Source organism: Perca flavescens, chromosome 14, assembly GCF_004354835.1.
Source record: "Perca flavescens isolate YP-PL-M2 chromosome 14, PFLA_1.0, whole genome shotgun sequence".
Classification (NCBI taxonomy): Eukaryota; Metazoa; Chordata; class Actinopteri; order Perciformes; family Percidae; genus Perca; species Perca flavescens.
The window spans coordinates 11,327,018-11,394,357 of NC_041344.1; the positions used below are offsets into that span (position 1 = coordinate 11,327,018).

The window sequence follows — 67,340 nt, forward strand, 5'->3', positions numbered from 1 at the left end:
TGCGTTGATATAATATGTCATGGAGGGTTTATCCCATGGTTTATCAGTTATGAAAAGAGTCTGAAGCATCACTTTGAATCAGTTCAAATGCTCCATCAACATGCAATTAATCACCAATTTTGACAATGATTAATTGTTCTAGGTAATTTAAAGCAAAGATGTCAAACATTATCTTGTTCCAACTTCTCAAATGTTTGCTCAAAATTTTGGTTGGTTTTTTGATATAATGAGTCATCACTGAATGAGTACACATAAAATAGTCTGCTTATTCAGACCAATGCCAATAAAATCACTGGCTCTCCATTTGTTATTTTGAAATAAAAACTATTTTTAAAATAAATACCACTGGAATGAAATGAAAATGATCTGTTTTTATGACAAAACACATATAACGCAAATAACATTTCATTATATCCAGTGCTTAATTTGTAAAGTGGGAGGTCCCGGAGCACAGCGGGGGGCGGGGGGTGGATCTGGCAACTCAAAACGGGGGTTGGAGGTAACGAAAAAAAAATAAAAAATTACACTGCCTACGTAGCTTCTCTGACTAAAAAAACCTAAACAACGCTGTGTGTACATCAGGGCAATGTTTATTTTAATTTCAGAACATGCACTGCATGGGTACGAAATGTAGGCTAATGTCTCCACAGTCTTGATCGGCAGAAACGATTTTTGCTTGTTTGGGATCCAACTGGCCAGCGTATTTGAAAAAGTTAAGCAAACTTTGTTGTCTTTTTGACATTTTTCCCCTGAAGTGCCTCCCCTCCCTCCCTCCGTCCCTCTCCCCCCTCTGTCTTACCGTGAAAATTCACTTCAATACGCATTGAAAATGCAAACACAAGATTTATGTGAAAATAAAGACTAACAAGACAGATAACATTGAACACTACACAAAATTTTCATTTAGACGATTAATTTTTCATAGTGACACAGGAGGTGCCGGATCCAATAAAAAAAAGGTTATGGATCCAACGTCGGAGGTGCCGGAACATGTTCCGGCTCAAATTAAGCCCTGATTATATCAATCAGAGTTTGAAAAATATGTATTTAAATTATTTAGTGTGGAAGACTTTAAGTCTCCATATAGTAATTGTGATGTGATGGCAATGTTTCAATTTTTTTTCTTTGGGTTTTCTGACATTTTTCTGTTCCCTACAATTATTTTATATCTTAATTTATTGTTTTAATTTGTTCTTTTGTAGTGTTTTGCTGCCTTAAACTATTGTCAAGAGGCTCTGCGGGAAAGTCCTACCATTTGTTTCAATATTGTTTCTCCTGTTTTAAGGTAGATTTATAATTGTAACTTGAATTATTGGATAGTTTAGTTTGTTTTTTTATTTTACTTTCATTGTTTGGGTTCATTGGTTGAAGCATACCTAACAGAATGGGCCACACCTCAGCCACGCCTCTTTCTATATTCCTATAAATACCCAGCTAATCCTATTCTCTCATTCGCGCTTGGATTCTGTGCCCCTCCCTCCCATCCCGTTTCTTTCTTCCTCTCCTTCCTCCTCTTTCCTTAGGGGGTCTGTCATGCCCGGCTGCTACGGCGGATTCCCTACCGAAGCTTCTTCACAACGCAGTCAGCAAACACAAAAACTACAAGCGTCTTCACCCCTCGCACACCAATCATCTTTCATTTATAAATGGTTCATGCATATCTGGTTGATGTAGTAATCTGTGCAAGTGATTTTGTTATTATCACCTAACTCTGCAGTTCCCTTCAGCTTTGCGATGCATTTTAGTCTCTTTCAGCTCATTGTTTTGGATTTACAACCTGCAATTTCAGTGTTTTAGTGCACTCTCACTGCTCTCATCAATGTTGTTTACAGCAGCAGGCTGAAAATGACCAAAAGATCCCCAACTAATACCATTTTAAGCTTCTGTGTTTGGCAATAAAAGATTAATTCAAACAATCTAATGCCTCATATTCTTCATCTGGTTTTATGTTGCTCCCATTCTAACCTGGGGTCCTAACTATAGACTAAAAATTGAATTGATTATTCAGTAAAAATAACTGACTGATGAAAATAATGGGTATTTGCAGCCTCTCTTTACAGACAAAGACGCACAAAAACTGCCTCATCGTCTCATGCTCGGCTTAAAGGGTCTCATTTCACTCCTACAATGCTGCAGCTTTAAAGCACCCTGGGATTAGTGGCCTGATTAAAGCTGCATGTGCTCACACATCCCTGTAACACACCACATACAGTAAAAAACACACACACACACACACACACACACACACACTCACACACATATAACCCCCCAATCAGGCATAACAGACGGGGTCAATACCGTCAGTCTGTCACCTTGCCAACCGGAGTTCTTATTGTGCTTCCAACCAGGCAGAGGAGAGTGTCAACATGTTATCAGGCATCATCACCTTCGAGACTCTAAATCCTACACAGTGGTTCCCAACCTTTACTGTCTGACGCCTCCCCACAGCCCCTCACAGATGGACTCAAGTACCTTCTTCCACACTATATACTGACTTGATTAGTCTTCTCCTGCTGTGGATTGAGCAACACATATACCGGCTTATTGTTCAGTGGAGTGGATGATTGGGAGCAACACCTGTGAGCCTATACTGTGTCAGTATGACCTCGGTATCCTCACATTTTAAATTAGAAAAAAAAGGTATTTTTCCGCTCTTGTTTCCACTAGTAAAGCTCTGCTGTATGCAGGGATCTGTATGTTGTCTGAATTTTAAAACTGCTTTTGACACTGAAGCATTATCCTGCAGTAGCTGGTGACAGGATGATGAACAGTTGGCTCTGCAGCAGAATATGAGACCAATCCAGAGGCAAATTACTCACAGGGGAAGGTGTGCCCAAGCAATGTACAGAGAATGAACAAGTGAGAGGGATAGAAAAAACACTGAACGTTGAACTCTGGATTTTAAAAGATGGCCTTGGCGCCCAGTTAAGAGTAATTCACGTTCACAGTGAGCGTTTACATGTGCAGCACAATCTAAGTCCAATTCAGACTTTTATTGCCTTGTTTTTCAGCGACCGTGGATCACTTATATCACTGCCAAGCTGAAGGCCAAATAAAGCAAAGCCTTTAGCCGCGCACAAGGAGCTATTCAGGTCATTGAAATACAACTGTGACAATCAGACGTTAATGAAACCCTTCATGTTAGTGAGGTTGGTCAAACTGGAGCCGTGGAGTGGTTGCTAAAGGCTACAGAGCTCATAGTGCTGTGACTGTTTCCTCTGATGTGTGCTTGATTCAGCTAATGATGCAGAAGGGAATTAATCTACTGTAATGTTTGAGCAAAGTGACTAAGGACATTAAGCACAGCACATAATGTGGGCAGAGAGAGCGGTTTGGAGGTGGAAATCATCAGATCATTTGAATCGAATCGTTTCATCCAGTTCAGCACAAAGATTTATAGTTACTGGCCATGTACAATAGTGTGTTGTTGTTAAAGGAAAAAGTTAAACATTTCTGGGAAATACGCTTATTCACTTTCTTTCTCAGAGTTAGATGAGAAGATCAGTAGCCAAGTACGGAGCTGGAGCCAGAAAACGATTAGCCTAGCTTAGCATAAAGACTGGAAGCAGGGGGAAACAGACAGCTAGCTAACTTCTAACACAGATTAAACAAACAAGACAAAACATGTTCATCAGTAAGCTTTAGAGCTGTATGCATTTTGAAAGAGCCAGGCTAGCTGTTTATGCTAAGCTAGGTTAATCATCTCCCAGCGCCATTTAACTTCTAGAAGCAAATAAGCATATTTCCCCCAAATGTTGAATTATTCCTTTCATGTGACAGTGCTATTTGTTACTAGAGGACTCATGGAAAACCAGCACGAACTGGGCATACATAAATTCACTTTTTTTTTTTTTTTTTTTTTTTTTTTGAAAGGGACCTGATCCGAATGGGACCTTTAGGACAGTCAAAAACAATCCGAAATAAGTCCAAGGGTCATTGGACTTGATCCAAAACAGAGACTACCGGTTGCAGCGTTATGCACTACTAATTAACAAGTTATTTTTACCTGCAGTTCACACTCTCAGTCTTGCCTCGAAAAACACATGTTCTTCTGCGATGATATTGACACCATACGATCTCAGCTGATTTACAGCTGACTCTGTTTACACTTGGTTTTAAAGTGTGTCTTAGGTGATACACTAAATATAAGTGTAAACGACCACCAAGACGCGTTGTGATCCGATCACTCAAACCACTTGCCGAGGTGGTCTGGGACGCATTCGATCAGATACCTTTTGTAATGTAAATGCTAATGCATCCTGATGCGTCCCCGACAAGGAAAAAACATTATCAATGCAGGAGGTGGTTGTTGTTTTGGTGACAGCGCGGCAACAATCTATAACTTGCCCATTTTACGATGAGTTTCACCAAGTGTTGCCCTATGTAAGGAGACGATAGGCAATATCTTCAGCTGTACCAACACAACCGCTAACGTGACTGGCGAGTGTGGACATCATAACTGAGCAGGGCCCTTTGACCTTGTAGTGGAAGTGACTAAGGCAGTAACGAAATTTGAACACAAGTGGTCAGCTGGAGACGCATGCTAGAGGTGTGAACGGCCATGTGTCTCGGCTGTCCACTTGTGTTCCGATCACCAAAACACAATTTATAACTAAGTGTAAACAGGGTCATTGAAACACACAAAGTTCAGTCAGTTCAGCGTAAGGATATTGTGTTAGAGATTTATGTTTTTTTCATGCTGTCATGGCCTCACCTCTATATCACTATTCTTTTAAAGAACAAGACAAGCAAAATAAAGACGTGAGGTACATGCAGTTTCCAAGCCGAGGGCAACGTGTTTTGTAAAGCACTACGACTTTATGAGAGGAGGAAAAGTAAACAGTATGAGAGAGGATCAGACAGGTCCCAGTTGCGAAACCACAAACCACTCAGGTACATGGATGAGAATGTGCCTGCTCCAAATGAAGGTTTTTGTTCAGGTGTTAGCCATGCAGATCGTTTAAGCTGTATGTGTTTTTGAGACTTCTGCCTCCACTAAATTACAATGAAGGTGAATAAATTTTGGTTTGTGATGCTCACAGCACTGAAAGACCTCACAATTTATGACCAATGGCAACGTGCAGAGCTAATCCTGGAGGTGTGTCATTAAGGTGTGGAGGTCCGGGTGGTGGATGGCTGTGAGGCACCTCTGACTTTCATGAAAGAAATTAGTTTGTGTACCATGCTTTTATTAATCATAACTACAACCTTTTCCTAACCTTAACCAAATGAGCTGCCATAACTTTAACCATACCATACCCATACTACTTTGTCATAACAAGGACCTTTACCTAACCTTAATCATACCATAATTGCTTAAAAAAACCTTGTCATTTGATGTGAAAATAATGTCATTGAACGTAGTGGTTTTGCAGAGTTGTTCTTGTTACTCTGGATAATCCACAGAAGTAACTGTCAACAGCTTCCTTCAGTAGAAAGGAAAACTGCCCATGTTGAGGCGTGTATTATCGGTGTGATGAGAAATTTTTCGTGAACAGAGAAGTTGCTGAATTACTAAATGTAATGTTTTGATCTACGTTATGTTGCGGCGATGGACTGATCACTGAGTGACGGACATCTGAAAAAAAAAAACTATCTACATGGATAGTTTCAGAGATAAGTGAGAAAATGATGACATGCTATGGGGGGGGGTTACCCTTTAAAAGGCATAACTTCTCAAAGTTTACGGTACAAATGGCAGAAAACCATCATGACCCAAACTGTGTGTCAGACTCATATTTTCTCACCCTACTCCTTCTCTTGTTTGTTTTGTGCATTCCTCTGCTGCTGCCGGGCCACACGGCTGCACAAGGTCACAGGGCACAAAGAGGGAGACACTGAGGACGAGTGGGGGGCCTCGCCTGTCTCAGCGCAGGCTGTGGAGTTAGGGCAGTGGAGGGGTGGTGGTCCCATAAATCTGCCTGAGCTGGTTTGCGAGAGTTTGAGGGACAGTGTTTCACAAGCAGCAGTGAGGGGCCACCTCTGCCCGGCCTGCAACAGAGGAGCTGTTGTCAGACCAACGCCTCCTGCTGCTGTCCATCCAGCGAAATGGCAAAGAGGTTCCCTGCTTCAGGCAACAGAGCCCTGTGATCTCCACTTATGGAAGATGTATGGTTGCTCTGCCCTCTGTTAAACCTGGGGTCAAATCTGCGGGGGCTCTTATGTAACCCAAACACCACAGACACCTGGCGGAGATGAAAGGCAGGCGGCTCATTTTTCACTCGCACTATTACCGGCAAGTTCCGTGCTGAAATGCACCATAATACCAATGAAAGACCTCTGGAGGCCTTTTCTGCTCATGTAATACAGTAGGTGTGTGACCACAAATGCAGCCATGGTGGCAGTTGTCATGGTGACCGGGGCTCAGATGCCAACACAAATCTCCCCTCGGCCAGTGATTGTTTGACTTCTCTGCTGAGATTCAAAAGGAGGATTTTGCGCTGTAACTCAAGCTTGCGAGAGGCTCTGCTAAATCTTTAATTTCTACCAACGGCGAGCTGCTGATGCATCTCAGGCTTGAGTAGAAACCAACCAAAATGACACGCCACTAAATATTGAAGACTTATGGACTCTTTCAATTCAGCAAAATGTCTTTTTGGCTTATTTCAGCAAAATTGGTTTTCTTCCAAAGCGCTGACATAAACAGATGGGGAAAAGGAGTTGTGTTTGTCATAGGAAACAGGTGCTTGCATGCACATAATCACATGCCATACACAGAAAAGAAAAGCCCCCCAGTACCCACTTGTGGCCCAGAGAATGGGCTCCAGCTGGGCATGGTGTACATTACACAAACAAGTGCTCTGAGTGCCCTTACAAGAGGCATTCATCAGAGGATATGAGTGTTCAGAGGGGGACAATGAGAACCGATAGGGTCCCTCTGGTTGTGATAAATGAGCTGACACAAATTAGAGCATTCGGAAACACATGAGAGGCAGGCTAATTACAGGAGATTTCTACCCATTTAGAGAAAAAAACGTCTCTATAACAAACAGACAGACCCACATCAGGCCTGTGTAATGTTAGAAATAACTTATTTTGCATTGTTTGCTGTGTTTCATGACATGCGAACATGCAGATATTATAGCAAATGCTTTGTAGAGACGAGCAGTTTACACTGAAGAGGTGTTAGCAGGGTGATGCAGAGAGGCGAAGGCTTTCCTGCCAGTTTGTCAGAAATCCGCCTGGGTGTTTTCTTGTCACCTCCATTAGATACTGATCTGAGTGTGCAGAGGTGACATCTCTGCTATATCGACTGCACTGTCTTCACTCAAGTCAGGGTGAGCACTAAAGATGAAAATGAATATACAATAACCTGTACTCTTTTCGTACATTTTCGTTAAATATTGTATTGGGTATTGTATTTTGTATTGTACATTGACATTGAGATTCTTCTGATTTATGATGTTCTTGTGATTTGTGATTAATTTCTTTAAATTAATTATATTGAGAATGTAAAGATAATTGTGCTTGTTGAGTCAGACAATTGACAAACAAACAGTGGCTGTCACTTTCAGATTTCTGAGATAGCTGTGGAGGATTTGGTCAAGACCAGTGAATTGGATGTCCTTATAATGTTGATCCATGCTAAATTTAGGTTTCTCAAATTAATTCTGAAGAGAATTTCCTACAGTACAGTCTTTAAAAAGAAAATACAGGTTTCCCCATGTTTACCTGTATCCCTTTATCTTCTGTTCTAAGTTGTTATCAACAACGAGACATCAAAAATAACTTTTGTGCAGAATTGTCTTCAATCATGTAAACTAAAGCTGTAGTTATTGATGTTTACTTGTTTGAATTACCTGAGCTTTGGAAAGACAAGTGTTCAGGAAAAGCTACAGCTCAGAGAAAAACTTATTCATGTAATTTATTTATTTATTCACTGAAGAGCAGGATGATGGCGTTGGTGAAGCGGTGTTACAGCGTGTTGTAATTTTCTTCTGAACCAAGAGGCACATTTCCGTGCAGAAGACAATGCTACATAATCACACTTCCTTCATACTCAGGGTTTCACAGTTTCACACAGAACTTCCTGATATGCAGCGAAATCATGCTACAATAATAGCCTGTAGCTAAAGAATAAATTGGGCGTTATTCCTATGATCTACACAATTTTACTGTTTAACACTGAAACCGATACAGCAAGTAAGCAAGACTACAACTTTTGTAAATATGCCAGGGGGGACTAAATAATGTTTAAATGTGTAATAATAATAATAATAATAATAAATATATAAGTAGGCTATTTTTATATCAAAACCCCTCTTACTCTACTCTGATGACTCATCTTGAAGTTGTCTTTCCAATCAAATTTGATTTGGGGTGCGAGCTAACCTATAAAACTTGACCGTTAGCTAGCAGTGCAATTAGGAGGTGAAATGTTAGAATTTCAGTGATTAAATTAAAAGTTAACAAATGTTTTCAATTTAAACTCAATCACGCAGACATGATGTACATCTTTTTAGATACATGTTCTGGGGAAATCATTGATGATTGTGTGTCCGTCGTCCCAATGATATTGGCCAGGATACTCTTGAAAAAGAGATTTTTAATCTCAATGAGTCTCTTCCTGGTTAAAGATATAAAAAATAAAAATAAAATAAAAGTCCACAAATCCGCTAAGAAATCAAAGGGGAGAAATCAAGTTTCATACATTATAACTGCATTATAAAAGAAGTTGCCTCAAATTTTTAAGTTTGCATCAGTGTCAAAGTAATCCAGTGATAGTTGTCTGTACTTCCATGGGTTCATTACAAACAGGAACTACTAATAGCTTATTTGGCACACTTTTAATGGTGCCAATACAAAAATAAATGCATGATTATCCCCCAAAGAAACTTAAAAAATGACAAAAATCCATTGACATTCACGTTGTCATGTTTTTTCTTTTTTTTTTTGACAGTACTGAAACACAACTGAAAGACAAATATTTTTGTTTTATAAGAATAGGCCTATATCTGTTCCAGACAACAGATTATCTACGGTCTAGTAATAATGACGTCAGATTTGCAGTTCGCGCGAAGAGGGTGCGAGCAGGGTGGGAGGGGTTTGCCGGGACAGAAAGAGAACGTTTCTTCCGACCAATCAGTGGCTTTTTATGCAAATGAGCTGGTCCGACGGTCAATGTGGTGAAGAGCAATCTTGTGTAGCGGGGTAGAAAGAAGCGGTGCGGACTCCGAGATATTCCTACGTGTATGTTTCTCCGTCTATGAAGCTCTGGATGGCTGGTTAAGCACTCCGAAAAACCCTTCAGTCCCTGCAGTTATTCAGATGTGCGCTCTTTGAATGCGATAAAGCGGATATTTGATTCACTTTTACTGGAGTCACAGAGAAGAGCTGCAAGATGAAACACAAAGTAAGTGAAGCGGCATTGATTGGATCGGTACTTTCTCTCTCGTGTCATAATGTATGCTGGAAAAATTAATTCACAACAAACTGGATTCTTCAAAGGCCTCGACGTAGGTGCTATGATTGTAAAACCTTTCCACTTGTGGTTTCATGGCGGTAATGATAAGTTCTTTAAATGAGTGCATCCGGGTTTGGTTCATAAATTAAACTGGTTAAACAAAAAAGGGAAACTGCCGAGAGGATGCTGTAACTTTTCTTGTAGATGTCTTTTTTATGTTTTATATATAAATATGTGTGTGTGTGTGTGTGTGTGTGTGTGTGTGTGTGTGTGTGTGTGTGTGTGTGTGTGTGTGTGTGTGTGTGTGTGTGTATAAATGTCTAATTTTGAGGCTAAAGGATTCTGTTTTTTGTATGCATCATCTCTACCTTTAGGCTACATTTATTGTGACCACAGGGGCGTAAATAGTAAGAAATAGTAGAAAGTAGAAATAGGAACAGTTTTCTAATGTTGTTTTCGTCATTTGATCTGTGATTGTCCTAGTAGTGTCCTAAAGACTGTTGAGACTGTAAACACATTTCACTGAGAGTCAAGTTGCCACCTAGTAGGCTAGGTATAAAAAGCACATTATAGCTTTTTATTGCGTTATTATGTCTTCTTTAATGACCCCCCTGTTGCTGTTGGACTTGGACTGGTTATTGTTTTATTTAGCTCATTCTCAATATGTGATGTAGCATATTCAATTTCCTTGAAACTCAATTCAAAACAGTTCTATTGGGGTGGCAACTGACACTTATTTTCATTAGGCTACCTGTTCATTTAATTTCATACTTTTTATTTTATTGATCCCCAGTGGGGAAATTACAATTTTTTCACTCTGTTGTTAGAACACACTACACACAGGCCTGAAATACACACACACACACACACACACACACACACACACACACGTCAGAGTGAGGGGGGCTGCGACTGCTGGACAAGTGCCCCGAGCAGTTGGGGGGTTTCGGTGCCTTGCTCAAGAGCACCTTGGCAGTGCCCAGGAGGTGAACTGGCACCTCTCCAGCTACCAGTCCACGCGCCGTACTTCGTTCCGTACGGGGACTTGAACCAGCGACCCTCCGGTTCCCAACCCAACTCCCTACTGACTGAGCCTGAATTGATGTCAGCAAATATATTGGCAACAACTGCCAATCTACAGTGTTCCCTGAGCCCATGGGGGACTTCTTAAAATGTCAAAACTTAAAGATATGCAAATCTTACGATGACATGAAGATGAAGATGAAGAAAAGAAGAGAAACTTTAAAACTGAGATGCTAGAAGAAAAATGGCTTAAACTATGGATTGTCAAAACAGTGTCAATCAACTAATTAATTGACCAATCGTTTCAGCAGTACTATATATATATATATATATATATATATATATATATATATATATATATATATATATATTTATTTTGATATTAATTACAGTTTCAGGGAAAGCTTTTTTTCCAGGAGCCTTATCCTGGGAGTTAGACTAAAGCATCATCACATTGATGCAACCATCCTGTCAGTACAACTTAACACAATTGGGAAAGCTACCTAACTAACTACTTTATATTACAAACTGTATAGTCATATTTTCCACTTCTGGCTGAGATCTTATGACGCTTTCACTTAAAAATGAATCCCGTCCTCATTAAATCTCCTTGATGCTCTCAGATTTCTCTTTACTTCAGCACGTAGCCATTCAGAGTCTGTTCTGTCTGTCACTGTTCGTCATTGGGGTTTATTTAGTGATGAACGGCTTGGCATCGGCTTCATCTGGCTGGAGGTACAGAAAGATTTGGATTGACTGTTGTGGAAAGTTGACATGTCTTGATCTCACTGGACTCCTGCTTTGTGAATGCTTTTGGGCATTTAGCAAGAGACTTGGTGCCTTGAACTGTTGCAGTTAAGTCTCATCTGCCCTACACTTTAGCCTGAAGTCTGCCTCACCATATTAGGGAAGCATTAACTGTGCAAAGTGTTTGGATGATTCAGGGATTTTTGAGGGCAGTGGCTGTTTTCTGAAGTGTGAAGCAGCTGTTTGCCAGAGTTTTGGCTCAGACTCTTGATTTACAGTTTGGATCTCTTTTCTTCAGCAGTCTACTGGGCCTGGTGTCACTCTTTAGCAGGGTGCGGTTGTGATTGGAGGGTGGTGCACACTGTGTGTCTGCGTCATGGTCCAAACTGAGTCATTGTCCGCTTAAGTACACCGTTCACAGAGCGGAGAGAGCCGGATCAGTCGAGGGTGATGATGGTTTTTGGCCTGAGGCCAGTGAGCGTAGCAAGGATCTCAGGGGAGGAAACTGCTTTGATCAGGTCTCCATGATTACCATTTTCATCCTGAACAAGAAGGCAGTGGATGTTAATAAACGTGATCAACACCAGTGTTTCCAAGCTGTGCTCTGTCTATAGGAAGGAGATTTGACGTAAAAACTTTGTCTACACTTCGTTTGCCTTAGGTGAGATAAGGAGAGCAAAGAAATCATGCAGAGTGCTGTTTGCTTATGATAACATACCTACATTTTGCAACACTGCCAGAGGAAAACACGGATGGCAGGAATAGAGAAGAAAGGTGGGAAATCTCGCAGGTCAGCCTCTCACAGATCATTGTTTAAATCTGTTAAACAGTTTACTATGTGCCCCTATCAGATCTCAGCTCTTGATCTCAGCCGCAATGAATTATTCACAGCTATATTAAGCACTCTTTTCCTCGCAGAGAGGTAATGTTTAAACACAAGCTTAATGAGGCAGTTGGCGCCCGTCACATGTCCTGAGGTGAGGTGGTGGCCAGACGCTGCCCCCCACCCCCCCCCCCAGTTTCCAACTTATGTTCAGGTGTGAAGGGAAGGCTTGTCTATTGTCTTCCATAGGTAACCCGATGCGTATAATCCCCCTGATGGGTCCACACACCGAGGGATCTCTTACAGCATCAGTGAGGTCCTGAGGTTTCTGATGAGGAAGAGCGTGATACCTGACGCTTATCTCTGATGCTTATTTACTTTCTGGTGGAGTTAGAGAAGATTAATATCGCTCTCATGTCTGTAAAGTGAATATAAAGCCGGAGCCAGGAGACAAGTGTCTTAGCTTAGCATAAAGACTGGAAACATGATGATACAGCTACAGCTCTCATTTGTTTACTCTTGTACAAAAAATAAAATATAAAAACAGCATTTTGTTGTTTTACGGGGGTTTGGACTGTCCGTTAAACATAAGGCTACAGCCAGCGGCCAGGTAGCGTAGCATAGCATAAACAATAACGAGTAAACACATTTTATTCTTTAGTATAACCCCCCGTAAAACCTCAACTTGTTGCTTTTAATCTGAGTTCTGTACGGATTCAATATATAGATATTACGTGTTTAAAATAGTGTGATCAGAGGCAGCTGTTTCCAGTCTTTATGCTAAGCTAACCGTCCCCTGGCTCTAGCTTAATACTGCACAGTAAGAGTGGTATAAGTCTTCTCCTCCAACTCTCCACTAAAAAGACAATAAGCTTATTTGCCAAAATGTTGAACTATTCCTTGAATGCTTTACAACAACTTTCTAAGTCAAAATAAGTAAAAAAAAAAAAAAAAGAGTCACCTCACATTCTTCCACAAAGCTTTAAACTCATTCCTTCGTAGCTGACGTAACTGTTGCAGAAATAGCTTCACAACCACAGTGAGTGATTAGGTGAACCCACATTCTGGTGTGTGTGTGTGTGTGTGTGTTCTTTAGTTTCTTTTTTATAGGTTCAGGCTCTGGTCCAAAAGCAAAGAGGGCTGGAGGAGAGGGGATCAGACATTGTTCTGAGACGGTGGAGGAGGATCTGTGACGCTGAAAGGGCCAGCAGAAAATAAAAGAAAGAGGAAGTTGTGGGGGGAACGAGAGGGCAAACAGAGTTGGATGTATTGGGTTGGGGGGGATGGGAGCCTGGAGGTCGAGGAACCCCCTGTGAGAATGAGAGCATTCCAGGCAATCGTGCGTGGGAAGGTTGTTCGGAAGATGCACATGATTGTTTCTAGGTGCCCCTTTACATCGTTAATGAGTCTGGAAGCACTGGGATACTCTTTTCTTGTCTGTGCATTGTGCAGAAGGAGACATTTGTACGCTCCGGAAAAGAAAACCAGGCAAACAATTCCTTTAGAGAAACCTCTGCAAGTTTGACGTGCACATTCAAGCAGTGAAATAGCTTTTCCACAGACTTTCTTTGAGACTAAATGCAACATAGATGTATCCACTGCTAGTTAAAAGGTGATGGTACTTTCATGCTGTGACGTCACGTTTTCAGTTTAAGTCACATTTTCAGTTTAGTTATTAATTTTAGTGCAGAATGACTTTGTTTGCTCCTGTGCAAGATTTTCAGTGAATGTGAAGAGCTTCTCCCCCAGCCAGAATGAATAGCATAATCCCCCCCCCCGCTGCGCCCTCGCACCATGAGCCAGCTATTAACATTTGAAAACGGTCAGCGGGGAGACAGACTACATTGTGTGTTCATTTCAGAGAGAGAGAGAGAGAGAGAGAGAGAGAGAGAGAGACTACTCAACATCAGCAACAATGCATATAATCGTTTCCATGTTTGACCTTTGGCGGAAATCATTCTCGCCACCCTCTTCCTTCCCCGTTGAGGAATGCAAAGTATTTCACAGGGTCATCTCTCAAGATGTAGTGGGCCTCTGTCAGCTCGGTTTGACCCTGTGGAGAGTCGGTCCTCGTGGCAGATAAGAGGAAGCATGACAGCTGAGAAGTGTTTAATACCACTGCACTTAAGTAGTACATATTGTAGTTACTTGTTTGTGCTTTGAAAATGTGTTTGTGTTTGTCAGTAACTAACTGGCTGAACATGTGATGTAAGTTTGATAATCAATCGTTTCATTTTTCTCCAGTTCCAGCTTCTCAAATGTAAGAATTGGCTTTTTTTATTCGTCACATATGAAATTAAGATTGATACCATTGGATTCGTCATCGACAACATCACCTTGGGTTCTGAGAGGTTTTCATGGGCTTTTTGTTTTATTTTTTTATATTTTTTTTATAATTTGACATTTTATAAAAAAAATCTGAAAAAATATATACCAAATTAATTTATAATAAAAATAAGCGTTAGTTGCGGCCCTTATCACATGGCCAACCTCTGAAAGAATTAAAGAAAATACAGAAGTACATCATCAGTGGATGTTCTCAAAAGTTAAAAATGGTGAATAGTAAACAAAAGATTCTCCTTTTATCTCACATGCCCTTCATGTTTCAAAGGAGGAAGATGGCAGCCTCAACTGTTTGTCTTTTGTGTCTGTGACATCTTTGCGTAGCGTGAAATCGAGAGGACACAGAGTGAATCTCCATCTCATTGGCTATTCCTATATGTAAAAACTATTCAATGTGGCCCCGCAGAGATACCATGAAACATACTTCACATCTCCGCTAATGCCCCCTGGAGGGATTAGCTCTCGTCTCCGGGGGTTACCACGATACCCTCGTTTGGCATCAATTCCTAGCTTGGAAATAATCCACCTCTCGGCTCTGCCAACACTGAGCGCCTCTTGGCTGGGGCCCCATAAATACCAATCATACTGTTTTATTTTGTGTGTTGCTGCTTTTTTGGGGTCAGAGGTCAGTGTCGGCAACCAAACAAAGCCCTTCAAGCACGCAGACATTCATAGCTTTGCCCAAAGACACATCAACAGCGTGAATGCCGGCCAGCACGGGTCCTCAAATTCTTGCTGCTTTACACCATTCGTACAGTCCTGGAATGACTTGGCAGCAACAGCGTTGCACAATACAGTATGTTTTCCCAAGCAGCCGTTCCAGTTCACAGAATTTGATACACTTTGAGAGAATATCCCCAGTGTGGCTTTCACGTCTAATTATAGGTTGTACTTGGCGTTCAGGACCAGAGCGAGGGAGTCCAAGATGTGAAGTGATAAGACGAGGTCAGCGGAAGTGCTGCAGGCTAAGGAGGAAAGCGTCATGTCAAGTTACCTTGAAGTTTATGTGACAGTAAAAAAATAAAAAAAGCTATGATGAATGGACAGGGCGAGAAGGAGAATAGTCATTTCAGCCAAAATCGCTTCCTGTGACTCCATTAAAAAAAAGTGGCTGACAGTGTTGCAGTTGTGTCCTGCCTATGTCATATTGCATCAGGGGTTTTACTGCTGGGGTAATTAACACCGACATGGTTATTAGCTTTGAAGTTGATTAGCAAACTTGTTAGCAAACAGTTGCTTATTTAGGGACTAAACTGCACAGCAGAGTATATAAAGAAACTCAGAGCGCTATTGTGACTGATTAGCGCATGAGTGGCTGGCTAGCATGTTAGTGGTTAGCTCCACAGCTACAGTATTATTACAACTAGCCCTGCCCCTCTCTACTTTACTAAGCTTTAAGCATGAATATTTCTGCACTTTTTGGTGTGACCAGGCCTTCGATATAAAGATATTGATCATAGCGTCTTTAAATGTTATCTTAACAAGCAGCAGCCATATAAGGTCTAACATTTACTACTTATATTTTTGTCAGGGAAACAACGTCTATGACACAGTTTTACTCATGCATATCCACTGACTAAACAAACATCTCAGCTATCAAACTGAGATGTTTTGAGCATCAGTGGATTGTCACATCTTGCAGTGCAAAAGAGGAACATCGTATACTATTGCTGTTGCTCTTTGGATGTTTTGGGGTGTGGAGTTTTCTTTGCAGCGCTGCAGCTGGTGAATCACAAATGAGAGAAGAGGGAAGGTAGTGGGTGTCATATTTACACTGGGGATACAATAGTCTTTTATTCAGAATGAATGGAGCCTTTTCTATCAGCCTGGAGGATCTTGGTGTGCGGTGTCTTGATATCTATGTGTCCAATAAAATCCAAATCTGTGTTACTATTCAGCTTGTTGGAAAAGAAACAACGAACAAGCCAAAGTGGTGAGTTCTGACTATGGCTGATGACCATGATGAAGGCCACAAGGCTGGAATAAGCTATTGATTGTTTAACAGTTAGTCCCAACTCTATTCGTGCCACTGTAACTGTGTCATAACTATTGATTTACAGCTGCTTGCATAAGATATCAATCAGTCATTGTGTGGAAGAAGTGTGTTGGATCACGTTTCTCTAGCTTAAAATAAAAGCTCCAAAAGTTGTCACATTTTCCCTAAGACTTTTTCAGAAATAGCGGAGGGGAAGTTTCACCAAGCCTGCTGTGTAATTATGTTAATACACGGCCCACTGGCTTAGGCTGTAATCAGAGGGTCAACCTTCCTGAAAATTGTCCAAATGAAGAAATTACCATGTGCTCTGAGCTCTGAACCACTTCCCATGAGCCTTTCCTACCCAGAACCCTTCACACGGCCCATTTATTTGAACTGGCTCTCACCCACACTCTTAGCAACAGCTCGTAAAAAGTCATCAGGTCCTCATTACCGTCATTACTATAATTATTTTCTATATTTAACCATGTGAAATGAGGCCAAATGAGTGTTCTGGTTCACCCCTTTCTGCCAACTACCCCAGGACACGTGTTACAGTTGGTACGTCCCTAATTTTCACACAGATATGCGATGTTCTCACAGTTGGAGCGTACCACTTTTTTTGGGAGCAGGTTGTGTTTGCTTGGGTTATAAGTATCCACGTCTCTTTTAAAGTAGGACCGCTCCCGTTGCCTTGGGAACGCTGTGTTTCTGCTGTGTGGTGCGGTTGTGTTTTTGGCCGCTGTAACAGGGGGATTTAAGTATTTGTGAGCTTGTTTAGCCAAAGCCACCTTCATTATTATTAGATTGATGTGTACCCCAGAGATGCAGAGCCAAAACCACCCAGAGAGCTCTCACTGAAACCTTAGGTTGGGCCCTTTTATGCGGGCAGCGAAGTTGCATAAGGTTTTTATTTTTGGATGGTCAGCAAAGGCTTTCCGCACTGGACGTTTATACTGTTTGTGTTCAAGCAAGAAGCTAGTGGAAAAAAATGCCTTGTTGGTGTTAGAGGTGTGTGAGTCAGAGAGTGGAGGGGCTCAGACAGCTGGGTCTTCAGGCTGTATATCGAGCTCCAGGTGCGAATCGGGACAAATCAGCTTTGCACGATTCCTCACTTTCAAATGGCGAAAACATATGAGGCCGTGAGAGCGTCTCTGAAGCCAGATGTTGCAGAGGACAGTATGAGACCTGGGAGACCCCAGAAACCTCCTTTTATCTTTTATACTTTTTATTGTCTTTCTGACCTGATCTGTTTTTTGAGAATTAGATTACGTTTTGTCAAGCTTTATCATCAGCTTTTATCATTAGAGCTAAAATAATTAGGTGTTTAATCGATTAGTTGATCAACTGGAAAAACATTTCAATCCTTGTTTAAGCGAAAATAGTGAAAAAATACAAAACATTCTCTAATTCCAGCCTCTCAAATGTGAGGATTTTCTGAATTTCTGTTAGGTTGGGCAAAACAAAATATCTGTAGATGTCACTTTTGACTCTGGAAAGCTTTGATGGGCACTTTCTCATTATTGTTTAACATTTTGCACTACACAGCTCAGGAAGATGCTTCACTGTCTCGTTTTATACTACAACAATACTTGATACCTGATTTCATAGACTCGGATTTCATAATTGGCAGATTAGCAATGTATAATTGTTAGTTGCAGTTTAACATGATGTCTTAAAATTCCTTGTTTTGTTCACCATCGGTGCAAAACTCCCATATTCAGTTCACTTTCAGATGTGACAAATAAAATGCAGCAAATTATCACATTTGAGAAGCTGAAATCAAAGAATATCAATGATTAATGGATGATTATAAATAGTTGCTGATTAATTCTTTGTCAAAGGAATAATTGATTAATGGACAAATCTTTGATGCTCTAAACCAGAACAAATGGTAGAAGTCATGGGCAAATAACAGACATTTAACTGGATCATCTCACAAAGAACTAAAGTAAAAAAAAATAAAATGAAATCAAAATAAGCTTTCTAATAAAAGTAGAAGGCATTTTAAAGGATGCCGAGTTAGACGGCCTCGTTTCCGGAGACATATTGTTCAATATCTTGTTTGAAGGAACGCATAATTTACATCAGGAAGCAGCAGAACGCCTCTCGCCTCGCCAACTTATAACAAATAACTTCCTGGAAACTCGTCCATGGGTGAAGCAGAAGGGGCCCTGCCCGCTGACAAATGGCAAACGTGTTTACACTGTAGGAGGATCAATGGCGAGTGGTAGAGTCACCGTGTTGTGACTAACCAATGTTTATACCAGAGATCTGACGGCCGCTTTAATAGTAAGTTTCACCTGCTGCGATTACAGTCATGCAGCTGACTGAAGCAAACAAAGAGAGGAGCATCACTTCAAAAATGATCTGCGTGTAGCTGGTACAGCTAACAGCATGTTTGTTCAATGTGATGTTTTTGGTTTCACGTCACCCATCAGATTTGAAATCTTCTCTGGCTCATGTATGACTCACTCTCTGTTGGTCGAGGTGCTACAACAGTGATCCAGATTTCCATTTATTTTGTCTGTATGTTGACTTCCTCACAAGCTCTGGCCCGATAAGTGAGAATGAAGGGTAAGCGTTAAAATGTGTCAGACTTTTCCCTTTTGGGATCCTTGTGGTGTCTAGGCTCACCTCAACAAATTATACTCTATGTGTTCATGTTTGTTGCATTTTCAGCACAGACTCAGACTGATGTGTGACTTTGAGGCCAAGGTGTTAACTAATGGACTGGATGTGATGATGACACTGCACACAATTTATTAAGGTGTTAGTAATCCTAATATAGACCTTTTAACGTATGACATCAATACTGTAATGGTTGGAGCCTTTGTTTTGTCTTTACGTCCTCATTGCAAAATCAACCAATTTATTTAGCTTTAGATAGAAGTATTTAAGTGGTTACTTTTAACCACAAACTAGACCCATCTAATGAAGTAAAATAAATAGACTCATTTGTACGGTGGCCCTGAAACCTGCAACTTAGAAAACACAAATAGACAAAATAGCACTTTTTGTGGAAACTTGTATAGTCCAGTTGTGTTTTGTTTTTGCAGCATTTCAGATTTCAGATTCTGCACATTTGTTGTCACATTGATGATAAATCTTCTTACCTTGATTGTGTTTTGCCCGTTTACAGTTTCAGTGTGTTGAGCTCTCACCCCTAGCATACATTTAGGATTTGAGAATGCTGCGTAAAAAGGACTATAAAACATCCATCCATCGTATTTAACCATGTTTTACAGAAGGAATGCGTTGTTTAATGCAGAGGACTTCTTAAACATTAGTTCAAACGTAGAAGTCTAGGTCAAAATCATTAAGTATCCAATGTTAAGTGTTTATTTTTGTGCTTTTAAAGGGGGGCCAGGACCCCAAAAAACATGGCTACGTTTAATTTTAAATCTGCACTGAGGCTCTAGAAACTACGAGCATGTTTGAGTCATTGTGACTGAGCTGTTGACGCCTGTGAGAAGCAGAAATGAACACCTCAGTGTGGTTTAGAGGACGGATGCTAGGTCAGTTTCTCTTGCACATTTTCTTCCACCAACATATCTCTGAGTAGCTGGGCTGAGATGTCTGCTCAAATACAAGCGTTTGTCAGTACCTTTTTATATATGTACTGTATATACGTTCTCTCTACGTTTTCTGATTGTGTGCACGTTGCATTCTTGATTTGGCAACTGGTTGCAGCGATTACTGTAATCAGTAGCGACAAAGGAGCGTGATGTGCGCTGTTCTGGTGTCTGTGAGGTGATTACATTTCTCCTCTGAGCATCAAACACAAAGCAGGTAACCACAGCAGGACAATGAGCCTCATGCAAGATTCACTGGGAAGAACAGGTTTGTTCTGAAGTGGCACGTACAAGTGATTTAAAAGAAATTGTGGCATTCATTTGTTATTCTATCCAGTATCATCCTCTGTTGCACCCGGCTGTTTAACATCCTCTGTCGGCTATAATATTCTTTCAGTCTAATATCTGTGTCACTTCCCCTTGACCACCTCTCATTAGTCCTGGACCGCTTTGCTTTAGGAAGAGACGTTTTTTTGTTTAACTTACATTGCTTGAGTTTATTTTGGGTCCCCTAAGACCACTAGTGACGCTGCTAAACTTGTTATCTTTTTGTCTGTAGGACGTGGAGCTCAGTAGTGTGAAATTATTTTGTTCTACTCCTTGGTTTTTCAATTTTGTAAATGAAACAAACTGAACAGTCCAGGGTCGCCTTATATGACTATTTTAGTGTCATTGGTGTAAGGATTACATTTCTCAGACGTGTACAGCCTCCGGTGACATTCACAAGGCTGAAACAAGCGTTTTTTGTGCAGTTATAAGAGACTTTGGTGAATCCGACTTAGAAATAGTGAGAAGTTTAGGATAAGAATGTGAAAATGTTTTTGCATTAGGCCCAATGTCAGCACAGAAAGCTGCTTTAAACTCGTCTTTCATTCCTCAGAACAAATGTATTCAAAGTCTAATTAGAGCTGCAGTTGTAATCAAAGCAATCAGCATTTTGTTTCCTCATGGATGCCTCTGCCAGCCTTAGTCAAATTATTGCAATGAGCAAACATCCAGGTCAGCTCCCATTGGGCGACGTCAACCTTCGGGGGTCACCATCGAACTTGTTGCGGCTAGCTGGTGGCGGGGGTGATTGTGAGGGTATAATTGTGCAACAGGTGTTGCTGGCTAATGGCCCTGACAGTGCACTTTGACAATAGCCAGGGAGGCCAAGCCCGCAGTGAGAGATAACGATGTTAGTGGCAGAGAGAGTTTCACATGGGAACTGCGTGAATCAGGCCGGGTAGGAAAGAGGAAGGCCAAAGAGAGTTCAAGAAAGCCTCAAAGCGGGCTTCCTGATTTCCACACTGAGCTACTAGGGTGAGGTGTTGATGACCTAGACCAACAACAAAAAATGTACTAGAAAGATAAGTGAAACAGAGTGACACTTCTCCATTAAGCGCACAAATACAGCTTCTCAAACAGTCATCGTTTACATTTTTCTGGTAATCCTCTGTAGAAATATTTATTTTTGATCCAAATGTGCATGTAGCTCGTAGTCTGATTAGGAATTAAAATGTATCCTCTACTCAGCTAATTTCATCAGATTCTACTGCGTTTAATCCAAGCTGCGAGATGAGTTTATGAAGATTTGAAGTCTGCAGAAGTGTGACTTCAACTCTGTCCCTCTGTAGTTTCAGTTTCATTATAAGATTTGTTTTGCGGTTTTATTGCTGAAGCAACAAAAGCTTGTCTTTACAAGGCCCATCTGACTGGATAGTGGGGCTACAAAAATAAAAGGAAGTTGGGTTGTTCGCACGAAACAGACAAGCTCTACAAACACTCCTCTCCCTCAGTATCTAACGTAAAAGGAGCCCTTGAGCAAGGCGCTTAATCCCTAATTGTATTTACATAGTTTACATAGCTTACAGTACAGGACTGTTGTGCTGCGCAGCTCCCAGGAGTTTAAATTTGTTATTACGTGAGGATAAAAAAGCTGAAAAGGAGTGTTCATACTCAGTTAACTCCTTCCATGGATGAATAACGGCTAAAGGAAAAAGACTGATGCATTTACTGACGCAATTACTCTTTAAATGCCTCTCTTAGTCACAGAAGTGGCACACTCTGGGGTTTTCCTATCTCCAGAATCAGTGGTTTTGAGTCATTATCCCTCAGCCTTCACTGGCCCTTTAGAAACATCAAGTTCAGATAGGTCGTTTGTTTAATTGGTAGAAAAAAAACAAAGTGTGACAACATAGTTGAGGCTATGAGCCAAACTACTTTTTGACAGTTAGCAGCAACTACTTGAAGTCTTGTCATCACCTAAAAGATTGCCAGGCAACCAGCACAGACTCCAGGACGACCCGCATAAAACCACTACTTGTCGCGCTTACACTTTTTTGTAGGAATTAAGCAAACAAGATAGAACGTGTAAGTTAGTGAGCTTCAGAGCCAGGCTATCTAGCTGTATCCCCCTGTTTCCAGTCTTTGTGCTAAGCTAAGCTAACCATTTGAAGGCTGTAGAGTCATATTTAAAGTAGAGTAATGAGACTGGTATCGATCTTCTCATCTCACTTAATAAACAGATTTCCCAAACAAACTATTCATTTAAGGTTTGATAGAATTAAATAAAAACTGACAGTATGTGACAGAAGGAAAAGCCGTTGTTGCAACTAGCTTATTTTGGTTCAGTTAAGCAAAGATCTTCATCTAAAAGAATTTCTGCTCTGTCTTCCATCAGAACCTGATGGCCAAAGCGTTGTACGACAACATGCCGGAGTCCCCCGAGGAGCTGGCCTTCCGTAAAGGGGACATCCTGACTGTCATTGAGCAGAACACAGGAGGCCTGGAGGGCTGGTGGCTCTGCTCCCTGCACGGCCGCCAAGGCATCGCCCCTGGCAACCGCCTGAAGCTGCTGATCGGACCCATGTTCGAGGCCCAGTCCCCAGCCGCCCAGTCCCCCCCTCAGAGCTCAGCCTATCAGCAAAAGGCTGGCTTGGGGGCTCAGGGAATCTACCAGGTGCCACCGTCCCTCCAGAGTCCACAGCAGCAGAGTCAGCAGAGCATCTACCAGGTTCCTCCTGGACAAGACGTCTACCAAGTCCCACCGAGAAGTACTCTAGCTGCTGATAACCCCCCGAGCAAGGTGAGAAAGAAAGAGAGCCAGATTACATTTCCCTAAGGCTGCAACTAATAACCATTTTCAGTATCAGTGAATCTGTCAATTACTTTTTTTTTATTAATCATTAAATCCAATTAATCCAAAAGTAGAGGGGAAGGAACTCCATTAGTAAAAACACCTGATGAGGTGATTGGCTGGAAGGAACACCTGTGGACAATAATGTCTCTCTAGTCAAAATGTAAAAAAATAAAATAAAATAGTTTTGTCCAAGTAACAGTCCAAAACCTAAACATTTAAAATTTTCAATGATATAAAATGAAAAAAGCAGCAAATCCTCACATTTGAAAGGCTGGAAATAAAGAATGTTTGGCATTTGTTTTTGATATATATCAATTAAATCGTTTGAGCCCTTCATTTCTCCATCCTTTATATGATGGTTTCTATTGTGTTTTAAACAGTCATAAAGTAGTGGGATACAGGACTATTTAAAACCCAATGCCAATGATTTAAGTTACAAATTTCAGATGAAATGGTAGAGATGGGTATGAAAGCATAGATCAGTAGAAAATGGAGTGGGTTTAGAGAAGAGATAATGGAAACTGGTGTGTTTGACTTCTGGAGACCATTCTTTGGGATCGGAGCAGATTTAAAACATTTAGTGGGTGTGGCCTGGCGAGTGTGGGTATTGATGTGATAGGACATGGCATTTATACCGTGACCTGTTATCCTGCCACAACTCTCATCATTGTGATTGCACACACAGAAAGCAGGGAGGCCAGAGAGATTGTGGGTCTGCAATGTGAAATGTGGACAGGGTGTGCCGGGCTTGGTGCTTACCACAGAGTAGGGTAGTGTTTTTGTGCAGGGCTCCCATTTGGCTTTATGTATATTGGCGCACGGTGTGCAGCAGAGCCAGTCTAAGCCACAGAAGGGCACTGAATATGGGAACTTGTGGAAAAGCAAACAGCACAGAGCTGTTTTTTGAATTTTGGTGGAGCCCAGCTGCCTTTTTTCTGTATTTAAATTACTAGTACAGTGCCCGTTGAAAATGTTGGAACGGGCCGATTGCTTGGCCTGTGATATTGATGCTTGTAGAATTCTTCAAAACCAAATTGTACCCCAAAATTACTCACAGAAGGACCCCAAACCAATATGCAACTCCACTGTATAGCCTACTACTGACTTACAGTGTACGTCTACATCTGAGGAAGACATTGTACTACTACATTTACCTGACAGAGAACGTTGCAGATTCAGAATTTAATCACAAAATATCACAATGAAAACATGGAGTAATCAGACATTAGCCTCATGGATATATATATATATATAGATATATATACAGTGGGGGAAATAAGTATTTGACCCCTTGCTGATTTTGCAGGTTTGCCCACTTACAAAGAATGCAAAAATCTACAATTTTAATCATATGTACATTCTAACAGTGAAAGACAGAATCCCAAAGAAAATTCCAGAAAATCACATCATATGAATTTATTAAAATTGATAACCATCTGATGAGGAAAAACAAGTATTTGACCCCCTGGACAAACAGCATGTTAATATTTTGTAGAAAAGCCATTATTGGCCAGCACAGATGTCAAACGGTTTTTATAGTTGGTGACAAGGTTTGTGCACATTTCGGCAGGGATGTTGGCCCACCCTCCCTGCAGACAGCCTCCAAATCATTCAGGTTCCGAGGTTGTCGCCTGGCAACTCAAATTTTAAGCTCCCTCCAAAGATTTTCAATCGGATTCAGGTCTGGAGACTGGCTAGGCCACTCCAGAACCTTGATGTGCTTCTTCTTCAGCCACTCTTTTGTTGCTTTGGCGGTGTGCTTAGGGTCGTTGTCGTGCTGAAACACCCATCCTCGACCCATCTTCAGCTCTCTCACTGAGGGAAGGAGATGTCGGTCCAGAATTCCACGATACATGGCCCCGTCCATCCTCCCCTCAATACGATGGAGTTGTCCCGTCCCCTTGGCTGAAAAGCACCCCAAAGCATGATGTTGCCACCACCATGCTTGACGGTGGGGATGGTGTTCTTTGGGTTGTACTCTGTGTTCTTTGCCCTCCAAACACGACGAGTTGAGTTGAGGCCAAAAGTTCTATTTTGGTCTCATCTGACCACATCACCTTCTTCCAGGCCTCTTCTGAGTCGTCCAGGTGGTGAATGGCGAACTTCATGCGGGCCTGTACATGTTTCTTCTTGAGCGGGGGACCTTGCGTGCGCTGCAGGATTTCAATCCATGACGGCGTAGTGTGTGTTACCAACCGTTTCTTTTTGTAACTGTGGTCCCAGCTGCCTTCAGTTGATTCATCAGTTCCCCCTTGTGGTTTTGGGATGATTCCTCACCGTTCGCATGATCAGGGACACCTCACAAGGCAAGATCTTGTGTGGAGGCCCAGACCGAGGAGGTTGGCGGTGGTGTGGTGCTTCTTCCATTTCCTGATAACTGCACCGACAGTTGATCTTTTCTCTCAAGTTGCTTTCCGATTCTCTTGTAGCCCATCCCAGCCTTGTGCAGATCAACAATCTTGTCCCTGATGTCCGTGAAAGAAAGCTTTGGTCTTGCCCATGGTGGTGATGTTGGATGCTGGTTGTTTGGGTGTTGACAGGTGTCTTTTATACAGGTAACAAGGTGAGGCAGGTGTATTTGATGTAGATAATTGGTTCGGATTGGGGCTGTGTCTTAAAGAAAGACTAACTGGCTTGTAGGAGCCAGAATACTTGCTGTTTGTCCAGGGGGTCAAATACTTGTTTTTCCTCATCAGATGGTTATCAATTTTAATAAAGTCATATGATGTGATTTTCTGGAATTTTCTTTGGGATTCTGTCTTTCACTGTTAGAATGTACATATGATTACAATTGTAGATTTTTGCATTCTTTGTAAGTGGGCAAACCTGCAAAATCAGCAAGGGGTCAAATACTTATTTCCCCCACTGTATATATATATATATATATATATATATATATATATATATATATATATATATATATATATATAAAAAATAATACTTTGATCTCCCCTCATCCAATAAAGATAATCCTTATTAGTCCCACAGTGGGGAAACTTGTCATTTTTCAGCAAAATGTGCAAAGTCTGGTTTAAAAAAGGTACCAGATAAACAAGAGTGAGCTCAGTGATCCTTCATTAGAAATAGAAGTCATTGAAAGGTGTGTGCTTAAACACGAGGGAAGAATTTTCCTGTTTATTCAAGCGCTTAACTAGTTTCAGCACCTCAGACCACATCATCCCTCCAGGAGACAGATAATAATTATTATATGCTGGATGAGCTTTTGAAATCCCAAGTCTTCTTTTTTTTTTTTTTTAACAAATCAGCTCCAGCCATCGAGCTAAGGTGTGCATTTTAGTAGGTAAATAGGCAGCAGGCGCCTAAGGCTTAGAGGATTTTGTGTGATTGACTGTGTGATAAAGTCAGTCAGAGCTAAGGGGCAGAGAGGAGAGACCTGCCAATCAACCTGCACACCGTCAACCAACACATCTGACAGGCCTCAAGGCTTACATGAGGAATGGTATTAAAAAGGCTTCAGTGATAACATGGAAAATTAAACCCGCTTCTAATGAGTGTGTATTGTGCTGTAATCATGATATTCGAGAGATTAAATTAAGTCTTGGAGGTTTATCTCCCTCCAATCTGTGGTTATCAAAGTGGTGCAATTTTCAGCGGTTGTTCCTGCTTTTTAATTAGAAAGATTTTGACTGTGTCAGTGTATTGCATGAGTTCGGACAAGGCTCTGTTGTTTTCCAGTGACGTATCTGCCTGTTGGACACAAGCAACATCAGTCCGTGGCCACAGTTGGTTCTGTTAAAGCCAAACATAAATATCTGTTGTGAAAGGTTTATGAAGTGGAAGTTGAAGGAGTTATTTTGGGCATTCAGGGTTCAAAAAGTCCCCTTTTTTGCATAGACAATATAAATTTTGCCTAGCAAGGCTTGGATGGACCTATAGGCTAACTGGTTAAATAATCTGTAAAAATGATACATGGGGCAGTAATTTAGCTCTTTGGTAAAAAGTCAGGGATAAAAACACAAGGAGACGGATATTAACCGTTTGCATTTACTGCTAACAGCGAGCAGAAGCTAACAATTATGTTTTGTAGGAAAATATGATACATTGACATTCTGGGTCAATTAACAACTATTTCTTTGAAGTAATATCTATCCATGTATGAGCTCCAACACAAGTTAGTATACGATTAACCAAGATACCAGGCTTAAGTTTCCCAAACATTTTTGGCTGTCTAGCCTTTCAGGGTGGTTCTTTTCAAAATACATGGATGGATGGGTAAACAGGCCGACTCTCCATTTTTCAACACAAAATTGCACATTTTACTTTTTCAACCTCTTCTAAGTCAAGCTGACCTCAACACATCCCTCTTTTAATTAAATTTAATGAAAAAGTATTGTTGTTTTTGGGAACAAATGCAATCCTCTCTAATCCCATTGATAGCTGAAAACATCTGGGACATAAAGCATGGGATGTCAGAGAAGAGTTGTGCTACTTATTCAATTTTGGTGAAGTTTACAACTGTGGTGATTTGTTTTGCAATGACAAAGCTCTGCCATAGCAGCATTGGCTAAGATTCAGTAATTGGTTTTACCAAACTAATGGACAAAAAGCTAGAATAAGTAAAGATGATGGCCATAATACATAAGCTGATGGCCATGGCACGAGGCTCCTTCCACTTTGAAACTAAGTAATACTGCCTCACACACTATTTGTGAAGATAATTTGTGTTGACATGAAATCCAAACCCTGACCTTTGCTCCTCAAAACACCACTGTTTACTACTGCTTGTCTTTGTGCAGCAGTATTGATGACAGGCTGCAGAGCGTTGACTCACGCTGCATGCAGTGTAAATGGGCCAAGAGCCGATGGAGCTGAAGGGAAAACAACCATTTTCTTGTTGTCAAGTGACACTCACTTGTTTCCCAAATGATTATGGAGACTGATGCAGGCTTCCGAGACTAATAATCCCCTCTCATGTTACTATAAAGCCTCCTGCAGAGAACGGTTTCTGCATGTCCTATGTGTGTGTGTAGTCATGCATGCGCTCTCCTCAGATTTGCATGCGAACCCCGCAGTGCAAATCCAGATTGGCGACTGGTTGTTTTCTCTTCATGTGGTGTGGGGCTCTGGTATATAAAAGGCACACTGAGGTTTTGGTGCTCTCTGGCTCTTTGGTTTGATGCTGCAGCCTTGTCCTTGGGTGACCCTCCTGGGTGAGCTGCCCCCCCCCCTCCCCTCCCCTCCTTCAAGGCCTCTGAGCTGGGACCGTGTGGGACAGATGCCTGGAGCTCTCAGCCACACAAAGAGCCTCCACACATGGACAAGCTTTGTACCGTCTTTTATCAATCTGCTCTTAGAGGCCTGTTTTTCATCTCCGTCTGCTGCTCTTGATTTCCTCTTTCTTCTTTGGCTCTGAAAGGTGTGTCTGTTTCACGCCGTCAGTTTCTCCTCAGTTTCCTCTGACTCAGGCGCTGAGGTCACAGTGTTCAAAGATGGGTTGAGTTCAGAGTTCAAAGATCTCTGCAGAGCTTCTTATCTACTCCTACCAGACGGCCTTTTCATTCCTCACTTCCTGACTTCATGAAGTCTGCTCCTTGTATGGGCCTTTCCTCTATTCACTGTGTCATACCCATAGATCCAATCTGCTCATTGGTGCTATAAAGAGGTAGGGGTGCAACAAAAGGATTAATAAACTCCCACACAACTCAAGGAAGTGCTCCGATAGCCGTTTATGGGATGTAAGGGTGTGCCATCTACCTTGATAAAGGTGCCCTTTTGGAAGTAACCAGGTTATGTGAATTGAATGGCTTCTTTGTTTGCCTGGGACATATTTTCTTGGCCTAATCATGCGCATGACAATCTCAGCACCAGATAAGTGAGTTATTTCTTCCTGGAGCAAGCCAGCTCCTTCAGACGCCCGTCTGCTCGCCATTGTCGCAGTTGTGATAAATCGCTGGCCCATGAGGTTTGACCGGAGGGGGCAAGGTCATAAATCAGTTGTACCAAAAGTGATCTGCTCTGCTCTGTGTGTGCATTCTGAAATGACTTTCTCCCCTTGAAAGTTTTAAAGGAGAGAATGGGATGAAGTAACAGAAGAGGGAACTTTGCAAAAAAGTTATTTTTTAGCTTTAGAGATGGCAACTACTTAAGTTTACATTTACATTGGCATTTTTAATCCAACCAACTGTCCTAAACCAAAAGAGATTCAGTTTCACATCATAGAAGACAAAGAAAATCAGTAAATATTCAAATTTAAAAGCCAACGCAAGTGGACTTTTGGCCTGTTTGGTCGGTCCACCACTTTAATCCAGACTGAAATATCTCAACAACTAATGGATGGATTGCCAGGAAATTTGGTTCAGACATTCATGTTCCTCTTTAGGATGAATTGTAGCAATGTTGGCGATTCCCTGACTTTCCCTTTAGCACCATCATCAAAATGTCAATGTGTCCAAACATTGGTTCATGACTAAATATCTGCAAAACTAATGACATTCCCATAAGCCTCAGCTGTACTTTAGTTCTTATTAGCAAATGTTAGCATGCTAACATGCCAAACTAAGATGGTAAACATACGTTTGGATGGTAGCAAGCCTTCTGATATGCTTAAGTACAGCCTGACAGAGGTGCTAGCATGGCTGGAGACTCAGTGTCTCAGTGTGTTCTCTATTGGTTTATGCTTTCATTTATTACATTTATGCTTTCATTAATTACATTTCTCATTTCACATTATCCTCTTATTTTCTTAGGACTGTCTCGTGATATTTTCTTAGAAAGTAAACCCCCAAATGTCAGACACATCTTTCAACATTAGTTCTTTTCAGATAATCATGCCACTGGATTAAGAAGCCGCTTTGATCAGAGAGGATGAACGATGATTCTTTTTAGTGCTAAAATCAGTGTTCTCTTTTTAATGCTCCTCATTAAGCCCACTGTCTGTTTGGGTTTAGCCACTTGGACGTGTTACAGAGACGGCTGAAAGCCTCACAGGATTCACGAGTTAATTACCTGCATTAATTAGTTTGGCACTTTAATAGGCTGGTGCAGGAACATTATCGAGCAGTTCTGGTCCACAACACTGCGAGAGACATCGTTGTACTGTGATTCAGCAAAGCAGAGAAGGGCAGGTTACTACAGAGCAGAAAAACACCCTACATTTAGGAGATGCAGTCATTTACAAAATACCACTCTTACCTAATTGGCAAGATTAGCATTGGCATCGTTAGATTGGTGCTCTTGAAAGGCACTCAAAAGGTTAACCTGTGCTGACAGAGCCAAAGGTAGAAACCAGCTGGAGGTTGACTGTCAGCATCCAGATGGATGGATAAGAGCACAAAAAAGGAGATGAAGTGATGTGAATATGGAGATGGATGGATGAAATTAAATAAAGTGCCACTTTGACTGCAATGTCATTGTCACCGTCTTTTATAAGCTGACCTCGGTGAAAAGCCTCGTTAGGCTTGTTGATTTGTGTCAGCGGGCACATAAGCAGGGGGAAGTGGTTGGTTGCATGTCTATGTAACCAATGAAAAGGTGTGACATGATGAATTACTTTTAAAACACACACAAGGTGCCATAACTCACCCTTAGACAATATTGCAGAAATGAACAATGCCAGGGCTGAAAACAATGACATAACGTTATATACTCAAACCTTTCAGTGACAACTTGAGGCCTGAGTGGAAACATCTGCTATTGGTACCATGTATTTCTCCACAAGTGGGTTTCAGGTCTTATTTTAATATGACCTAAATGCAGGCAAAACCACCTATAAACTGTCAAACCGATGATCGGAGCTATGAAGCCATACTTGTATTGCACCATTCAACAAGTGCTTTACATAAAAAAGGCATTGACAAGATAAAAGGAAACTCAATGCACTATAAAAAGAAATAAATAGGATTTAAAAATAAAAGATAAATTGATTTGAAATAGAATGGACGTTTGTTGCACACATACGGTGCATAAAAAAAAACAATGCTGCTTCTTCAAGTTTAGTTTTGACTTTGACACTAAGTTGGAGGGAAATGTATTTTGTCATTTAACCATTCAGAACTTTATTAACGAATAGAAGTACTTCAAAATCAATTATTTGACACAGGAATTCTAAACTAAATGTTTTCAATGCGACGCACTGCCCATCAGTACGTAAAAGCGCCTATAACAAACTCATGAGGTAGTTGTTGACTTTATGACGACACCTTTTAAATGACTCTGAAGTAAAGCTTCAAGGTCCTACCTGCCAAAACCTGAGCCGGTCAGGATGCTAAGTAAACACGGTATTGCTGAATGAGCCATGAGTCACTCACCAGAACAACGTAGGAGCGTTAACAAGGCATCTATTTGGCTCCTCAGGGCGCTAGTTTAAACCTGATCCCTCTTTAGTTTGCTCTGCCTCCTCCATGAAGGAATCCTAAGAGTCTATCACCTGAGTGGGAGCAAATGTTTGCTCAGTCGCCCAGGCTCTTCATGATGTCATCGGACTCTGAAAAGGGCTGCCATCGCCGCTGCAATGCAAGCGCCAACCTCATTGGATGCTGTAAATATTTACCCACCAGCAATTATAGCTGCGCCGAGCGGCCTCAGTGCAACAGCCTGCTGGGTAAACAGAGGGCGGAGATGGGAAAATAAATGAGCAGTGTGCATCTGGCAGCGGCTGAGAGGAGCCACTGAAGGGACAAGTGCTACTCAAAGCAGTGACATGTACCTGTGGAAAAGGTCACCGAGGTCTTTGGCAGACACCTAGCTGCCATCTGCATGTGACAGCTGAGTCCAGACATCCCCCTCATCATCAGCACACAGGCTCAACCCGCAGGGACAGCAGCCGGGCTAAAGTGACCTTTTACCAAGCATCATTTAGTGAACCGCTAGCTTTCTATCTGCTGTGTCTTACATGCTCTGGTTTTCACAGCCTTTTTCAAAAAATATATAAAACACATTTTATCTTGCAAACAATAAAAATAAAATATGTACAATATTAACAAAGCTCTCAAGCCTTGCAAATAAAACTAAAGAAACTAAGGTACTTAAAAGTAATTATAAATTGTCCAGATTGCAGAAATTTGCTTCACAATTGAGTCATAACTCAGTCAAATCTGAAAACACAGACATACACATTTTTATATTCTGTGTGACTTACACTCCCCAGGGATATCATTAGCTTCAATGTCCACTGCAAATAAACATCCATAAATGTGTTTAAAATATCAATATAGGACGCTTGTTATAAGTCGAGAACCTGCCTGAGAATCATCGTGTTTTTGAAGTTTACTTCAGTATCAACGTATTCAGCGATAGTTGACTGTACATCTATGACTATACCACAAACAGGATCTGCTATAGGTAATTTGGCATCTTAATGGTGACAATTCGCTAAACAGTAAACAAATCTAGGCTTTAAAAAAAGCCGGGCTCAAGCTACTGTAATTAACTGACTCAATGGCAACATGATACTACCTCTTTCCATCCCCTAAAGCCCCTAAAATATGGAAATTGTAGTTCCAAAAACTTCCAAATCGAAGTAAGACAGTTACAAAATCCATTAAAGGGATACGCCACCGTTTGTTGAAATAGGGTTTATCACGGTCTCCCCTAGCTGTAGAAAGGTGGGCCAACGCATTTTTTGTGCATGCATTGTTTTAGTCCGGTGCAACAACGGCACCGCTGCCGCTAGTTAGCTTAGCATAGTGAATGGAATCCTATGTTGCCAGTTAGCATGTTGTGAGTAAAAGTGAGCCAACAAAAGACAAACAAACAACCTAATTACTTGCACCGAGACAAAAAACGCATTGGCCCACCTATCTACAGCCAGGGGAGACTGTGATAAGTCCTATTTCAACAAACGGTGGCGTATTCCTTTAATATAGTATGTTTTTTCCTGTTGCACTGTCACACTTTTGGTAGTAATAAGGGTCAGAAGTGGGCAGTTTTCCCCAATAATGAACATGTTCATAGTGCTATACAGCAAGATGCTACATCCATGAACATATGCCAATAACTTGCACTGTATGCACTATAAAGTAGATCAAACATATTTTTTCCAGTTTTAACAGCCTGGAGTGTGCGAGCAACAGTGCGTGAGAAGAGCCCAAAGCAGCGAGGCTATTTATTCTTCCGCTGGTTTATTTCAGACATGTTTTAAAGCCAACGGTGTACGTTTCAGCTCTGACCCCACAGGCCCCGTTAGGATGATGTATGCACGGACAGGAATGCCAACAATGAAGACCTTAAATTACCACAGCCTTGATCGGACTGGACTTATGAGAACCATATGGACTACTGTTAGTCAGACTCCAGCTCAGATGAATGGCATTCCTTTCCATACTAGGCGACGTACTTTCATTTTCCGTTCCCCTCACTTTCCACCTCGGTTACCTTTTTTCATAAATCTCTTTTGCAAACCCGCCCCCCACTCCTTCTCCTCCTCTCCATCGCTGCTGCTGCTTCCTCAGAAACATTAATCCTGTTCTGAGCTGGCTGAGGCTGCAGCTCCTACTGCTCACGCTCAGATAAATGTACGAGAAATTGTATTAGGATATTAACTCGGCTACACGGCAGGTCATGAGTGGATACTGGGATTTAAGTCTTCACCTCTCTGGAGACTCTCCCTTCTGCCAGGAAGCCATGAGTATAGTTCCTATTTCCGAGCCCTATTAATGAACCCAGTGTGGCTATGGTGGTGCGTGGGGGCAGAGGAGGAGCACTGGGCTCAGAGAAGGACATTCCTAGCATTCCTCTGTCTGTCTGTCTGACGCAGCAAGGAGGTCTGCTTTTAGTGGGACGATGGCGCTGGGAGAGGGGGTGGAAAAAATGGGATTAGGAGGTGTGGAGAGACTGATGAGTCACTGACGGGAAAAGAGGGAAAATGTGGTAAAAAAAATGTGTTTGTTTTCGGGCGGTTTTCCAAGCAGTAATCACCCCATTATTCTAAAGCCCGTCTGAACCACAGTGTTAATATTTCAAAGGTGTGTTAAATCCTACAGCACTAATGCCAGGGTGGTTCATCAATACCAATGACCTAATGATTACTTGACCAGGTCTCAACGCTCACAACCCAGCCAGTACTACGATAAAACTCTCTTCTCATATCCCCTTTTAATCATAAAACAATTCAGATGAAGTCCTTGGGTTTAAAGTCCTTCACTGTTTTTTTACAAAGTGCTGCTGAAGTTTCACTTTTGCTCATTTTATCGCTCAACTGAACCACATTTAGTTTTATGTTTTCTTTAGTTTATATTAGTTTAACTGCAGGATTGTGATATTCTTTTTGTTCCATTGGCTGGAATATAAGCCACCAGTTTTAAGTTCTTTATTCACAGTGAACTCTTGCTCTTTATATTGTGCCAGGATTCGCTGCTTTATATCGTTGTAAATTGAATATGTTTGGCATTTGGACGGTTGGTCGGACAAAACCAGACTTAAAGACTTCACTTTGGGCTCTGACAAATTGTGATGGGCATTTTGTTGACAAAACCAGTAATCAGTCACTTGAAAAAAGAATCAGTAATTAAGATTGTCGGTTAGAGCCCTGTTGAAGTTTTGTTATTTTTGCCCCATGTCCAAAAGTATGAGAGCTGGGTGGCAGGAGGATTGTGTTTGTAATTTGTCTTGAGCACTGCTGTGCCCCGGGTGGGTTTGTTTTTTTTAGTCAGCAGTTCTGATTGTTTGTTTCTCCCCCTGCTGTGATCGGACAGGTGGTGACCCCGACCAGAGTGGGACAGTCGTACACCTTCAGCCCAGGCCAGCACAACCAGCAGGACCTCTATGATGTCCCACCCAGTAGATCACAGGGGGTACGTGTCTCTTGTTCCCACAGCATGTACAGTTTACCCGTATGACCTACTCTGCCTACTTATACATCTGATATTAAAGTCTAATGTAAGTCTAATAATGCAGTTACCCACCAGTGTACATTCTGATTGAGTTCAAAAGGGCATTTTGGGTGAACATGACATACACACACATATACACATACATACATACACACACACACACAAACACACACACACACATATACATATATATACTTAAATTCCTAAAGAATTTAATTATAATTGTAAAACAAAAAATTAAATAAACTGTCTATAAAATCAGTAATTTTAATGGATCATACCAGTGTTTTTCCATGTTTTAACATTTTGATTTTAATTTAATTATTATTTAATTAATGCCTATTTAAGGTTCACTGTGGGGGATTACATAACTCAAAACATATTTCAAGAGATTCAAAAATATCCAAATTACATTCCTACCAAACAAATGAATGGAAGGCAATGGTAGGAAAAATGCATCCAAAAATGTCAAGGTGTATAGCATACAAATACACTGGTTTGGTTCTAAAAATGTCAGTAGTCGACACAGCAGAAATAGTTTGAGGCAAATGCAGCACGAGGTTTGTATTTGTCACTTCTTTGATCTTCAGCATGTTCCGCGTCGGCCACATACCCTGTTCTCTGCGGTGACCTTATTTTCTCAGAAAGGATCCTTGACAGTTGTTTTGTCCTGCCATCTTTTTTTAGCTGATAAACCTCGCAGTTTTATGGCATGTTGCATTATTTAAAGCAAACAAGGTGCAGCTTCTCACAAAATAAAAGGCTGTAATTTACTTTAACCAAATATAAAGTGATGTGCTCAGAACCCATACCATACGTAAACCCTTATTTGGTGTTTATTTGATTTTCTGTTCATGTTTCAGGTGTACGATATTCCACCTGGTCAGATGTTTCCTGGTGCCAGAAACCAAGGAGTTTATGATGTTCCTCCGTCTCAAATGGACCTCAGGATACAAGGCGTTTACGACATACCTCCCTCTTCACAAGGGGTAAGAGAACATTTCAACAACTGGTACATCTTCCACCACAATGATTAGTCAGACACTGCGTTTATTTCAGTCAAATAAAGTTTGATTTAAGGAAGTAGTGGCTGCTTAAGTTATTTATTGATAAAGTTCCTAGTATTTCTCTTGAATTGTCTGCAATAAATGAATAATACGTCAAATGTCATATTTAAGACATTCTTGCGGCGGCACTAAATGAAAGCTTTGCCTGCCAGGAGAGTTAAACCAAAAACTTTATGAGTAGTTCTGTGTCTGAACTCAAAAAAGTCAAGGACATAACTCTTCTCTCTCCAAACCCTCTAAGATTTCACCAGACTTCCAGACCCGACCAGGCAGAGAGCCATCAGTTTGTTTGTAATAACCTGAAATATGCTGGGACCTGTTATTTGCGTCGTTCTTAATCACAGTTTTGGGCAGGCTTGTGTAGCTGTAAAGAGTGCATTTCAAGGCTGATGGAAATCACTTTTTATTCACCCACTGCGCTCCCATCATGCTCTGTGCCATAAATGTCACACTCTCTGCTCAGTCAAGTTAGTGGGAGGTTAAAGCTTTATGTTACTCTGCATTAGAGGAAGGGATCAAAGCAAGAAACTACGAGGATTTAATTGTGGTATGTACAGATAGCCAGAAGGTCTTTCACTTCCTCAATGTCTAACTGCAGTACAAACTGTATCTGGTGAAAACCTGCCAACATTCAGTGTGTTTACAGTAGACTTCTTCCAGCAAGCTGATTTCTTACATGTCATATAAACATTTCCTGATCGGGGTAAGGGAGTGAAGAAACCTGATTTCCCCAGGTAGATTTTCTCCTGGACAATGATGGTGTGGGTTTCTATCTTATTGTTTTTTACAATTAAAAGACTGAGAAAGTAACAGCACAGAGACTGAATGAGAAGAGGGAGAGATTATAACAGAGAGTGGAGTGATGCCTCCTTGTATTTAAAATAATTAAATCCGAAGTCAGACTAAAAAGGTCGCCTCTAGAAGTCTAAATAAGTCATGAATATTTCACTATTTATGAAATTCAGACACAATCATGCTATGAGAAATAGCTCTGCTCTGTCTGTGGCTTGTCTCTTTCAACGTCTACAGTTAAAAATTAGAAAGCCATGGTTTCAATATAATGTCAGGGGGCTGATGGGTTCTCTTGATGAATGACTAGAAGAAACAGGAGTTGTGTTTTAGTGTGGCTGATTTTAATTGTAAAGCCTGGGACGGAAGTTTTTTTGTTTGCAAAGTAATGTTCATGTCAACACCATTTTTTTTTAGGTCTTATAAGTCCATGTGGGCTGGGCACTTATGCACGTATGTGCATAACACAATAAATAATACAAACGGTGATTGTGCTCCGCGATTTTGAATTTGCACTGGATGTAAAACTAATGATTGTCCTCTCCTGCAGGTCTACTCGGTGCCTCCTTGCAGGAACAACCCCGCCCTGCAGGAGGGAAACTACGACTTCCCGCAGCCTCTCAAGCACAAGCAGGAAGGAATCTACGACGTACCGCCACCGGCCCTCACCAAACCCACACAGAGTCCCCAGTCGAATTATGATTTCCCTCCTAGCGTGGAGCCTCCTGCTCATCACCAACACCCAAATACCAACAGCAACGAAGGCATTTATGACGTGCCTCCACCCGCCCTTCATTTGGCGGCGGGGTCCCAGAGGGACATATACGACATCCCCCGGGGCATGCAGCCCTCCCAGCACAGAGCCTCGCCCGCCGACAGAGACGGAAGCAAAGGTATATACGACATTCCCGCTCAGGATGCTCGTGCAGTAGCAGACGTGACAGACGGCGTGAACCGCCTGTCGATCTCCAGCACCGGCAGCACACGCAGCAGCATGTCCACCTCCTCGTCCTCCACGGGCTCCAGCTCGGAGGGCCGCCTGGCTCTGGATGTGGACGCTGCTGTGCAGAGGTTGTACCGCCTGCAGCAGGCCGTGGAGGCCTCAGTCGCGGCTTTACATTCTATGGCAGCTTCCCCTCACTGGAGGACTTTCCCCTTCATGGAGCGGCACGCTAATGACATCCGCACAGTGCTGGACAGGGTCCGGGCTGCCCTGGGGGACTTTGTTGTGTTTGGTAGAGGGGCTGCAGTGAACGCCACAGCTCTATCAGACTCCAGCCTGCACAGTAAGCTGAGACGGCAGCTGGGACGCCTGGAGGACTCGCAGCAGATCCTCCTGCAGATCTACCAAGTCCTGGAGAACTGCAGCTGGGCTCTGAACGCCCTAGCGTCGTCTGGCAAGCACCACACCAAGAGCGACGACCTGGATCGCTTCGTCATGGTTTCCAGGACGGTTCCCGATGACACCAAGCAGCTGGCGTCCACGATAGGCAGCAGTGCTGAGCTGCTGTTCAGGCGGACGCACATGAACGGGTCTCTCTCTGCCGGGAGCACACCGGATGAGAACATGATCCACCCGCTCACCTCCCCCTCCTCTGATAACGACAACTACGGAGGCCAGACCAAACCCTTCCCCGTGCCCTCCAGCCAAGACAAAGAGAACATGAACAACAGCGAGAAGTGTGTGAAAAGCTGGATGGAGGACTACGATTATGTACATCTGCAGGTAAATCCTCACAGTGAGAAAAAAAAAAAGTGTTGAGTTTTTTTAATTGTTTTGTTTAAAAACGAGAACATTTTGTGCCGTCAAGCAAGCAAGTGTTGCTTTTAGCCCCTTGATTCTCAAAGTCCTATTACTCAACTGGAAATTCTGAACTTTTTTGTGACTTGACCCGTCACTTCAGCGGTGGGTGGCAATTTCCGGAACCCAAGTATTGGATGAGCCTCAGTCAGCTCATCTCTTTATTTTACCCATGGTCCATTTGGGGCATTTTTTGTTAACCAAAATGTCCTTTTTTTATACTAAAACTAGAAGTTTAGAAATGGGTAAATCCTACACTTAGTGGCTTTAATATACGGCCTGTCTTGTTTCTGTGAAATCGTCATGTCAATTTTGCATATACTGTAAATATAGCCTTTATACCAAAGATTTAATGTAGCAAATGTCCTGCGATTTTCAATCCTTCTGTTTAAGTCTCATTCCATTATAGTCTTTATGTCCACTGACTTTTTATGAGTCTAATCCATGAAGGATGTATTGAAAAGTCAAAGCCGGACTGTGTGAGTACCTTTTTGAATGCCTCTTCTCATCTACTCCGCTTCCTCCACAGGGCAAAGAAGACTTTGAACGTCAGCAGAAGGAGCTGTTGGACAAAGAAGACATCATCAAGCAGAGTCAAGTCCAGCTGGGCCAGGAACAGGTGAGCCTCTCGCTTTCTTTTTCAGACAATGAGTATGTTTACATGCACACCAATATTCCACTATAATTCCGAATAGGACAATATTCCGAATTTGATACAGGTCACGTAAACAGCATATTCTGGTTGGATATTCTAAATAAAGTCTTTTTCCAAATATAGCATTTTCCAATTAAGACGTGGGGTATTCCGGTATTATTCGGGTTTTAGAGGCATCCTTTGGACATGTATACAGCACATTCGGGAATATGAATCTCAGTCGGGGTTTTTACCGCGGTTTACGGCCTCTTGCCGGTTTACGGTCAGCTCTGTGCGTTGCTATGGTTGCTGTACACAAACCAACCAGTCAACAGTTTGCTGCAAAGGCTGCAGACCCGATAAGAAGGAGAAACACAGCTACTTTTAAACATTATCAAAGACTTGGATATCAACAGCTTTTTGGATATGCGCACACATCGCTACGCCGACATTTTCAAGAAGCTGATTGAAGGAATGAAAGAGGGACGCTGTGTTCGCACGGTCCAACAAGTCCATCACCGCTGGTAAACTTTGAAAAAAAAAATTAAAAAATCAGGAATATTAGTGGAATATTTACTTTCATTAGCCATGTAAACAGCTTAGTCAGAATATTGTCTTTTTTGGAGTGTTGCACTGGATTCTATATTATCAATCATACATGTTTTTATATTCATATACCATCAGATACACACAGCCGTTGACCTTTAGGGTCTCATAGGTGCAGTGACTTTGAGAGACAAACAGAGTCAAACATTTGGAGCCTTTTTTTGCAGCCAGATGCCACCTCATAGCCTTACACGTGATAAAAACAAGCAGAAAATCCTCATATTGGAGAAGCTGGAACCTGAAAATATTTGGCATTTTTGCTTGAAAAATAACTGAAACGATTACAATTACAAAAAGAATTCCACCACTTAACATGTACTATTTCCTTCTGATGTTACAAAGTACATTTACTCAAATACTGTCCTTAAGTACGAGTTTGAGGTATTTGTACTTAACTATTTCCACTGTATACCACTCCACTGCAATTTGGAAGCCAATATTGTCCTTTTTACTCCACTACATTTATTTGATAACTTTAGTTACTATTTACTTTACAGATTTATATTATTAATAGAAAATACAAATTTACTAATAAATTATAGATATATTGTAGGTTGAACTTCCCAGCATTATCTAAATTACAATTAGCTCCACCTTTACCAGCAGCAACAATAAAGAGATGCATACATTAATTCATCACTAATTATAATCCAGTAATATAATATGATTCTAAAATGGGCTGTTCTGCAGAGTACTTTTATTTGTGGTACTTTAAGTACTTTTTACTTTAGTAAAGTTTTGCTTGCAGGACTTTTACTTGTACAACAACAGTAACAGTATTTCTACAGTGTAGTATTGCTACTTTTACTTCAGTAAAAGATCGGAGTACTTCTTTCACCGCTGTACACCGCTGTACACAAGCAAGCTCGGACAATAATCTCAGTCCTGTCGCCCCTCACAGATCAATCAGTTCAAGAAGCTGGAGCAGGACGTGATCAAACCGGTGGAGAACGACGTCACACAGTGGATTTCACACTCGGGCAAAACCTCGGCCTCCCTCTCGGAGTCCCCCTCCACCCCCGTGTGCGCTCGGGACCGCCAGCTGCTCGGCTTCTACTCCGAGCAGTGCGAGCAGCACTTTGTTACGCTCCTCAGCGCCGTGGACGCCTTCTTCGGCTGCGTCAGCGCCGGGCAGCCTCCTCGCATCTTTGTGGCGCACAGCAAGTTTGTCATCCTCAGCGCCCACAAACTGGTCTTCATCGGAGACACTCTGTCCAGGCAGGCCGCGGCGCCTGATGTGGCCAACAGGGTGATGAACTCCAGTAACGTGTTGTGTGACTTGTTGAAGACTGTCGTGGCTGCCACTAAAACGGCCGCCCTGAACTACCCGAACACAGCTGCCATCCAGGAGATGGTGGACCGAGTCACGGATCTCTCACATCACGCTCAGCAGTTCAAAGAACAGCTGCTGCAACTGGCCAATTTGTGATTTCCAACTAGTACATTTCACCACAGACTCCATGTGTACATTAATCTAGCATAAATATATATATTTACAATAAATATATATACATATATATATATATATATTGTTCTTCGTCTTTAAGTTTTGGATGTTGTAAAAAGTCTGTTCTGTAAATATTTGCTATATTTTTGTGTAGATTGTTTTATATTATGGTATTATGGTATGAATATATCTATATATATATATATATCTATATATATATAGATATATATATGTAGATGCAGTATTGGTGTCTCTGTAGGAGTATGTAGACATTCATAACATTCCTGTCGCATATTATCAAGCACCTTATGAGATGTCATGTGTTTTTCATTTTTATGACTGTAGAGTGTCGATGTGTCTTACTGCTGGGTGTGACCGTAAATCTCCTTGTAAAATCATGTTAATGTCGATGTGTGTGTTTGCGTGTGTGGAGCTCTCCACAAAGTAAAGGATTGTTCTTAAACATGAAACTGTGTCCTTTTAATTTATCCGACTTAACAGATGTGTTATAGTTAAAGAGGAATGCGTTATTTGTGATAGTTTTACTTTAATGCACAAAATTGTGAACTTGGCTTGGATGTTAGGAAAGGTCAGATTATGTAGGCCACAAGGAAATAATTAAATTCTAAACATTTCACCGGGATCACAGATCATTTTAATGCTAAATTGTAAATATTCACCACTCACAGAAATGCATTCATGTCCAGGTAAACACTTTCTTAGATGTTATAGGCAATGTTTATAAACTGAAATTCTAAATAATTTAAAGGCTTACAAGTTTTGCCAGAGTCTGATGAAGACCATGAGATGCAGCTGAAAGCTCTGGCAAAACTAAACATTGTGGATTTGCATTTGAGCAGTAAAGACTGTTGTTTTAGGCTCTGGCAAAAATAAATAAATAACTTCCAACAAAGGGACCGTGAGTTAGGTCTTTAAATTTGGGTGATGGCACCATTTCAGTGCTAAGAAACCGAATTTACAAGAGTTCATTCATCCAAAGTATGACTCAGCAGTTAATACATTTTCAAATAAAATATCATTGCAGATTTTAGGGTTTTTCTGTAACTGTGGTAGCCCAACGTCTTGTCAAACTCAATCACATCCTCGTGGACGCCTGCGGGATGTTTTTGATTTCAAGTCATATCTGATCAGAGTGGTACCCTCTAATCTTAAGAAGAGGGTCGGTTAAAGATGGCAGCTGGATAAAGTGCCTGTGCCAAATAATTCTTCACTTTCCTCGCAGAACATTAGATAGGACACACGGAGAATAATGAGGGGCAAGTAAAGGACAGTCACAGTACATATGTTCTGGACCGTGAGAAACATTTACAGAGTGACCTGATCAGCTGCAACACCTTTTTCTCTAATATTAATGTACAGAAACAGCCTCTTGAGGACAAAGTTTGAGGCTTGGGTGTGTAGAACTACAGTAACTGGCTGTAGGATACAACTAAAAACAGCCTGGTTGTTCACGTGCCCCTCTTTCATTATACCCTGAGTGAAATATAGTCTTTCCCTGTGGAGAAAAAGCTGCTATATAGATAGATTGATGTGTGAAGAAGAGGTGACCACAGTGAGACTTCAACTCCAAATCAGAAAATCTCATTAAAAATCCTTCAAGCTCACACAGACTGGCACTTACAAGCAATCCAACTGCTTTTATTATTCACTGCATCCCACTTTGAGCTCTCCAGGGAGATGAGAAAGAAAGGAATTTGCAATGACTTTAAAAGAGGGTTCCCATTAACACTAACTGCAGGCAGACATGGTAAATCAGGAGATGTCTGGTCCATTTTACAAGTCTGGTTCAGACATATTGTCTGCTAATCTGCTCTGCGGAGAGCAGGAAATACAGAAGCAGTGAAATTAAGAAAAAGTAATTTTAAGTAACAGATTTAAATTTAATAGATTTAATTAGCTCCACCTTTAACAGCTGCACCATTAAAGTGATGTACAAATGAATCCATCAATAACTATAAATCCAGTAATATTATGCAGGTTATATTATTCTGAAATGGGTCATTCTGCATAATGAGTACTTTTACTTTTGGTACTTTTTGTATATTTTTTATGCTAACCTTTGTACTTTTACTCCTGAATTCAAAATATTACTTTTACTAAAGTAATATTTTGAATTCAGGAGTTTTACTTTTTTACTTTTACATTAAGTAACATATGAATTTCTTCCACTAGTGCATCTCAGGACAAACAGTGGCTCTAAACGGGAGAGAAATTTTGAGAAAAAGCTTTTGGCTGATTAATGCTTGAGACCATGGGGAAAGATTGGTGAGTCAATGAGGTATTTTAGTCCTGGCAGCTCGAACACATCCACTCGGGCCAGAACACACAGTCCTGGGCTTCTGTGTGTGTTTTGTCACCAGGGGCAGCGTGCCAAACATCTCATAAATTGCTGTCTTTGGTTGACCAAAATTACACAAGGTGCTGCAGAAATGGAGCGCTGAAGCTGCATTTTGCTGAATCCCCTGGAGCAGCTGTCTCCACGCTCCCCGATGAGATACTGTCTAGTCGGGCCGAGAAACAGCTAACAGGTGCTGAGACTGCTGAGATGGAAATTAAGCAGCGATATACAAGAGCAGCAGCAATCAAAAAGTCAGCTGCTCACCTGTCTGTTGAGTGAACAAACAGTGAAAGGTCATCGGAGAGGTAATGTGTAATACCTGCAGCCAACAACAGGAGCTGAGGACTAAGCTTGCTGTGTATATATATATATAGAGAGAGAGAGAGAGAGAGAGAGGCGAGAGAGGAGCACTGGAGAGTCTACGTCATTTCCTTGGTTTACCACAATCATTTCCTGTGAAGTATTTGCAGGCTCTGAAATTACAGCTTCTTAGCTCAGCAGGGCCTCCTTTTTTTCTGAAAAAGCTTCCCCAGCTGCAGGCAGAATCACTCTGAGGTAGCGGTGGCATCATTAGTATGAATAAAACTATCAGTGAAGGTTTGCCTCAAAGTCAGTTTACTGTTAAGGGTGGTTTCTTAATTTTCTGCATGCGTTTCCAGTAGATGATGGATGCAGGATGCGCTTGGATGAGTGGATTCTCAACATTTGAGTCATACCACAGTAAAATGTATCAATTTAAATAAAGAAGATGCATGTCTTCTTTGTATGTAATTAGATGTGTTCTTGCAGCGGTGGATGAATTACTAAAGTAGCAATAGACAGTGAAGAAATACTCTGCTACAAGTAAAAGTCCTGCATTTAAAATTTTACTTAAATACACTTCTCAAAATCAGTAATGGAAAGTAATTTAGCACATTTACTCAAGTACTGTACTTGAGCACAATTTTGAGGTACTAGCACTTTATGTACTTTACTGCGTAATTCCAATTTCTGCTACTTTATTGTTGTACACATTAATGCATCAATAATCATAATCCAATAATATACGCTAGTCTGAGGTGGGCCATTCTTCATAGTTTCACTTTTGGTACTTTTAAGTATATTTTAATGCTAATACTCAAGTAAAATCTTAAATGCAGAACTTTTACTTGTAACAGTACACTGCGGTATTGCTACTGCATTAATGTTTACTTAAGTGTTGCAGCTGAAAAAGGTGGAGCTAATTTAACAAATGTTATACACTGACAGGTTTTTAATAACGCACCATACTTTAGATTATTTAATTTTTAAATCATCTTAATCTGCACAGCTACTACAGCGGTCGGATAGATGAAGTTTATCCTATTGAGTAAATGTATTTATTTACTGTAAATATAAAGTTATAACTGCAGATTATTAATTTGTTGTTGCAGACATGAGTGAAATGATAATTTGAGTTTAAAAAAAAAAAAAGCTGACTGACAGAAAAGGGACTTATAGAAAAACACGAGCTCTGGGGAAATTCACTACATTTGAGCTTTGAATAGTGCCCATATAGATCATTTAAATTTGATTTAATCCTGTAGGATTCACTGTGCTACGTGATGTTTGCAGTCACAACTATTGCATCCTGGTGTTGCAATAAGCACAAGCACTAGGAATACGCTAATGACCCTTGGGGCTGAAATGGATTAAGCCTTGTCAAAGATAAATGGTATTTTAAAGCTAGACAGACTCAAAATTGCATTATACATACAGTAGATTAATCCACTGCATGGAGTTTTGGGGCAGTAATTTATGGTAGCAATCAGCCAGCAGAGCTTAAAGGGTACAGAGACAAGTAAGCAGAGGAGTCTGCACGTGTGTTTTTTGTGTTAAGTTTTATTTATAGTATATTTTTTGCATGTTTAAGCAGCTGTTCGGTCTCTGAATTCCACTCACAATCTAATCAGCTGCACTGTCTGTTGCAGCATATTAGATACACTTCAAAAACCATTTACTAATAAACTGGGTAAATAAACTATTGATAATCAGCTCTAGTTAGTTATATTTTCCTTTTGCCTTCACAACTGATGATCACTAAAAAGTAAAATAGTTGCATTTCAATCTAGTTTTAAGTTAAAAAACAAAAAAGATGCAGCTGAAAGGATTTTATTCTTGATCCACATGGATTAATACACAAATACTGAATAGACTACAGACCAGTGATTCAACATGTACTGGACCACCTTGCTCAGTTGATGAGTTTCCATTTTGAACTGCGATAGTGTAGTTAGGGTGGTTTTTCTTCTCTTTTTTTTGGTAACAGTGCAATACTGCCACCTTGTGCTTAAACTCTAGGAGGTCAAAGAAACTGACATCACATGGTCATTTGTGACATTTATTTGAAGTATTCAGTCCCTAAACTTTGTAAGTAGCTGAAGCAACTCAGGCATGCGACTGCAGCCTTGAGTCGCCTTTGGTATGAGGCCATAACGTTTTGCACACCTGGATTTTGGGGAATTTTCTGCCATACTTCTCTGCAGATCCTCTCTAGCTCCGTCAGGTTGGATGGGGACCGGCGGTGGACGGCCATTTTCAGATCTCTCCAGAGATTTTTGATTAGATTCAAGTCCGGCCTCTGGCTGGCCCACTCGAGGACGGTTTTGTCCCTAAGCGGTGATGAGCGGTGCCTGGTGTCCTACAGACGTGACGCTAGAAGCTAAGGCCAAACAGTGCTTTTTGCTGATTACAGACTTTCACGTGTCTTTCACATAGACAGTATATAAACGGTCTTTCACCGAGGAGTGTTGCAGTGATTGTTGTCCCTCCTAAAGTTTCTACCATCTTCACGCAGGTTCCCTGGAGCTCTTTCCCCCTGATGCCGGGCGGACAGCAGAGTATACTGGGTGTTACAGACTTGTTCCGTTTAAGAACTACGGAGGCCACTGTGCTCTTGGGAACCTTCCCCTCTCTGAGCTCTGCAAGTGTTCGTTCGACCTCGTGTGGTTTTTGCTCAGATATGCATTGTCAGCTGTGAGACCTGTACATAGACAGGTGTTTGACTTTCCAAATCATGTTCAATCAACTGAATTTACTACAGGTTGACTCCAATCAAGGTGTAGAAACATCTCAAAATGATCAAGAGAAATTGGAGGCACCTGAGCTAAATTTCAAGAGTCATAGGAAAGAGTGTGAATACCTATGTCAACGTAATATTTCAGTTTTCTCTTATATATATATATATATATATATATATATATATATATATATATATATATAAAATCCTGTTGTTGCTTTGTCTTTATGGGGTATTAAGACAAAATCTGAATACTTTCTGAATGTACTGTAGAATGAGGCAGTTTAAGTATTTTATGTTTAATACACAGGGAATTTATAGCTAATATAATTAATTCTTTGAACCATTAATCACATTTCCAAACAAACCAGGTCAGGTCTCTTTATATTTATGGCATTATTTATTTGAAGCTACTGCTCCACTGAAGAAGAAAATAAAATCACTGCTGAGAAAAAAGGTGCAGGAGTTAAATGAGTTTTACCTGGAGGGAGAATATTACATAAATATGGACTAGGTCAGCTTTGATTTGCCCTGTAATGGAAACCAAGCTACTTTCGGCTTTACAAAAGGAGGCCATCTAGACAGGCACTGGTGCAGACAGAGGCACGGGGAACAGGAGAGGGTTCAGACACCACCCGGGCAGCAGGAAGCCTTGTTTCATTGCTCTTAAACATAAAACTAATAATGTGTATAACTGAATCTGAACACGGACATTTCCTTTAAACCTTCACCTGACTCTTCAAGTATAAATATATATAAAATGGGGGGTGAAGGAGGAGTAGCAAGAAAAAACAGGTCACATTTTACACAACTGGAATGAAGTTATTTGTCATTTTCATCTTGAGGCTTTGGGCATTATCTGCTGGGTGAGACAGTTTCCACCTCATGCCTAATATGCAGAGTATACTGTGCAAAGAAACAACAAAATGACAGCATAAACATTCCTTTCATTGCACTATGTTGAAGAAAAGAAAATCGTCAGTTGTACAAATCACTGTTTCAGTTTATCTTCAGTTGTTCTTGTTGAAATGATGCAGACAAGCTCATTTTTAATCTGCCTACTTTGTTCAAAGTAGGACTTACTTCTTTTAAAAAAAAAAAAAAAAAAAAAAAAAAAGATTAAAACATGTACATTAGAGAAAGAACAACAACACATATCTTCATACTCCACATGGGTGGCACAAAGCAGCGTGGCTGCTCATGAAAGCTGGCTGTCACTATTGCAGGATAACAGGAGGACCAGGAGGGGAGCCCCAGACTCTCTGCTCAATACATATTTAACCATATGAACAGGTGACATAAAGAAATGGACAGTAATGGCTTTTCCCTTTGAAACCAGGAGATCTGCCTGGTCAGTTTAAAGTGTCTCGGTGAAGAGGAGGGTTGACTACTTAGTGTCCACAAGGTCCTTGTTTAGTGTGCAGGATCCGTGGGAAATACCCCTGATGGCGTTTGTAGAGGGCTGACGGGCAGTCACGGCGAGAGAGGGGTCACGAAGGATACACAGTGGCGGTCTGGATGATCTACGAAGTGCTTTCTGGAAAGGCGACTCTTTGGCGTGCGGTCCTGGGCCGACTTCTTGGTGGGACATTAGCTGTACGTTCGCTCTTGGTTTCGGACGGCTGCGTTTCGGCCTGCGGGGTGCTAGCGTCCCCGACAAGTTCACGCAGAAACTTGAACTTGGACAGGAAGAGTTGCCAGACTACATACCAACCTGAGGGTTGAAGAAGGAAAAATAGCTACTTATTTACAGGCATGATAAAACCACAGGTGCCCGTCATGTAGTTCTAACTCAATGTTTTTTTTTTGCAATAAATGCCCACCAATCTTTGAAAAATCCAAGAAGGGCATTTAACAACACTTACAGCTGTTTTTAAAACTCCTAAAATACTCTAACCATCTGGTGAAAACATTTTCTAGCCGCTGCATGATTAAGAAGATTTAGTCTATTTTGATGTTACATATAAATTGTGTGTTTATATTTTTCTTTCGATAAACAAAATGAGCCAGGAGACAAATGATTTATAGCTACCTGGATAGGAAATTGAGTTGGGTTAAACAAAAATTGTGAAGTAGACGTAAACATTTTTTATCCAGATGGACAAAAGAGCTGAGGTTGAAAATAACTAAGTACATTTACTCGAGTATTGTCCTGAAGAACAGTTTTGAGGTACTTTATGTGAGTATTTCCATTTTATTCTACTTTATGGTTCTACTCCACTGTCAACATTTTGTTGATAATACTTCTGTAGTTTTACTTAAGATAACGTTTTTAAATTCAGAACTTAACTTCTTTACTTATAATGGAATATTTGTACAGTGTGGTATTGCTACTTTTACTAAAGTAAACCATTTGAATACTTCTCCCAACACTGCAAACAAATCTTTGAGGATTATGTAAATACTTTCAAAACAATGTTACGTTTTTCAAAGATGGCTGGGTATTTACAGGATCTTTCAGAAGAAAAACAACAGCTGCTTAGCTCTGAAACAGGTACCAGTAATGGTTATATATTAAGAGCCACAAACTGAGACTATAGGTGAGCCCCAACATTTCATATTTTCTCTTTTTTTTCTGCTCCACCTACACCTGGTTGTGTCCAGTCAGTGTTTCCAGTTAAAAGCTAATCAGGTGCAGGCAGAGCAGGGAGAGATGGAAAACTAGAAAAGTGCTGGAGGCAGTAGAAGAGGATATGTTTACGTTCTGACTAAACACTCATCTGCGCATGATAAAAATAGAAACTCCTTACTGAAACTGAAACACCGGCCAAAGACATTTAATACACTCTTTACAGGAATAGTTGGAAATTTAAGGGAAAACTGTTATATTATTAAAACGGACTTAAGTTCACTTTACCCTAAAATTGTCACTTTGACGTTATTACATGCTGTGTTACAACAGTTTTTTTTAACTTTTGTATATTCTTCTAACTATGCACATTTACCACATTCATGTTTACATTCAGCTTATTCATTTGCAATTAGTCTTTCACAAATGTATTTTACCTCATTTCACATTTTAATGTATACATTTATCCCTATATTTTAACTTACGCATTATTACAACTATTGTTTTTTTTAAACTTAAGATTTTGAGGAAGCCTGACCCAAGATTTTCACTGATAACTACTGTTTCTGTAATTACAATTCTGTAATTGTTGCAACTTGAAACTTGAAGCAATTTATCAGCGGTTGCTTCCTCTTCTTAGCAAGCAGTGTCGTGTCATCACTATCAATTTTTCCCCAATCCGATGACAACCGTTAAATCAGTTACAGAATGGGAGTTAGCTTGTTAGTAACTTATTAAGGTTATTTTCTTTTAACTCACCAAACAGCATGAAGAGCAGCGCACAGACAAGTGTGGCCACAATGACCAGCAGTGTGAGCCCGACACTTTGCCACATCTTAGCTGGACACTTGATATAGCAACGACAGCATAAGGAGGTGGCTGCGATGTATTTTCTGCTTCACACCACACACAAAAACGTAGCTAGCTAGCTCGGTTAGCCGCCTGGCAGCTGAGTTAGATAGCTAGCCTCAGACGAAAGAGAGAGAGCAAAACAAACAGCAGCACATCGCAGCTTGTTTGCTAGCGTCTGGCTGGCTAGCTTGTTCGCTAGCTGGTTGTGAAACGGAGCAGCAGTAGTTTCACAGACAGTCTGTAGCATTAGCAAACGTTAGCTGGTCACAGCAGGGTAAATTCCTTATTCTGTGCGCTACATAACTGCAACATGTATTTGACAGTTATTACCAAAGACAGACAGAGCAGTATCTAGCTACAGTAACTGGGTTAAGACAACAAAATAAGCGTCATGTAACCGATTTAAACTGCGCCTGCGCAAATTCCATTTGACTTCTGGGTAGTGAAGTTTCTTCTTCTTCTTCTTCTTCTTCTTCTTCTTCTTCTTCTTCTTCTTCTTCTTCTTCTTCTTCTTCTTCTTCTTCTTCTTCTTCTTCTTCTTCTTCTTCTTCTTCTTCTTCTTCTTCTTCTTCTTCAGTTTTATTGGCGGGCTACAAACTAACGTTTAAGGTGCATGTCGCTACCTACTGTACCGGAGTGAGTAACATCATGAGTTTAAAAAAACAAGTAGGCTACAGTAGCCTACTTGTTTTAATCTAAATGATTATTAAACCCTAAAATAGAATAATTATTAACTAATTATTCTATTTTAGATTAACAAAGTGTGCATAAATGAGGAATATATTTACATTTTGTTTGTCTTCTACTTTGTTTTACAGTGAAATTCCCACAATGAACATATTTGCTGTAACTTAATCCACAATGCATGACAGCACCACATTTATTCATGAATCCAACAGGAGGAGTCATTATCACGTAAATTGTTTTCTCCTATTCTGACACTTGACAGCACATGAGCAACTACAGTTTTTCCCTATATTTTCCCAGTATTAAAATGATATTCTCACTATCAGCTCAGGTACTTTTCAACTGGACTGTGTAAATCCCCCACATTTGGTTTGTTACACCCCCTGCATTTAAATTAGAAGTATTAGTATTTAAATTAGGCTTAGTTTATTAAATAGTCAAGACATATCTTGTCTGTAGATACATTTGTTTCCAGTAATGGAATAAGTCTACTAAGATCCTTTGCTTAAGTAAAAGCAGAAATACTGTAGTCTGAAAATATTTAATTACCGTTAAAGTCCTGAATTCTAAATGTTTCTCAAGTAAAAGAACAGAAGTAATATCAGCAAAATGTACTTAAAGTAAAGTACTCATCATGCAGGAGTGTTATACTATTATATAGTAATTATGTTAATTATGTTTTTGAACTGACAAAGACGTGTAAGAAGAGGATTTTTATGTTGTAGTTTGTCAATGTGGAGCCCATTTTAGATACTTTTGTATACTACTGGGTAGTATATTTCTGCATTATATCATTTATTCTCATCTGAAATGTAGTTGAGGAGACAGTAGAAAATGAAAAATACTCAAGCAAATACAAGTACCTCAAAATCGTACTGAAGTACAGTACTTGAGTAAATGTAGTTACATTGAATCGCTGTGTGTTTTAATGATAGGGCAGAAAGTAAGCTGTGGATGTCAAATTTGCAGCAGTGTCCCACTTACACTGTCTGTACAAGTTTACAAGACTTTTCAATTTCAGGAAGTGAGGAGACCTTCGATCTTCCAATACTATATAACAATGTTAAAGTAAATGCAGTGTTTTTGGGTCCGTATCACCCTGTCTTTGACTCTCATTCCTTGTCTGAACTCTAGGAACTCATGTCATGTCTTAACTTGTGCACACTTGCAGTGGAGTGTATCCTTTCACGTACACCCGCCTCAGTATTTGCATATTATGCTAAGGCACAATGAGAACAAAACATTCAATGAGTCATTCTTCAAGATCGCATTTTGAACATGTGTGAATAGAACAGTGTGTCTAGCCAAAGTATGTGGGCCCGGCCCAGATCATTTAGGAATCCTACCTACATTATTTGGATTGTTCGTTTAAAATCTTAAAATGAGACTGAAAACAATGTTGACAATGTTAATTAGCTTTACAGAGCTTTATAGCGAGTTCCAGCTCATTGCTTAGCTGTCTGACCCACAACTTTACTGTTATGGTTCACTCTCACCACCGCTCTCATGGTGTGATTTTTGGCTGCAAAAGGCACACAACAAAACTCACTGTACAGCACAACAGCAAACAGCAGACAGACACAGTTAGAGACCAGCTGGTAAACATAGTGGAGCAGACATATTTAAGCTAAAAAGAGAGTAAATATTATACTTTCATTCATCAGTTGGCTAGAAACACGGCTCCAAATGAATGATGATCAACTTAAAATGTCAAATGTCAATGTTGTGTTCAAAACTTTCTGTAGCCAAGATCTTATCTGATGCAGCAAAATGCTCCGCATTTTCAGCTGGAACCTCAATCAGATTAAACATACATATGTGATTTCCCCTGTTCCATTTCTGTGAAAGTTTTCACATTTTCATTTTCAACTACAGCTATAAAATAAATGCAGTGGTGGAAACAAATTTGCCTCTGAACTATAGAGGAGTAGAACTACTTAGTATTTCAATGTTTAAATTGTGCTTGAGTAAATGATGGTACTTTTCACCACTGCAGAACAGGTTCGTCCTAACCTCCATAAATTAGATCAAGGGCTATGTTGCATCTTTACATGGGCCTATGTGCGCTTATACATTTGTATTGAACATGTTAAAAGTGAATGTTAATGTGGCCCCCTTCACTATATTTTCATTAATAACAAATGTCTTTCCTGTGTTAATACTTGTTGCTTTATTGGCCTAATTTACACAGACATTTAGTTTTAGTTTTATCTCACAGTATCTACAGTGTGTCAAAATGTTTTCTTTTTCCACATTCTCACTCACTGTACGTGTGTGTGCAAATTACGTGTGGGTGGGTTAATGTGTATTTAGTCAATATCAAACTGCAGGATAAGCAGGGAAAGTACATTAAGAACACATTAATTTCCGTGAATGAGTCATAAATCTGATATCATAGTTTTATATTTCCTCCATTTGCTGTGGTTGTCAAGTGTCCCATAGCTAAATGTGCACACTGTGTAACAATATATGAAGCAAACACTGACCACACTGCTACTTATAATAATAATAATAATAATGATAATAATAATAATAAAATGTATTTATATAGGACCTTTCATACAGATTGTAGCTCAAATAAAGTGAGAAACCTGACTCATGCCCTATGTGGTACCTTTGGATGAAATCATGGAGTTTTGTTTTCATGTTATCTAATCCCAACATGTCTGATCATTATCTGATCCTCCTCCACATGTGACCTCCTTTAACTTTCTAAGGAAAAGCAATCATGTGGTTTTGTGTTGGAGAACAAGTTCTGACGGCTCAACGGTCCTCATAATTGGTTGTTTTAACCTGCACCACTCATGAGCTTTTGACTAAATGTGTTCAAGCTGCAAACAGCACAAGACATGTTTTGCAGAACATACGGCAACTTGAAGACGTCACACTAGGCGTAGTAGATACAATTATTTGTATCTATTACATAAACCAAACAATGAATCAAATAATCAGGAGATGCAGCACTAGATGCAAATAAGCTTTTGGCATGAAAACAAAAATCCAAGGGAAATTAAAGTTGCAAAGGGTGTGATGTGATGATGAGTAATTTGTTAATCACCATGATATGTAATTATAAATGTTAATTTAATGAAATTTTATTTCACAACAGTGACATTCATAACTGTTAAAACAAAAACAATCCAGGTCTGTCACTCAATGGACCATCTGTGAATTTGTCCTTAAGTAAAATAGTACAATAGTAACTATAACTAAAACACAGACAACTGTCCACTAAAGCTCTAGTGAGGAAATTTGGAAAAAGTATCCCAAAAACACATTAAATATACAAAACTGTGAATAAAAAGGATTATAAAGCCAGTTTTCAGTTTTAAATTTCATTTCTGTGAGGTTAATTATTATTTATGCTAAGTATTGCCTTGATTAATTGTGCATCACAATAACTCAACATTATTTTTTCGTCATGACCCACCCTCTGCAATAGTTGGCTTCGAAAGCATAAATGTGCACAGTGCCAATATGACACAAAAAGACATAATATAGGCACAATAAAAGTAGATTTTTTGGCAGAACAGTTGCATTGGAATGCATTAGATTGTCCAAGTTTAAAATCCACTTTTTTCCTTTCACATGTTTAAATTAAAGATACAATTTGTATCAACTGCATACTGCCTCTTATTTTATCCAGTTCAATGAGGCGTTCAAATACATTCAATATTCAAATACAGTTTACAGCAAGGTGGATACCACAATACATAAATACACAAACTCATGTTTATCTTTTCAGTTGTTCCATAGAAAGACGTGGGGTTTGGACCGGCGCTGGACTTCATCTTCTGCTCTGACTCTGCAGCTTGAGGATCTCAGCAACCAGCATCTGTGGATCCATCAGCTGAGGAAACATGTCCATGGCCGTGTCCACTAACTGGACGCTGAAGATAGCGAGGAGCTTCTTCCGGACAACGTCTCTCTCCTCCCCGCCGGGACTCGTCCCCTGAGGAGGCTGCCAGTGCGAGCTCTCCCCCGGCAGGCTGTGGAACCCCGGAGCATGGGCCCCGAACGGATCGGACCAGTACTGCTGCTGCTGCTGCTGCTGGCAGCCGTGGACTCTGCTGTGCTGGAAATCTGTCGGCTGACTGTACGCAGACATGCTGACTGGGTATGCACCGTAGCTGCCGTAACGAGTCGGGTATGGAATGCTGTAATGCTGGTTTTGGTGCTGGAAAGCTGGTCCTGTCCCCCGAGGTGAAGGGCCATGTGAGCAGCAGCTGCACCGGAGACAGTACTGTTGTCTCACACTGCAGCTGTGCTGAGAGCTCCCGTATGTCGGCCCATACTGGTGATCACACACACTCCGAGGGCCATCCACTGGCCGAATGTCTATGGAGCCTAAACCAGAGTCCAGCTGCTCCTGAGAGCCAGTCTGCCGCACTGAGCCGTGGTCAGAAGACGAGTGCTGGCCGGTCTTCTCCTTTCTAGATGTGGCCCTCTTACTGGAGCGCTGATTCGCCTTCAACTGTTCGTTTTTATGAGATTTCTTTAAGGAGCCACTCTCATGTCCCAGAGTCAGTTTCTTTGCCATATCCTCCACCAGCGATAGGCTCTGTCCAGGCACAGGACTGGAGCGAGCTGAGGGTTGTTTGAGAGCGGTGGATGGGTGCTTGGCGTTCTCCCGAAGCTCATCGGCAACCGAGCGGTTGGACTGTTTAGCTCGGTCAGGATGGTGGAATTTACATTTGATCCCATAAGTGCATTTATTTCCTAAAAGAAAACAACAAAACAGAAGATCTTAGCAGCGCTGATAATTTTCAAACAAGACTAAGAGTCTACAGCCAATTTACACTACATGCTAATGTCAGCCTGCTAGCATGCTCACACTGACAATGCTAAACAGCACTAAACAAAAAGTACAGCTGAGACTGATGGGAATTTTCTCACCATAAGGGCATAGCTGTTTTTTCTGAGTCTTTGGAAACTTCCTCAGGAAGTTCTCCAGGGTCGGTCCACGGCGGCCCAGAGGATCATCAGGAGGCATAAACCTACGTTACGGTAAAAATTCATACATTAGTAAAAAAAAAAAAAATATGAAAAAATAACAAATAAAAAAATAACATTCCAGGAAAGCAGTGAGGGAAAGCCAAATAGGCAGAACTCACTTGTTATTAACGAAGGAGTACATGAGCAGCCTCTCCTCGATGAAGCGCTTCCACTCCGGCTTCTCTCCCTGAAGGTCCCGGTACATGTCGTTGGACACGATGATGCCGTCAGACTCGTAGCCCAGCTTGACGATGAAGCAGTCGTCATTACAGACCACCCGTTTGCCTGCAACACGTCTCGATGGCGTGAACACCAGAATCTTCCTGCTCTCCAGGTCTCGCAGAATGTGCTGATCTATAACCCAAACATGAAGTCAGAACATGAAGCAGAAACATCACCTTTTAAGGTGATATCAGCTTATTTACACGTCCAGCAGTTACAGAGCGACATTAGCATTTATTTGGAGTCGTGTTTGTGACCAACGGATGAATGTAAGTCCAATATTCACTCTCATTTAGCTCTGTTTTTGGTCTCGACCAACTCCTGAAGGAAATATCTGGCTCTTATCTTAGCTAAAAGCTCCACTAAGTTCACCAGCTAGTCTCTGCTGTGTCTGTCAGCTGTTTGTTGAGGAGCTTTTTCACTGAAAGCTAAGCTAAGAGAGCAGTGATAGTGAAGCCAAACAGTACATTTACAAACCAGGCAGCTAAACAATGAGCTGAAACTCACTATTACACTCCGTAAAGTCGAGGGGAGCTGCAGATTCAGGTGATAATTCTCTGAAGGTTCATCACCTCTTTTACATTATCCCATGGCTTTCACATTGTCGTGCTAAAAATATTGATTCTAGCCACTTTATGTTTATTATGATATGTCATACACAATCCTAATTATCATCTTTCAGGAAGTCACATTTTAATTTAGGTTCTTTCCCAGCAGACAGATTTTATCTGGTTAAATATTAATAAAAAAGGGCCCTAAAAGTACATCCTGCAACAAAACAATTTATCAGCATGAGCAATCTGTTCAAAGAGTAAACAAGCAGTACGGTGTCAGTAGCCGCCTCCAGATGTAGGTTAACAAAAAGCTGTTAGAAACACTGACAGTTTAAATTGTTATCTTTTGTAATCACAAACCATTTGGAAACCATGCATATTTATTTTAAGTTATAGCTATAAAGATTACAGATAAACCTTATTTATTTGGCATTTGGGGGGGGAACCTATGTGGGGTATTTCCAATTTTGAGCGATAGCGCTCACGCAAAATTATATTCTGTTTCTTCGATTCAGCTGTTTTTAATTTTGCCTCTGGCTTTTAACGTCCACTATTTCAAAACGAGGCTGCACATAACAATTATTTTTTTATTTTGGATTATTCTGCCAATTAGTTTCTCAAATAATCTTTAAGCCTATAAATTTCAGGTCATTAATAAAGTGAAGGATTCCTGTGCTCACCGTTGTTTTATTATTATAAAATATCGATTACTGCAAAGAAGCTGCAATTTGTAAATGTTTGACATTTCTGCTTAAGAAATGAAAAAAAAAAAAAAAAGGAGGCACAACCTCCTTTTCTAAACACAAAAAGGTAATGTAAGAGTTTACAACAACCCAACCCCGCATTGGTTTCAATTAACAATAAGGGCAGTGTTGCGTCAGCCCCAGTGACAGGCAAAGAAGGAAGTAGAAAACGTAAAAAACTAATGTGATTTCCGGTCATCTCACCTGTGATAGGAACATCTGGCCGGGGCTGCTCTTTCCTCCACAAGGGAACAAAGACGGTGATTTCAGTGTGACCTCTGTCAGCAAAGAAGTTCACAGCCAGCTGGATTCCCAGACAAGAGAACACTTCCTTGTTCCCGTGACTGAATGAATAATTGAAAGAAATTAGAAAACATTAACACATTAATGTTACACCACTGGACCCTTTAAAAAGGAGTGGTTTGACATTTTATGAAACACCTTTTTCCTTTATTAAAGTAAGATGGATACCACTCTTGTGTCTGTATGATGAATATGAAGCTGGAGGCAGGAGGCGGTTAGCTTAGCTTAGGACAAAGACTGGAAACAGGGGGAAACAGCTAACCTGGCTTACTTTAGAGGTAACTAAATCTAACTACCAGCGCCTCTAAAGCTTACTAATTAACATGATGTATCCCGTTTATTATGTACAAAAACTAAAGTGTAAAAAAAACAAGTCACGATTTCACAGGGAATTATGTGTAGAACAATTCCTTGGCTAAGAGCAATGACTTCCTGGACTCTTGTTGTCACGGTGAGGTTGCCAGGAAACAAGCGGATACTCTCGGAAAAAAGTGAATACACATATTTCTAACTACAGGTTGCATATGTGGAAGCAGTGATACCCAAAAGTGATGTTCCAAACGAGGACAAGTAAGGTTATAGGAGAGTCGGGGTGTGAAAAGCTGTTATCGGTTATTAGATTCATGGTTATTAGCTGTGCGAGCATCAACATGAGGTTCACATTTGTGGGTTTTAGTGTAGGCCTAATGCCTCGACAACTGGACCGCCATGAAATTTGGTACAAACATTCATGTTCCCTCCAGAATAAACAACCCGTTCTCACTCCCAACTCGTCAAATACAGCAGCTTGGTCAGTGGCCCTCAGCATCTGATACTGACACACAAGGCACCCGTTAGCGCTTGTATGAGACACACTGGTCCTTGAAATCCTTGAAAGTTTGAGTAATTTGAGAGAGGAAATCAATGCCTTGAAAGTTCGTAAAACAGTCGTAATATAATAAAAACAGCCATGTCTCATCATTTTGTTCAAATGTCTTGTTTTGTCCGATCCAGAGTCTACAACTTAAACATATTCAGTTTACTCTGAGAAAAAAAAGCAGCAAATATTCACATGTCAGAGGCTGAAATCTGCAAATCTTTCCAAAAACAAATGACTAAAATACTAATTTGAAATTCAAAATAGTTGCTGCTGGATTTTCTGTTGATCGACTAATCGATTAATTGACTAATCAGAGAAAAGCAGCAAATTGTCCCATTTGAGATGCTATAACCAGTGAATTTGGGGCATTTTTTTTTTTATTAATTAACAAAATAACTGCTAATTAATTTTGTGTTGATGGACTAATCAATCATTTTAGCGGTTTCTCACCTCATGGCCACGTTGCTTCCATCTATAACCACGGGTCTCAGAGCGTCTCCATCCTCACTGCTCTCTTCTCTGCTCGGAGGAGATGATCCAGTAAAAGGCAGCAGCATGGTGGGGCCCGCAAGCTGGAGGTCCCCTCTGGGTACCAGCACGGAAATCGTGGTCACCGGCCCCTGCTCGGCCCCCCGACTGGCTTCTCGACTGGCCCTGATCCTCACCAGCTCCCCAAGAAGTTTATCTGTGTCCATGTTGGGGCCGAACTTCTGCTGAACGGCCTGAACCTGATCCGTGGAGTACCCGAGCTTATGGAAGAAGTCCAGCTGGGCCTCCAGGAGCTGGGGGTCCTGGGAGGGGTCGGGGTCACCGGCGTACATTCTCTCACAGGAGGGGCGGGAGGAGTTTGGAGCCGGAAGGAGTGAAGAGACGATCCATGCAGAAGTGTCAGAGTATGGGAGGTACCGACGGGTGGTGTTGGAGGTCTCACTCCACGGGTGTACAGATGTGAAGAGAGCAACATCAGCATTCATCGCTTCAGCTTCAACTCGCTCACCTTCCACCTGTGTGGAAAAACACATTATAAAGAACTTTACTTATGTACAGTTTTGAGGTACTTATACTTTACTTGAGTATTTCCATGTCACGCTACTTTATACATTTATTTCAACCTAAGTAAAAGATCTGAGTACTTCTTCCACTACTGGTGACCCGTCTGTAATCCTAAAAGACTGAATGGTTTCTTATGGTGCTGTATTCAAATGTTTTCTTTGTCTTATATGTCTGTAATCTGAATATCTAACTAATTAGCAGATAAATAAGCATTAGTTGCAGCCCTACTTTCATTTGTTTATTTTTTTTTTAACTTTAAAGCCTACATACTTACATGCCATTTTATGTATACTATATATATTTTCTGTTCTTTCTATCTTAAACACATTTTATTTACTCTTAAAATCAGATTGTTACTTCTAGGGCTGAAACTAATAACTATTTTCGTTATTGCTTAATCTGCATATAATTTTTTTTATGCATGGAGTCATGCCGATAAAATGGCAGAAAATGTGAAAAAAAAAAAAATGCCCAAACAGTTTCCCAGTAATCAAATGTCTTGATCTCCCAAATCCAAAATAAAATCACTTTCCACTTATTTAAATTGGAGAAAAGTAAATCCTCACAGTTGAGAGGCTAAAACCAGTGAATATCTGCGTGATAAAAATATCTGAAATTATTCAAAGATCATCAAACCAGTTTCTGAAAATCTTAAAATCTACTAAATCTGTCAGTCTATCACTATGGTGGTATGGTAGGCTACCATCGTCTTCACATCTGACGGAAGTTGAATGTGATCTAAAAGGAGAACTAAGAGGGGAAATAAACAGAGATTATTATGTCCTCTCGCTATCTAAATTATTGAAATAACATAGTGAAAATTCTCATTTAGTGGTGGATCCGCTGTAAACACAGAGCAACATACTAATTGTGGTTATTCTTACAATATAGTTTAAAAAGTCACTACTTCTGTTTCCGCCTCAACTTTAAAACTTTAAAAAAGACGAGATAAACTTACCTCAAAAGATCTACACGAGCTGTTAAATGTGCCTTTCCGCTGATGTGTCCATGTGAAGAGTTTGTCGCTGCTGATGAAATGAAATGTGGCGACGAGACGCTTCTTTATGGAGTTGTGAGCCGGCTGTTGTGGTAACAAGGAAGTTGGGTTTTTCCCTATCAGCAAACAGCGCGAGCGCAGCAACAAGACGACCAACGTGCAGGTTTGGGCGTGTCACATGTGCTCGTGCACCAGTAAGAATCTAATCTGACTCCCTCTCTGGTCATCCAGTTCACTGCTATCGATTACACACGCATACATGAGGAACAATTAGAAAATAAATACATGTAAAAGCAGTGATAGAAAAAGTATGCATTCATTTGTAGGCTACATCACTTTAATGTTGCAGTTGGTAGAGGTGGAGCGGGGCCAATTTCAACTACTACAATGCAGTAGGCTACTTTTTTGTTTTACATTTTCCTCTAAATTCTGCCTCTTCTCTTCTCATATTCAAACTGTTCAGTCTAACTTGAGGTCTTAAATCCAAAAATTCTGAAAAAGCAATCTGAGATTAATCTCTGAACTAAAAAAAAATCTGACAGGCCCACTCCTCTTACCTACCACTGTAAACAAAGGTTGTGCAAGTTTACATGTCAATTATTTATTTATTTTGTTAATGTATTGCTTTGGAAAAAACCAAGGCTACCTAGCCTGGAAACCAGACGAATCGACCAGCTTCTCAGCGTGGCAATGAAACTATTATGACATCATAGCATGGACTTCGGCGGCAATGATATACAGGAATGCAAAGATGATCAATGACTGCATGTAAATGAGAGGCGAGAAATGAAGATAAAATTGTAAATTGTAAATAGAATATATTAAATATTTTCTTAATTTAGATTTTTCCTCATGGTGTAGCCTAGGCTATATCAGATATAAATGTTGGATAAAAGTGTGATTTGATGGTTTTTGAATGTTGAATGTTTTTAACAATGCATGTGAATATTAGTCAAAGTCGGTTAATAGATGATGATGAAATAAAACTCTTTAAACTTTATTAAAGTTTTCAGGACAAAACACAATTACACAGCTTTTCTTTCCCGAATTTTAAAACATAATATAACTAATTTCATGATAGCCTACATTCCAAACTTGATTTACCCTCTGAGACAATTACGCATCCTCCACTGTGGTCGTAGCTTGTGGCGTATTTTAAGAGGGATGTTAGGGAGCACAGCTGGATATAACTCAAGTACTGCTGCAGGCAGAGTGGCTGGTGGATTTGTTAGCTGTGGTGTGTGCTCTGCTGACTCAGGTTCACGTGAGTGTTCATCTTTATTTGTGGGGTCTGACTCGGGTGTAACCTTTAAGTCATGCCCAGTTGTTGCTGCTTCTGGTGCTGGTGTTGGTTTTGAATCCTGCCCAGATGTTGAAGATTCTGGTGCAGATGTTGGTTCTGAATTCTGCCCAGATGTTGGCGCTCCTGGTGCAGATGTTGGTTCCGAATCCTGCCCAGATGTTGGCGCTTCCGGTGCAGATGTTGGTTCCGAATCCTGCCCAGATGTTCCTGCTTCTGGTTCAGATGTTGGTTCCGAATCCTGTCCAGATGTTGGTGATTCTGGTGCAGATGTTGGTTCCGAATCCTGCCCTGATGTTGAAGATTCTGGTGCAGATGTTGGTTCCGAATCTTGCCCAGATGATTCTGGCGCAGGCGTTGGTTCCGAATCCTGCCCAGATGTTGAAGATTCTGGTGCAGATGTTGGTTCCGAATCCTGCCCAGATGTTGGGGATTCTGGTGCAGGTGTTTGTTCCGAATCCTGCCCAGATGTTGGTGTTTCTGGTGCAGGTGTTGGTTCTGAATCCGTCCCAGATGTTGGGGATTCTGGTGCCGGCGTTGGTTCTGAATCCTGCCCAGATGTTGATGATTCTGGTGCAGGTGTTGGTTCTGAATCCGTCCCAGATGTTGGTGCTTCTGGTGCCGGCGTTGGTTCCGAATCCTGCCCAGATGTTGGAGCTTCTGGTGCAGATGTTGGTTCCGAATCCTGCCCAGATGTTGGCGCTTCTGGTGCAGATGTTGGTTCCGAATCCTGCCCTGATGTTGAAGATTCTGGTGCAGATGTTGGTTCCGAATCTTGCCCAGATGATTCTGGCGCAGACGTTGGTTCCGAATCCTGCCCAGATGTTGGTTCTGAATACTGCCCAGATGTTGAAGATTCTGGTGCAGATGTTGGTTCCGAATCCTGTCCAGATGTTGGGGATTCTGGTGCAGGTGTTGGTTCCGAATCCTGCGCAGATGTTGGTGCTTCTGGTGCAGGTGTTGGTTCCGAATCCTGCCCAGATGTTGGTGTTTCTGGTGCAGGTGTTGGTTCTGAATCCGTCCCAGATGTTGGGGATTCTGGTGCCGGCGTTGGTTCCGAATCCTGCCCAGATGTTGGTGCTTCTGGTGCCGGCGTTGGTTCCGAATCCTGCCCAGATGTTGGGGATTCTGGTGCTGGCGTTGGTTCCGAATCCTGCCCAGATGTTGGTGATTCTGGCGCAGATGTTGGTTCCGAATCCTGCCCAGATGTTGGTGCTTCTGGTGCAGGTGTTGGTTCTGAATCCGTCCCAGATGTTGGGGATTCTGGTGCCGGCGTTGGTTCCGAATCCTGCCCAGATGTTGGTGATTCTGGTGCAGGCGTTGGTTCTGAATCCGTCCCAGATGTTGGGGATTCTGGTGCCGGCGTTGGTTCCGAATCCTGCTCAGATGTTGGTGATTCTGGCGCAGATGTTGGTTCTGAATCCGTCCCAGATGTTGGGGATTCTGGTGCCGGCGTTGGTTCCGAATCCTGCCCAGATGTTGGTGATTCTGGTGCAGGCGTTGGTTCTGAATCCGTCCCAGATGTTGGGGATTCTGGTGCCGGCGTTGGTTCCGAATCCTGCCCAGATGTTGGTGATTCTGGTGCAGGCGTTGGTTCTGAATCCGTCCCAGATGTTGGGGATTCTGGTGCCGGCGTTGGTTCCAAATCCTGCCCAGATGTTGGGGATTCTGGTGCAGGTGTTGGTTCCGAATCCTGCCCAGATGTTGGTGCTTCTGGTGCAGGTGTTGGTTCCGAATCCTGCCCAGATGTTGGTGCATCTGGTGCAGGTGTTGGTTCTGAATCCATCCCAGATGTTGGGGATTCTGGTGCCGGCGTTGGTTCCGAATCCTGCCCAGATGTTGGTGATTCTGGTGCAGGTGTTGGTTCCGAATCCTGCCCAGATGTTGGTGCTCCTGGTGCCGGCGTTGGTTCTGAATCTTGCCCAGATGTTGGGGATTCTGGTGCAGGTGTTGGTTCCGAATCCTGCCCAGATGTTGGTGCTTCTGGTGCAGGTGTTGGTTCCGAATCCTGCCCAGATGTTGGTGCTTCTGGTGCAGCTGTTGGTGCTGAATACGTCCCAGATGTTGGGGATTCTGGTGCCGGCGTTGGTTCCGAATCCTGCCCAGATGTTGGTGATTCTGGTGCAGGTGTTGGTTCAGAATCCTGCCCAGATGTTGGTGATTCTGGTGCAGGTGTTGGTTCTGAAACCGTCCCAGATGTTGGTGCTTCTGGTGCCGGCGTTGGTTCTGAATCTTGCCCAGATGTTGGTGATTCTGGCGCAGGCGTCTGTTCCGAATCCTGCCCAGATGTTGGTTCTGAATCCTGCCCAGATGTTGAAGATTCTGGTGCAGATGTTGGTTCCGAATCCTGCCCAGATGTTGGTGCTTCTGGTGCAGCTGTTGGTTCCGAATCCTGCCCAGATGTTGGTGCTTCTGGTGCAGGTGTTGGTTCTGAATCCGTCCCAGATGTTGGGGATTCTGGTGCCGGCGTTGGTTCTGAATCTTGCCCAGATGTTGGTGATTCTGGCGCAGACGTTGATTCCGAATCCTGCCCAGATGTTGGTTCCGAATCCTGCCCAGATGTTGGGGATTCTGGTGCAGGTGTTGGTTCCGAATCCTGCCCAGATGTTGGGGATTCTGGTGCAGGTGTTGGTTCCGAATCCTGCCCAGATGTTGGTTCCGAATCCTGCCCAGATGTTGGTGCTTCTGGTGCCAGCGTTGGTTCCGAATCCTGCCCAGATGTTGGGGATTCTGGTGCCGGCTTTGATTCTGAATCCTGCCCAGGTGTTGGAGATTCTGGTGCCGGCGTTGGTTCTGAATCCTGCGCAGATGTTGGTGCTTCTGGTGCAGATGTTCGTTCCGAATCCTGCGCAGATGTTGATGCTTCTGGTGCAGGTGTTGGTTCTGAATCCTGCGCAGATGTTGGGGATTCTGGTGCAGGTATTGGTTCTGAATCCTGCCCAGATGTTGGGAATTCTGGTGCCGGCGTTGGTTCCGAATCCTGCCCAGATGTTGGTGCTTCTGGTGCAGGCGTTTGTTCTGAATCCTGCCCAGATGTTGGTGCTTCTGGTGCAGGTGTTGGTTCCGAATCCTGCGCAGATGTTGGTGCTTCTGGTGCCGGCGTTGGTTCTGAATCCTGCCCAGATGTTGGGGATTCTGGTGCAGGTGTTGGTTCCGAATCCTGCCCTGATGTTGGTGCTTCTGGTGCAGGTGTTGGTTCTGAATCCTGCCCAGATGTTGGTGCTTCTGGTGCCGGCGTTGATTCTGAATCCTGCCCAGATGTTGGAGATTCTGGTGCAGGTGTTGGTTCTGAATCCTGCCCAGATGTTGGTGCTTCTGGTGCCGGCGTTGATTCTGAATCCTGCCCAGATGTTGGAGATTCTGGTGCAGGTGTTGGTTCTGAATCCTGCGCAGATGTTGGTGCTTCTGGTGCCGGCGTTGGTTCTGAATCCTGCCCAGATGTTGGGGATTCTGGTGCAGGTGTTGGTTCCAAATCCTGCCCAGATGTTGGTGCTTCTGGTGCAGGTGTTGGTTCTGAATCCTGCCCAGATGTTGGTGCTTCTGGTGCCGGCGTTGATTCTGAATCCTGCCCAGATGTTGGAGATTCTGGTGCAGGTGTTGGTTCTGAATCCTGCGCAGATGTTGGGGATTCTGGTGCCGGCGTTGGTTCTGAATCCTGCCCAGATGTTCGGGATTCTGGTGCAGGTGTTGGTTCCGACTCCTGCCCAGATGTTGGTGCTTCTGGTGCAGGTGTTGGTTCCGAATCCTGCGCAGATGTTGGTGCTTCTGGTGCCGGCGTTGGTTCTGAATCCTGCCCAGATGTTCGGGATTCTGGTGCAGGTGTTGGTTCCGACTCCTGCCCAGATGTTGGTGCTTCTGGTGCAGGTGATGGTTCCGAATCCTGCCCAGATGTTGGGGATTCTGGTGCAGGCGTTTGTTCCGAATCCTGCCCAGATGTTGGTGCTTCTGGTGCAGGTGTTGGTTCTGAATCCTGCCCAGATGTTGGTGCTTCTGGTGCCGGCGTTGATTCTGAATCCTGCCCAGATGTTGGAGATTCTGGTGCAGGTGTTGGTTCTGAATCCTGCGCAGATGTTGGTGCTTCTGGTGCCGGCGTTGGTTCTGAATCCTGTCCAGATGTTGGGGATTCTGGTAAAGGTGTTGGTTCCGAATCCTGCCCAGATGTTGGTGCTTCTGGTGCAGGTGTTGGTTCTGAATCCTGCCCAGATGTTGGTGCTTCTGGTGCCGGCGTTGATTCTGAATCCTGCCCAGATGTTGGAGATTCTGGTGCAGGTGTTGGTTCTGAATCCTGCGCAGATGTTGGGGATTCTGGTGCCGGCGTTGGTTCTGAATCCTGCCCAGATGTTGGTGCTTCTGGTGCCGGCGTTGATTCTGAATCCTGCCCAGATGTTGGAGATTCTGGTGCAGGTGTTGGTTCTGAATCCTGCACAGATGTTGGGGATTCTGGTGCAGGTGTTGGTTCTGAATCCTGCGCAGATGTTGGTGCTTCTGGTGCAGGTGTTGGTTCTGAATCTTGCCCAGATGTGGGTGCTTCTGGTGCCGGCGTTGGTTCTGAATTTTGCCCAGATATTGGTGCTTCTGGTGCAGGTGTTGGTTCTGAATCCTGCCCAGATGTTGGGGATTCTGGTGCAGGTGTTTGTTCCGAATCCTGCCCAGATGTTGGGGATTCTGGTGCAGGCGTTTGTTCCGAATCCTGCCCAGATGTTGGTGCTTCTGGTGCAGGTGTTGGTTCTGAATCCTGCCCAGATGTTGGTGCTTCTGGTGCCGGCGTTGATTCTGAATCCTGCCCAGATGTTGGAGATTCTGGTGCAGGTGTTGGTTCTGAATCCTGCGCAGATGTTGGTGCTTCTGGTGCCGGCGTTGGTTCTGAATCCTGCCCAGATGTTGGGGATTCTGGTGCAGGTGTTGGTTCCAAATCCTGCCCAGATGTTGGTGCTTCTGGTGCAGGTGTTGGTTCTGAATCCTGCCCAGATGTTGGTGCTTCTGGTGCCGGCGTTGATTCTGAATCCTGCCCAGATGTTGGAGATTCTGGTGCAGGTGTTGGTTCTGAATCCTGCGCAGATGTTGGAGATTCTGGTGCAGGTGTTGGTTCTGAATCCTGCGCAGATGTTGGGGATTCTGGTGCCGGCGTTGATTCTGAATCCTGCCCAGATGTTCGGGATTCTGGTGCAGGTGTTGGTTCCGACTCCTGCCCAGATGTTGGTGCTTCTGGTGCAGGTGTTGGTTCCGAATCCTGCGCAGATGTTGGTGCTTCTGGTGCCGGCGTTGGTTCTGAATCCTGCCCAGATGTTCGGGATTCTGGTGCAGGTGTTGGTTCCGACTCCTGCCCAGATGTTGGTGCTTCTGGTGCAGGTGTTGGTTCCGAATCCTGCCCAGATGTTGGGGATTCTGGTGCAGGCGTTGGTTCTGAATCCTGCCCAGATGTTGGTGCTTCTGGTGCCGGCGTTGATTCTGAATCCTGCCCAGATGTTGGAGATTCTGGTGCAGGTGTTGGTTCTGAATCCTGCGCAGATGTTGGTGCTTCTGGTGCCGGCGTTGGTTCTGAATCCTGTCCAGATGTTGGGGATTCTGGTACAGGTGTTGGTTCCGAATCCTGCCCAGATGTTGGTGCTTCTGGTGCAGGTGTTGGTTCTAAATCCTGCCCAGATGTTGGTGCTTCTGGTGCCGGCG

General features: G+C 41.8%; 3 protein-coding genes across 3 annotated transcripts; 1 reads left to right on the forward strand and 2 right to left on the reverse strand.

Annotated features, from left to right (window-relative positions):
• The first annotated feature begins 9,104 nt into the window (after nt 1-9,104).
• On the forward strand, nt 9,105-41,613 carry nedd9 (neural precursor cell expressed, developmentally down-regulated 9). The gene is made up of 7 exons (XM_028597939.1): nt 9,105-9,352; nt 22,552-22,956; nt 34,662-34,760; nt 35,663-35,788; nt 37,206-38,381; nt 38,986-39,075; nt 40,598-41,613. The coding sequence occupies exons 1-7, from the start codon at nt 9,341-9,343 to the stop codon at nt 41,123-41,125; spliced, it is 2,436 nt and encodes an 811-aa protein (XP_028453740.1). The 5' UTR covers nt 9,105-9,340; the 3' UTR covers nt 41,126-41,613.
• A 5,307-nt stretch (nt 41,614-46,920) lies between these two features.
• smim13 (small integral membrane protein 13) lies at nt 46,921-50,419 on the reverse strand. The gene is made up of 2 exons (XM_028597672.1): nt 49,868-50,419; nt 46,921-48,253 (listed from the first exon to the last, which is right to left on the reverse strand). Exons 1-2 carry the CDS (start codon nt 49,941-49,943, stop codon nt 48,063-48,065), a joined length of 267 nt encoding a protein of 88 aa, XP_028453473.1. The 5' UTR covers nt 49,944-50,419; the 3' UTR covers nt 46,921-48,062.
• Nucleotides 50,420-53,786: 3,367 nt separating this feature from the next.
• zc3h12ab (zinc finger CCCH-type containing 12Ab) lies at nt 53,787-60,571 on the reverse strand. The gene is made up of 6 exons (XM_028598447.1): nt 60,335-60,571; nt 58,774-59,327; nt 57,366-57,505; nt 55,762-55,996; nt 55,544-55,644; nt 53,787-55,366 (listed from the first exon to the last, which is right to left on the reverse strand). The coding sequence occupies exons 2-6, from the start codon at nt 59,295-59,297 to the stop codon at nt 54,435-54,437; spliced, it is 1,932 nt and encodes a 643-aa protein (XP_028454248.1). The 5' UTR covers nt 59,298-59,327; nt 60,335-60,571; the 3' UTR covers nt 53,787-54,434.
• Between the last annotated feature and the right edge of the window lie 6,769 nt (nt 60,572-67,340).

Bases quoted from the DNA above. Each gene is read 5' to 3' on its own strand.
- zc3h12ab (XM_028598447.1), bottom strand. From the start codon at position 59,297: ATGAATGCTGATGTTGCTCTCTTCACATCTGTACACCCGTGGAGTGAG. The intron at 57,506-58,773 runs GTGAGAAACCGC...TTATTCATTCAG, and splicing joins GGAAGCAACGTGGCCATGAG to TCACGGGAACAAGGAAGTGT. The intron at 55,645-55,761 runs GTGAGTTCTGCC...ACCGTAACGTAG, and splicing joins TACTCCTTCGTTAATAACAA to GTTTATGCCTCCTGATGATC.
- nedd9 (XM_028597939.1), top strand. The intron at 22,957-34,661 runs GTGAGAAAGAAA...GTGATCGGACAG, and splicing joins CTGATAACCCCCCGAGCAAG to GTGGTGACCCCGACCAGAGT. The intron at 39,076-40,597 runs GTGAGCCTCTCG...CGCCCCTCACAG, and splicing joins TCCAGCTGGGCCAGGAACAG to ATCAATCAGTTCAAGAAGCT.
- smim13 (XM_028597672.1), bottom strand. From the start codon at position 49,943: ATGTGGCAAAGTGTCGGGCTCACACTGCTGGTCATTGTGGCCACACTT. The intron at 48,254-49,867 runs GTGAGTTAAAAG...TTCAACCCTCAG, and splicing joins GCTGCTCTTCATGCTGTTTG to GTTGGTATGTAGTCTGGCAA.